Source organism: Cucumis melo, chromosome 3 (genome assembly GCF_025177605.1).
Source record: "Cucumis melo cultivar AY chromosome 3, USDA_Cmelo_AY_1.0, whole genome shotgun sequence".
Taxonomy (NCBI): Eukaryota; Viridiplantae; Streptophyta; class Magnoliopsida; order Cucurbitales; family Cucurbitaceae; genus Cucumis; species Cucumis melo.
In genome coordinates this window covers 21681868-21753956 of record NC_066859.1, presented here as the reverse complement: position 1 = coordinate 21753956, position 72089 = coordinate 21681868, and the positions used below count along the sequence as shown (strand labels likewise).

The window sequence follows — 72089 nt, the reverse complement described above, 5'->3', positions numbered from 1 at the left end:
ATATTTAAATTGGTGAGATTTAACATTTAAATGGTTGAGATCTTCATCTAAAACATTTAAATTGTTGAGATCTTTATCTAAATCTTAAAAAAAGTTTTTTTTTAAATCTTAGAGAAGTTTGAGATTTTATTTATTTATTTATTTATCTTTCTTTTTCTCTTCCGTTTTCTGGAAAATATGTATCTATATATTCTATACAAGTAATAATAATTCAAAAGAGGAAGATATATACATATATATATTAAATTAAAAAAAAAGAATGAACGTCATTCATATACATATTTTTTATCTTTCTTATTTTTATTATTATTATTATTATTATTATTTTTCTTTCTTCTCTTTTCTTCTAAATATGTAGAAAATATAATAAAATAAATAAATAAATAAGTACTAATTTTACCATCCCATTTCTCTTTTACAAAAAAAAAAATTAACATTAGAGTCAATAATAATAATAAACAACTTACATCCATGAATTGGCAATATTCCAATTTTATTACTTTTAAGCGTCAATCTTCCAATTACTATTTAATAATAATAATAATAATAATAAATTAATTAATTAAATTTCACGTAGTGTTTTAATCACTCATATCCAAATGCATAGTGATTAATTTGACATTTTTTATGGGAGCCAAAATCAAGAACAAATCGCTTGTATTTTTGATCTCAGATTATTGTTTTCGAAATTCATCCACTCATGCAGGTGTACGAATCTCGAAAAGGGGGCATTTGTTGAGCAATAAATTTTGGCCAATTAAATTCTGCCACGTCATCACAATAAATATTGTGATAATCATAATTTGATTGGGTTTGGATAATTAAGCTTTCTTGTACCTGATCTAATTAAGCCCTAAATATAAATTAGGGCAAGAAATAATGGACCAAGCCCGTCAAACAATTGGGCCCGGACACGAACCCAACAAGCAAATGGGCCCAAGCCCAGAGTGTCAGGTGGGCTCAAGCCCAAGCCCAATAAGCAAATGGGCCAAGCCTAAGTCCAACAGACAGATAGACTCAAGCCTAACAAACAAACAGGCCCAAGCCCACTTAAAGCCCATAAAATTTCTCTATAAATAGAGACATCTACCATTCATTTAGGGGGACCTTTTGGTTGAAAAGAAGAATCGAAGCTCTGAAGAATTGAAGACAAAAACTTCTAAAGACTCTCAAGACGTGCAAGTTATCATCAACCTCGAAATCATCCTTCTGAAAGATCGAAGACTTGGAAGATCAAACTTTCCTTGAATTTCAGAAGATTGAAGCTCGAATTGACTTGTAATTACAACATCTTGAAGATCGAAGACCACGAAGTTCTAAATTTTATTTTTTTGCACTCGAGAGAAAGAATCAAAGGAGTAAATATTAGAGATTGTATCCACAATACATAAATCAATACAAAGTTCGATTCCACGAATTAAATTTCTCCTGAAATCTCGTGTGAGCACTTATATTTGAAATATTTGATTGAGATGTTTTTCTAATTAATTTATATGAAAGTTTAAATTAGAATATTTATTTTCCTAATTGGATTTCATTTTACTTGACAAATATTGTGGTAATATTTATCTTCTATATATATACATTAAGATTATATAATGTTAATGTTGTTTTTCAAATATGAGAATAAATTCTCAATGTTGTCTTTAAAACTTATTTGATTGTTGAATATTTAAATTATTCTCATGTGAATTTTATGGGTCTTAAAAATTTTATATGTAGTGATTATATATATTTGATTAAATTCTCTTATGACAAAGTTTATGAAAGTTATGTATAATAGTTAATTACTTCTTAAACTCAATGTTGATTTAATGCACCTGAAGTTGCATAAATCAATTAGTGCTCATCGTTTTTGTCGTGCACCAATATTTAGTAAGATCGAAATTATGTTAATAGAGAATAAGGGTTTATTTGATTAGAACCATATGAAAATTTTATTTTCCAAATATGTTTGGAAAAGATATGATAATCTTGTACTTGTTGTACATTAAGAGTCTATTTGAAAAATTAAAATCTTTAATGATGAAAAGGAGAACGATGTATGAAAGCAAACTTTGATAAATTATTTGTATCTCTCGAAGAGATCATAGTTTTTATTTTAACCTTACAAATATGATATTATTCGGATATCACAGATTACTTACAATCTTTTGAAGAGATGATTATTCTTTTTGCTCATTTATATATGGATGAAATATTTGAATTTTCTTTTAATCTCTTGGAGAGAATAAGAATAATCTCTTGATATTTATGTGTTGCATATAGTACATCTATGCATATTATACTTAAAACTAAACAATACACCTTCAAGATTTGATAGTCTTGATATACTTTACTATCTTTGTAAATCTATCAAAGAGAAGTTTAGTAAACTGGAAAGGTATATGTTGTAATCGATATCATATCTAGAGAGATTGACTATAAGAATAATATATGATATGCATATATTATATATAATCTTTTGCGGGTAGTGCATATAGAAAATTTGCCTACTTTTACTTCTCAATTGATATATATGCAACAACGAACCTGAAGTTCATTGATCCAAACATAATTTTATTTGATATAAGAGTCATTTTGGGTCAATAATGAAATTAATGTATGATTGGAAATATACATTGACATCCATTGAAGAACTAGAAGATTCTTTCATGTAATAAATTGTCAAGGAGTCTATTGTTCTCAAGAGGTTAATTATCAAACTCTCACTAGCGAAATTTGAAATTGAAACTCTTATGCTTTTGGGAAGAGATTCATGGTTTATTAATTCTTGTTGGCGCATCCTATTGTTGGCCATAGATATACTTATTATTTTGATTTAAGAATGTTAGTGAGTTTGCATCCCAAACATTTGATAATTGATTGAGATAAGTGAACGAACATATTGTAGCATATGTTTGAATAGAAAAGCTTCTAAATTTGTATGAGATCATGTTTAAGATGATGAAACAATTAAACCCCGGATGGATGATATATTTACTATGCAATTTGCTAGTTCTCATTAATGAGACATTTTTTCCAACATTAGGGAGAGAAATTAAGAAAATGTTGGAAAAATAAATTGAATTAAATGTATAAGTATTGTCTCATTTTGATCATCATACAAATTATTTTGAACTAGAAGTTCAAAAGATATCTCATTTGGAATAAAATGATATCAAATCAAATGTAAGAAAGTGACCAAGTTATAATGGTTACAAAGATACCATCTAAGAACGATATCTTAGTGCAACAAGTTGTCAATACTACACGCTTGAAGCGTGATAGGCAAATGTGAGTTCCAAAGAGAAAGATCCTTAAAGAAGAAATAGTCAATTAATGATCAGTTAAGGATATGAATATTCTAGAAGAAATCCTGAATATGAGTACTCATAAGAATCTTAAAGTAAAAAAAAAAAAAAAGATGGTAAAGAGATCTCGATAAAATTATATGTCATGACAAGAAATGGAACCATACTTAAATAACTTGACAATATTTTTGCATACAATGTTGCTCACGATTATTTATGAAAATAAGTAATATGTACCTAGACATATTCAATGTTGCGACAACACAAAATAGATTGGCTTATGTGAAAAGAAACAACCCAATCAAAATAAACTTATATGTTTCAAATCGTGAGAACTAGTTAGACATTTAGAAAACATCGAACATGATGAATACAAGTAAAGTGTTTGTAAAACAAATAGAAAGTGGGACAAGTTCCACACAAAGAATTGGTATTGGTTATATGAGAGATACATATTCTCATATGGTGGATACAATACCATGAGATATCTAACATATCTTAGTGTGTATGCAAAGCTTAACATACACCTTATGGATGTAGTCATTATACATTTGATATAAATTTATTAATAATTATATCCCTGAAGGATTGAAGGTTATGAAATCTTATGATTCAATAATAAGAGAGTTATAAAATTTTTCAGACGAATATCATCATCTCTTATTACATTTTTGTTGATAAGAGGATATAAACATAACTCTTATTTGTCCAATTTGATGATTTGAGTAGAAACTCCTCAAGAGATTTCAAAAACAATAAAATTTCTCTAAAAAGAATTTGAGATTATATGTTTTGTCTTAACTTGCAAATAAAGCATAAAGCAAATGAAATTGGACTAGTTATATCATTGAACTTTCCTAGGGTGATTCATTCACTTGGCCATGTGAAAAAAAAAAATTATATCATTTCGTATCAGAAAGATAAAGAAGAACTTGAGGTCGTGAAGAACCATAATTTTGAGAAATAAGTGCACTTGTATCTTTACTAGTTTATCCACTATCTGTTGTAATATTTTTAGTAATTTTGTTACATAAAAATAATATTTCTCAAAAAATATTGAAATAGAATTAAACTATGTTATGTTTAATTTAAGAATTATTAGCTTACAATAATTTATTCTAATAGATCTAATTGTGATCTAGTTGATTATGAAGATACAGGTTATTTATCTAACTCATGCGAGTTAGATCTTACACGAGTTACTCAATATATATAGAAGATTTTTTTTATATTATGGCAACTTATGAAGCAGATCAGAACAACTACTTTAAATCATGCAGCGATATTGATGATGTACAAAACTAGCCAATAGTGTTCTTATGTGAAGACAAAGCATCAAATGATGACATCAATATTCAACAAAATTCTTCAAAAGACAACATGACAGATTTATTTACAAAGGCAATTACCAACTCCGCCATTTGAAAAACTTAAGCACAACATTGAAATGTGCTACTCGGAGAATTCAAGTGATGTACTCATGAGGGGGAGTAAAAATGTTGCATTCTTTTCTTGACTATGGTTTTTCCGATTGGGTCTTCCTAGCAATGATTTTAATGAGGCAATTATTAAAGTATATAAAATGATGTACTCTTTTTCCTTCACTAGGATTTTTTCCCACTGGGTTTTTTCTAGTAAGGTTTTAACGAAGCATTTATTTTATATAATATGGACATCTAAAGGGGGAGTGTTATGAATATTCAATATTAAAGTCAAATATTATTAGATGTCCATAACCTCCTTAGGTTACAAATTCATCCAATAACCTCCCCATCAATATCCATAACTTTCTTATCCCTATTTATGTTTGGTTTTGTAACCATTATTCTCACAACCCTATAAATAGAGGTTGTAGAAATCATTTGTATACACACTTCAATTGAGTTCAATTGTCTTCTCTTCTCCCTCTCTTCTCTATTCTTCTTTTATGTTCTTATCTAGTTTTTGGTTCTTTATTTCATAACAATATATTTATTTAAACCATCATTCTCTCTTCTAAATAAATATATATCTTTATCGTTCAATCAAATCAACCATCTCTCTCCTCATGGATTATCTTCTTTTTCAAACAAACATAATTATATTCCATCATATAATTAACTACACTTTTCCAAATTATTATATATATATATATATATATATATATATATATATATACTCAATTAAATCTAATTCCACCAAAACCAACTTTTCCCTCCAAAATCTCAAATTAACTTAAATCCTCAATTAATTTAATCAATAAAATCTTTTCCAATAAATCACTTATAACTTCTAACATGAATTATCTTAACCCAACCATAACAACTTCACTCCATAATCAATATTTATCTTTTTGCAAAATAATTAATTATCTTCTACAATAATTAATTATTAATTATGTTTCTCCAAAATAATTAATTATTTTCCACAATAATTAATTATTATTTATGTTTCTATATAATACAATTATCCTTTCCTTAAATAATTATATTTCAACAAATGCAATTAAATTTGAATAGGAGGAGTCTTATTCCTTTCTGAAGCCTCCTACGTCCTATTTGCGAGCCCTAAGCTTTCCCTTACTATATCTATGCCTATCGAGCAGAAGATCAGGTAAACTAGGGTTAGCCTATTCATATCTTATTATTTCATAAAGGCTTATTCAAATGCAAGACTGGAGATTTCACCAATGCTCTACCGACTTCGAGGATTGCATTGTTACTTTTCCATGTCCAAGTTCGAAGGTTTCATCAATGCATCCTCATATTCAATCTCGAAGGCTTCATCAACAATTCCTCATATTCAAGCTCCAAGGCTTCATCAACAATTCCTCGTATTCAAGCTTGAAAGCTTCATCGATGCTTCCCCATATTCAAGCTCGAAGGCTTCATCAACGTTTTCTTATATTTAAATTTAAAAGTTTTGTCTTCTTCAAGCCAAAAGAGAAAAAAAAAACTTCATCGTTGCTTCTTTAAACAAGTTTGAAGACTTTAGGTTTCGCTGCAGAGTACAGCTCTAACTCCTCTAAAAAATGTCGATGCAAAAAAAAAAAAAAAACTCTACCTCATCTCCAATATGTTGTAGCCCTGAGAGGACCGATTATGGCGTAGCTCGGCCTTTACCTCTCCAAGATGACGTCGATGGTGCAACTTTGCCTCCTTCTCTCCAAGATGACGATGATGGTGTAGTTTTGCCTCTCTCTCTCTAAGATGATGACGATACAACTTTACCTCCATCTCTCCAAATGATGAAGATTGTACAACTTCGCCTCTGTCTCTCCAAGATGTCTGATCGCTCCTACTAGGTTGATGGATCTGAAGGAAAATGCTCGATCGTCCCCTAGTAGAAGTTGGATCACTGACGACAGACTCACCTCTCCAAACGATGAATATGCCCGATCGTTCCTACTAGGACGGTGGATTTGATGGCAAATGTCAAATCGTCCCCTAAAAGAAGTTGGATCGCTAATGGTGGAGTCACCTCTCCAAACGATGAAGATGTCTGATCGGTCCTACTAAGGCGGTGGATTTGATGGCAAATGTCCGATCGTCCCCCAGAAGAAGTTGGATCGCTGATGGCAGAGTCATCTCTCCAAACGACGAAAATGTCTGATTGCTCCTACTAGGGCAATGGATATGATGACAAAAGTCCGATCGTCTCCCAGTAGAAGTTGGATCTCTGACGGTAGGGTCTCCTCTCCAAGCGACAAAGACGTACAATCACTCCTACTAGGGAAGTGGATCTGATAACAAATGCTCGATCGTCTCCAGTAGAAGTTGGATCGCTAATAGCAGAGTCACCTTTCCAAACGACAAAGATGCTCAATCGCTCCTACTAGGGCGGTGGATCTGACGGCAAATGTCTGATCATCCTTAGTAGAAGAAGAAAGAAGAATAATAAAAAAAAATACTCACCTTTTGAAGACGCATTGGAAAGGAAAGAGAGGTATGATAACTTTATTTCCTATAAAAAAAGGGCAAAAAGTTAAAAAAAAATTATTAAAAAGAAGAAAAAAAAGAAGAAAAAGAGGGAGAAGAGAAATTTTTTTTTCTTATACCTTTGTTCTACTTGTTGTGAAAAGAATGGTAAGGAACGATTCTATTTATAAAGCTAACAAGTCCAATTCATAAGAGGATTTTGAATGATTTTAAATTTTTAAATAATAAAACAAATTTAAATTCAATTATGTTATGTTATTTTATTTTGAAATAAAATATCGAATTTCATTTTGAGATATTTAAACATATTTTAATAATTTGATTTTTTTTAATAAAATTAAAACTCAATTATTTTATGGGGTATTTTAAAAGATATAACAAAGTGACAAAGTATTTACATTGTATAGAACAATTCCAGAAACGAAAAAAGCGTAGACGCCTACTGTATAAAATACCAAAAATGACCCGTTAACCACGCTGTCAACAACGCGCGCATAATATATTTATGATCGTTTAGATTTGGTTATTGTTTGGTACACGATCGTCTAGATATGACTACAATTTATCTTTTCAATTATATCGTTTAATTTTGTTTCATTTAAATTTGGTTACACGATCGTTTAGATTTGATCACTTAGATTTGGGGGCCCAAATCTAAACGATTTTTTTTTCAAAATTTGGTACACGATTTTTTTTAATTCTTTTGGTACACGATCGTTTAGGGAAATCTAAACGATAATTTATTTTTTTTACACGATCATTTACTTTTTTTACATAATCGTATACTACTTGAATCTAAATGATTTTTTTTCAAGATTTTTTGTACACGATCTTTTATTTTTGCTACATGATGGTTTACTTTTTTTACACGATCGTTTATATTTGACTACTCCAATTTAATGATTTTTTTCAAGATTTTTTATACACGATTGTTTACATTTGGCTACTCTAATCTAAATGATTTTTTTAAAGATTTTTTATACACGATCTTTTATTTTTGTTATACAATCATTTACTCTGTTTACACGATTGTTTACATTTGGCTACTCCAATCTAAATGTTTTTTTTTCAAATTTTTTATATACGATCTTTTAGATTTTGCTATTTTTTATATACGGTCGTTTGATTTTGTTACTCAAATTTAAACGACGTAGAAAAAAGATAAAAAGGAAAAAGAGGATGGAAAGAAATTACAGCGAAAAAAAAAAAGAGGAAATGAAGAAATACGAGGGAAAGAAATCGTAGCAGAAAAAAAAGAAGAGGAAAAAAATAAATACGATGTAAAAAATCAAAACATAAAAAAAAAGAAGGAAAAGAAGAAAGACGATGAAAGAAATCGCAGGAGCAAGATAATGAAAGAAATCGCGAGAAAGAGAAGAAAGATGGAAAGCAAACTTGAAATATTTAAAAAATAGCTAACTTTATGGGTTTTGTTACACAAGTCGTAAATAGTTTGGTGTTTTGTTGCATTTATGAAAGTTTCCCTTATCTTATTTTATTTGATTTTGGAATAAAATCTCGATTTGCACTTTTTGAGATAATTAAGCATATTTAAATATTTCTAAATTTAGATTTTATTGCCAAATTAAAATTAACATTTAGATTTTACCTTCATTTTTATCTCAAATTTAAATTGGAGTCATAGATATAACTTTATCTAATGATTGAGGTCTCGTATTTATGTCAAAATTAAATTTGGTCATTTTATCCCAAAATTAAAATTGGTCATTCCAAATTTTTGTGCATCCATTTTTGTCTCAAATTAAAACATGGTTCCAAATTTTATAAAAAGAAAAATCATCAAATCAAAGTCAATCGAGGATAAAACCTTAAACTTTATTCAAATTAAGGATTGACCATATTCCAACCCTTATTTATAGTTTGATTAATTTGATATGTCAAATTGAGTAAAAAAAATGCTCGTGTTTGGACTTCAAGTTTATCTTTTCGAGATTCACACACCCATACACGTGCATAAATCTCGAAAGGGGCATTTGTTGAATAAGAAATTTTGGAACCAATCACAAATTACCACGATTGTGTACAAAGAATCTTGAAAAAAAATCATTTAGATTAGAGTAGCAAAATGTAAACGATCGCGTATAAATTGTAGCCATATCTAAACGATCCCGTTGTAGTCATATCTAAACGATTGCACCATATTTAAATGACCGCGTATAAATTATAGTCATATCTAAACGATCGCGTTGTAGCTATATCTAAACGATTGCACCATATTTAAATGATCGAAATTATAGTCATATCTAAACGATCGCGTATAAATTGTAGTCATATCTAAACGGTCGCGTATCAAACAATAACAAAATCTAAAAGATCGCAAATATATTACGCACGGGTTATTAACGCGTGGTTGACGGTACATTTTTGGTATTTTACACGGTGGTGAGCCTTTGACCATTTTCTGTTTTTGGAATTGTTCTATAGAGTGTAAATATTTTACGGCTATTTTATATTTTTGAAAAGACCTATTTATATTAATTTCTTCAAAAATCAAACAAAAATAAAAGTAGAAAAATGAAGATTATACTTGGAACAAAATGAATCAAAATTCAAAATAGAAAATGAATTAAAATTAGAGATATATATTATTAAATATAATAAAATAAAAAAAATACTTATAAAATATAACAAAATATATTACAATGCACCACGATATACCATAGACTACGATTGACCCAAAATGAAGTTTATTTAAAATATTTTTAGAATTTCCATTAAAATTAGGGTCACCAAACTAAAAACTTTGAAAATATCGATATTGATTTTTAATCTTTACAAAGGGTTGAATAATAATTACAGGAGCGGGCGGGAGTGGCGTAATTTCGAGGCTTGTGAGGGGAAAGAAAATGGAAGGCGACAACTTCTACTTCTTCTTCTCTAGGAAGCCATGAAACTGCTTTTCTCTTTGAAATTACCTCTGAAACTCCACTCCCTCATCATTCCCTCGCTCTCTATCCCCACTTCCTTACTCAAGTTTTCACCTCCTCACCCTCCCCTCAAATTCCCCACAACCAGATTTCCGTCTCCAAAATCAATGGCGACCGCTATGTCCTCCCCTAAACCACTTGTTCAAGTCAAGGACAACATCGAACTCACTGAAACCGAGGAGAAGATTTTCCACAGGCTTCTCGGGACCCTTCGTCACTTCAATCTCCAAACCCAACTTCGTGTTGCTGGCGGTTGGGTTCGTGATAAGGTCCTCTTCTGTCTCTCTTGCTCTGGAAGTGTATTAATTCTTGTTTTTCTTCGTGAAAGTAGGGCTGAATTTAGGAACTATTTTGTGGGGTTTTGGAAATTTATTTTTATTTCATCTGGGTTTTGGATTATCTTTTTTTACTGGGTTTTTGTTTTTACAGCTTCTCGGCAAAGATTGTTACGATATTGATATCGCTCTGGATAATATGTTGGGTAGCGAGTTTGTGGACAAGGTTAGAGAATATTTGTTGACAGTTGGGGAAGAAGCGCAAGGAGTCGCTGTTATTCCATGGTATGATCATTTGTATTTGCACAGTATATGCTAATTAGGAGGTACATTGAAGAGAATGTAGGAGGCATTTTAGTTTAAGGACGATACACTTTCATTTTAATTTTTCGAGTTTGTTATGCCAAGGCTTTATTTTCATTGCACGAAGTCATTGGCAGAACATTATGTCTTGATTCCCCTCGATCTTTGTGAGTTTTTGGATTCTTTTGAACAGTTCGGAAGCAATTTCTAACTTCTAATTATATTTTTCCAGTAACCCTGACCAATCAAAACATCTAGAAACAGCAAGGATGCGTATCTTTGATATGTGGATTGATTTTGTAAACTTGAGGTGTGAGGAATACAGTGAGAATAGCCGTATTCCTACTAAGGTATGTAGGTGTTTGCTGTTTTGCACGTAGTCTTGTTAATTTCCAAGTTCACATTTCGTTTTCAGTAGAGAAATTTCAGCTGCCCTTGAGATTATAGCTATAGGTTGGAATCTCAGCAGGCAACAACCTGGGATATCAATGCTCTAAAATGTCAAACATTTTAGGATGAAGAGCAGCTTTTGGATCATGCATTTACCCGTTTATTTGTAATATCTGTTCTCATGGAGATAAAAAAAATTCCACTTTAGGCTGTAAGAAACAGTGTATTTTTGGCCATAAGATGACTGGTTGCAAGTGCAGAATCTTTATTGATTATTGATATTTTGGCCACATTCTTGTTAGATATGCCAGTGCTAACGCAGGCACCTTTCCTTAAATCTTTAATCAATTGTATAATCTGCAACACTTGTATTACTAATGCTGGATATAGTCTGAATGTATGCTTTGTACATGATGGTTAATTGTTTCTTGATTTTACAGCAAAAGTTTGGGACGGCAGAGGAGGATGCATATAGAAGGGATTTAACAATCAATAGGTATATTTTTCTTTATCACGTAGCTTGCTCATTTAAGATATTATATTTCTTCAATATTATATATATATATATATATATTTTGTTAATATTAACGTTAGGTTTTTTGCTTCCTGAAAGTTTGTTCTACAATATCAACTTGAGCATAGTCGAAGATTTTACGAAAAGAGGTTTGTATTAATTTACGTTCCTTTGCAATTCAAATCAAGAACTGATTTATTAAACTTCTCTAAAAAAACCGTCAGTTTCTAATATACAATAATTATAAGAGATGTCAGTTTCTAATATACAATAATTATAAGAGATGAAATAGGCTATATAATGGATGAGACGATGGATTGAATATTACTAAATTCCTTGATAACTGAGGTTGGGAAAGAGTACTAGTTGTTCATTTTCTGAATTTTCCACTCGTAAAACCTTGAATTACAGGCATTTCGGATTTGAAGTTTGGGAAAATTGTGACTCCTTTACCGGCTAAAGCTACATTTATGGATGATCCACTTCGAGTCCTTCGAGCCATACGTTTCTGTATGTTTGTATTTATTTCTCTGTCTTACTAGTTATGTGAGCCTTGGACACGATCTTATGTTGTTTTCTTCTTTTATGTTTATGGTTAAATTAGCATTGGTCTCGAACTCTAATCTCTTTTTAAGGGTCATGACCTACTTGTATTTTCTGTTTATTGATACTATCATTCTCTTGGAGGCCTGCCATAGAACCTGGATATATTGAAATTTAAAAGATAATGAAGATACAAGATAAACCAAGTGTTTGAGGTACTTGGATCCTCCCAGTCTTGAGGACTCTCAAGCCCCTGATTCACTCTCCAAATATTGCTCATCTTCTCCATTCCCATCTCCCTCTATTTACAACCAACTTCCCTAACAGTCTACTTAACTAACTACTAATATACCCCTAATATCCCTCTAATACCATTCCTACCAGCGTGGCTTACTTGAAATAATACCAACATATGGAACTAATATATCTCTTAAACCTTTCCTTTTTTTTTTTTTTTAAAAAAAAAAATTGAAACTGTATATATTAAAACCTGATATTTTTATAGTTGATAGTGATATTAGATATTAAATTATTTATTTCAATCATGTAAATCTTTATCATTCACAACTCAAATTATTGGGTTCATTTGATTTTGGGTTTCTTTTCTCATACAAACAAGCTTAGGATTTTATTTGTTAAATACTAGGTGTATTATCAGACCAACTTGAGCATAGGCCAAAAGAAAGAAAGATTCATATAAAAAAAACATAGTTCAAAAGAAAGAAAAAGAATAGAAAAAGCACTCGTCTTGATCTTGTTGGTACCTTTTCCTCGTTTACCTTCATTTTTATCTACTTTTTCTATCCTAAATTTCTGTCGTTTCTCCGGTGTTTTGTATTTTTTTTTGGTCTTAGAGTGATATTTTTTATGCTACTTTTCACTCTTTCTAGTTTCTAGTCTCTTTATATATCTTCAATGTGGTACACTTTCCAAGCTTCCATTTTCTAATTACGTACTCCATTCATCTCGTATTATTGTTCACCGTAAAAGGAGATTATATGTTTTCTGAACCAAGCTCTGTAATTACACTTCTTTATATTTGATTACTTTATTATTTCAGGTGCAAGATTTGAATTCACATTGGACGAAGAACTGAAGGAAGCTGCTGCTTGTGAAGAAGTAAAGGCTGCTCTTGCTGCAAAGATTAGCAGGGAACGTATTGGAGTTGAGGTGCACTTAATATAGAATATCTCTTGTTCTAGTTTTCTCATAAACGGTTTAATTACAACATATATTTTTTCAATCCAGTAAACCTACTCTATTTTCTTGGTTTGATACTCTTTCTTGGTTTTTATCCTTTATGCAGATTGATCTCATGATTGCTGGGAATCAGCCAGTAAAAGCAATGAGCTACATTTCTGATTTGACTTTATTTTGGACTGTCTTTACTCTTCCTTCTAACACTGAACCTGAAATATCTGAGGTGTGTAATAGGTATGATTAGTTCATCTTGCCAAAGGAGGTGTTTATGTAGTTTGCCAAGTACATAATATCGTGGGCTATGTATGCATAAGGTTCCAAGAAGCTGGAGAATGAACACAGTGGGTTCTATCACCCCATAACTGTATACTTTACATTATAATTATTATTCAGAACAAGAAAATTGATACAAATCAATGCTTCTTATAAATGCATATATACAGTTCTACCATATGTCTTATAGCTCATCCATGGAAACTTGATCTCTCTGTCTTTTTCTCTCTCACGCTCTTAGGTTGCTATTTTTGTTAGGCTTTGCATTGCTTGTCTGGATGCCACGTGGAACCTCATTCAACATATCAATTGCTTTACCTTTAGTGTAAGTGAAGAACTATTAGAGTTATGTCCTTGCAGTTTCTCCCTCGGTGGATTTATTTTTTATATTGCTAAATTGACTGTCGGTATTTATTTATTTGTTTCTTTATGCCCTTGGTACTGTTCTTATTTTACTTACGGTGTTCTGTAACATTTGATTTTTAGGACGAACAGAAAAGGCTCTCTTTGTATGCTTCTCTCTGCCTTCCATTCAGAAAATTCACATTTAAAGATAAGAAATCCAAAAAGGTATTCATCAAGTCATTCTGGTATTTGTCGTTTCACTCATGTTGTATTGTATGTTTAAGATATTCTTGGCTGCTTTAAATTTTGAATCTTGTGCCCTGCAGATTCCTGTTGTCAACTATATTTTCCGGGATTCTCTCAAGCGAAAAGTTAGCGATGCTGAAACAGTTAGTTATACTCTGACCTAGTTTTTTTGTGCAATTATTTATATATTCAAACTTACACGCTTCCGTGGAGTTTTGAATAAGCTGTGAATGTTTAACAGATTACATCTTTCCCATATAGGTTGTTAACGTACATCAGGTCTTGGAGAAGTTTTTGTCCTTGATTCCTCTTCTTGTATCTAAAGAGGAAATTCAACCCAATGGATTTGATTGGGGTGTTGAATGTGCAGATGTTCCTGCTACGTCAAGGATTCGAGTATTAACTGGTACTGTATAAAACTTTATATAAAACAAATTATAGCAATGCACAATTAATGAGTCAACTCAGAGAATAATTGTGGTGTGGAGTTCTGTATCAAGGATTCGAGTATTAACTGGTACTGTATAAAACTTTATATAAAACAAATTATAGCAATGCACAATTAATGAGTCAACTCAGAGAATAATTGTGGTGTGGAGTTCTGTATCTAGTGGCTTTTTCCCCTCCTATTTGATGGAAGAAACATCTGTCGTAATATATCTTATATGCTCACCTGTTGAAGAACCTTTCACAACTATAACTAGAGAGGTGTGAATTTACAAAATTACACAATAATTATAGGTAACCTTTTATCAGAGAAATGGAGGAATAGCTTGTGGCTTAGATGAATGATCGAGTAACCTTTAAGATGATGACCTCAACGAGCTCTACTAATCCCACCTAAATTATCTGTTGTATATTGGATATTTTATTGATCAAACTTTTGTCCTAATTACAAGTGGTAATCACTTGTTCCATTCCTTTGTTTTTGTTGACACAGTTTTCTTCTTCGCAGGGCTTCTTTTGCGGGAAATTAAAGACTTCTGGCCTGTAGCTTTATTGATGGCCACCTTGTTATATCCTGCTAATGTAGATTATGCACAAGATCTGTTAAACCAAAACTTTGAACTGGAAAAGCGAAAAGAACTGTTTGACGTCATTTACAACGAGACTGTTAAACTAGGTATAAACCCAAAAGCTGTGCAGCAAAGTATTATGAAGACATCGTGTTCCCCATTCAATCATTTTGACCTCTAACCCGTCTCCTCCTCGGGTGTGCCCATTTTCCTATTGCTTTTCAGGTTTGGAAAATGTGTGGGAGATGAAACCTTTGGTGAATGGGAAGGAGATTATGAACATTTTGCAACTGAAAGCAGGAGGACCACTTGTTAGAGAATGGGTGAGTGAATTTCCAAGTAAAGACCAAGCATTACAATTCTTCCGATATGACACTGATACTAAGGGATCAATCAATATTTCTAATATCTAAACATCAACAAACTGTTATAACAGTTGAGAAAATACTCTTGACATGACACCGAATCGGCTTTCTCATACTGCAGCAACAGAAGATACTTGCATGGCAGCTCGCACACCCCTCAGGAACATCCGAAGAATGCATCGACTGGATTCGGGAAACACATTCGAAGCGTGTTAAGTTGGATGAATGAGGTTGGCTCTAATTCTTCAATCTCTCAACACTTTTTTCTGAAGTTTTGTTTCTAGTATAACTTAGACAGAAGAAGAGTTTAGGTGTTTTATTAACAAGTACAGGAATGATAACAATGCAGAGTTTTGATGAAGTACTTAAAATCCCTTAGGATGGAATAGGAATGAGGTTGAAGATTGGGAGTAGTGTATAGCCATATAGGTATTAACTAGAACCTAGAGAGAAATAAGGAATTTTAGCTGGGATTTCAGGTCATTTTTTTGTTTTAATTTACTTTGATAATGTAAACTATATTTAAGTTCTTTTATTTGTTTTTTTTGCTTAATGATATTTATAGTGTATTCTTGAAACTTTTGAATTTTGAGTCTATCTTTGTTGTTTCTTTAATCCCTTGTTATTTCATTGTTTTTAATGTTTTTTTATCTATTGAAAAATATTTATGAAAGGAAATGCAATATTCTGTCGTGTAAATGGTGGTAAAAGCTGGCTCAAGGTGCGATAAACTGCATCAATATTTTTGCCCTTAAGCACATTGTTATTGTTTTTTTCCCAAAGGTACTGTAATTAACTCGAGGGGGCGAAACAAAACAAATATTAGGTCGGTTGAGCTTACGTCCATGTTGGTTCGTTAGGCTTTATTAATCATTATTTTGTATATAAATCAACCTATTTATTCTTTTAAAAAAAATGTTACGTCAAACGTCAAAATTAATTTTTTGAAAATCAAATTAACCACTCGATCAAATAATTGGACCAAAATCATTTTCTCTCTGTTCTTTGTTTCTTTTTTTTTTTTTTTTTTTTGGTGTAAAATCAAAATCAAATTGATTAAAACTAATAAAATCTATCCATAAGTGAAATCGGCCAACTAATTTTTGGATTTTGTGGATGGAAACAAATTCTGTAGCTTAAACTTGGCTTTAATTATAGTTTATGTATTTGGAAATTCATTTATTTTAACCATTGTTCTTTTAATATTGGTTTTTGCTATTAATGTTAAAGAGCATTCTTGGAAAATTTATTTTATTTAAAATTGTGATATTTTGTTATATTTTTATAAATATTTTGCTCTATCTTGCCATATTTGAAGATAACTCATTATTAGTATTATTATTTATTTTTTATATTCTTTTTATGCTATGTATAAAGTTAATTTTTATTTAATTTGATAAAAATAATAATAGTTTTCATTTAACAAAAAGATATAGTGCATTCTTTTCTTCTTTTCGGGATAGTTACCCATAAACCAAGGCTAAAGTGTAAAATATGAAAATTGTCTCCTTAAACTCTGCATTTTCTATAAAAAAAAATAAAAAAAAAAAAAGTTAAAAGACCTACGGTTAATTTTTAGAACTTTTTAAAAGTTTGAAAAGTAGTTTTGAACTTAAATGAAAAGTTCAGAAATACTTCTATTGTTAGAATACAAAAATTTTCAATACCTATGGCAAACATATTTTTAAACTATCAACAAGTCTGCATTAGTACTTTCATTTTAAATCTACACTTGGGTATATTTACACTCTCTTGGTATTTCGTCTCACTAGTCTACTTCAATCTATAATCTGACAATTCCCTATTTCATCCATCTTTTCTTCACTCTCTCTTCTTATTAATTGTTGGTCCTTTGTATATCTTATTAAAAAATGTCTCTTTCCACTATGGCATATAGATCATGACATGACTCCCCTTATTTATCTTATTAAAAAACGTCCCTTTCAACAGTTATTATCTTTGTTTTTGTTATAATCTATATACTTTAATTGATGAAGATATTTTGTTTAATATGATTGATAGAAGTCAAACAATTAAGAAAAAGAATACAACAGGAGCAAAGTATTTTGTATTGATGATATGTTGCTAGAACTCCAAATAAAATTTGACCAAAGATCTAAAGTTGTTCGAAAAATGGTCTTGGAAAGTATCATCTTATCCTCAAATCACATACGAAGGCTAGGAGTTGATGAAATCTCGCTTCTTGTTATAGCTTCACGTTCTAGTTTCTAACTCTTTTTTAGTTCCTCGTTTAGCAGTCTTTGTTTGATAATATGCCGTTTTAGCTTCTCATTCTAGCTTCTAGTTGATTTTTCTAATTCCTCCTCGGCCACTACTATAGTTTTTTTTCTCTTTGATTTATTCTTTGATAAGATTTTTCCTTTCGCTCTGACCTCTTGCTTCTCACTTTTACCTCTTGTGTTTCGTTGTACATACAATTTTTCATTTGGAAAAAAATTACATAATGAATAAAATTTTGGAGAACCAATAAGAAAAAAAGTGCACGAACCGAAAAGAAGTAAGAAAGCATACAAGATGGAAGGGGAAGAAAATCACACAGAAAAAAAAAAAAGAAACAAACGAATAAATGGAAAAAAAAAAAAACAAAAACAAAAACAAAACCAAAGAAAAAAGAAAACAAAAAAGAAGAAGAAACGAAAAGTAAAGAAAGGAGAAAAAATGCAGAAAAAAGAAAAAAAAAAAAGAAAAGAAAAAAAAAAGAAAGAAGAAAGACCAAAATATATTTATCTCTTTTTTTTTTTTTTTTTCCAAAACTTGGATCTATTTTCATTTGGGCCCTTTAAAAAGGGTTCTCCATACCATTAATTCAAAAAATATGGGTAAAATAAAGAAGTATTAGGTTATGAAGTATGGGAGCGAGAGGAAGTGAAAGAGGAGGTAATTTAGTAAACATATACATTAAAAGTATTCTAATCTTTTTGTAGGACGAGAATGCTGATGAAACTTTTGAAAGTAAAAATATTTTTGCAATCATGTATTAAACATTTTGTAGTTTTTGTTCATATATTGAATCTTATCTATTTTTGAACATTTTTCAAATTAAAGAGTATTTTTGAAATTTTAGAAAGAGTCGACAAAAACCTTTATATAGAGTTTTGCAAAATGACAACCATCTTTAACATTAATGTTGCACCCGTTTGGAACTCAAAATGTATCCACAACCACAATCCAAGCTTGAAGGAACATATGCATAGGAGCTTTGGTGGCAACAACTAAACTAGATCCCAGCTTAAATTTACCTTACACAAAATCTTAAATGTAATAAGAGACTCACACATACATTTTGTACTATATCATGGATGAACTTACGCATAGCTAAATTATTCTTGCAATTTCATAATACCCATGACCCAACACACATCACTTGAAACTCATAGCCCATTAATACCTTAACCATTTCGATCCAAATGTCACAAATCTAAATGGGACAAATATACCCAAAAAGAAAAATTTAGAGAAAAGATCTAATTTACCTGTGAAATTTCACAAATATCTTAAAATCATTTTTTTTAATTAGAAATTCATATATTTTTAGGACAATTTTAACCCTATAATTATTAATTATATAGATAATTCTAAATTAAAAAGTATATTTTTCCTTATTTACATTATATTTATCATTATTGTCTAAATTATAACTTTCTTAATTATGATTTTAATTAATGTAAAATCTTAATTATTAATAAAATAACACTACCTTATATAGTTTATTTTAATTTATCATCAAATAATATATCTTTAAATATTAAAATAATTTTCAAAATTCTCTTTCTTAATTATTCATCAGTCGCATAATTCTTACATCCTCATCTCTGCTATCGACAGTAATCCAATTCTGTTACATCTGTTGCCTGTAAATTATCGAATTTCTCCACCAATTTCGGTACATCCTCCGGGGGAAAGTTATTGAATTTCTTCACCAATTCCGATACATCCAGTTTCATTCTTCATCTCCCTATATTTCGCCCATCACCGATTCCGATTCCGTTATTCACACAATCTCAATTTATTTCGTCCTTTCGTTCTCCTCATACATCCGGTTAGTTGTTTTCCTCAATTCGTTATATTTTTCTGTACTCCATCACATCATAGTATTCTTAGAACGTTTAACGTTATATTTCGGAATATTTGTTTTAAACATATACCACTTCATATATATAACAATGCATATATTTTTACATACAGTCTCCAAGGAATATCAATTGTCTGTTATGTGAATTAGTTTATATATACCTCTTCATATATACAATAATGCATATAAATTGAGATACATTAACCGATTAATATGATATGTGTTATGTTATTTTTTAAATATAAACCCCTTCATATATACAATAATATACATAAGTCGACATACAGTAATTGACGAATATGATCTGTGTGTTCTGTTTTTTTTAGACATATACCTCTTCTTATTTACCATAATATATATATATATATATATATATATATATATATATATATATATATATATATATATATATATATGGAAATCCAGTACCCGTAGAAGATCATATATTTTTTTTTGTGATTTAGTATATATATGTCTTTACTTAATTACAATATAAATTTGTAGTGACATATATTTCTAATATGTTTTGGCAGGATGGCCAAAACTGTAGTTTACTTCGATGATTTTTTTCAATGAATCGAACAATTACGTTAGTTTTAGTGTGTTCGAAATTACAGTTAATGAACATATGTGCTATAAATAAGTGTACGCTAGCCTTACATCCAAATTAGGCAGTTTTATTGATATAAACAATATTGATATATATATCTTTGGCTAGGTCCTATAGAATGTGTTAAGGAGGATTTGGCTATAACGAATGATAACGATGTTAAATGGGTTTACCATATAATAACATCGAATGTTGAGCGTCATATTGTCCTTATTGTCCATTCTGTTGGCCATTTATCAACTTGTTTAGGTTCATCGTCATCAAGTTCTTTTCAAACTCAAATCCATGACGATGGGGGTTGTTTTTTATTTTTTTAAAATATAGATATCTCTAAGATAGATTCTAACTTTGCACTAAAAATCCAAGACATGTTTTCAACCAAATCTTTGTTCAAACAGTGCGTACAAGTCATTACTATTAAACACAATTTTCAATACGTTACTGTAAAATCAAAAAAGAAAGTTTTGATTTTGCAATGTGTAATTGAAGATTGCAAATGTTCCTTGCGTGCTTCTTGTGTGTGTTCATGGGGATAGGACTTATGAGTTCTTACTAGGTTTGATTCTGAACATACATGTTCAGTAGATGTTTCATTAACAAATCATAGACATGTCACCTTTATCGTTATCAAGGATCTAATTAAGAACAAAATAACTTTAGCTGGTTCTGAATTAACTCCCAAAGATATAGTTCATTACATTTGTGCTGAACATGGTTTAAGCATATCTTACCAAAAAGTATGGCGTGCACGTGAGGCTGCATTGGATGAGATTCGAGGATCTTCGGAGGACTCCTACAAGATGATACCCAAATTTGCTTACATATTGAAACTCAACAACCCAGGTATATTGGCAATATACATATTCATAAATGTAATTATTTTTTGTCATTCTTTCCTTACCATTTTTTCGTCATATATTTACATATTTTTTATGTTCATAGGTTCTGTTGTTGAATACAAAGTTGATGTCGATGGTAGATTTCTTTACTTCTTCGTGGCATTATCTGCTTCTATTTCTAGTTGACAATTTTGTCATTTAGTCATTTCTATTGATGAAACAAGTCTGAAGAATAAGTATGGTGATACTCTTTGATCTGCTTCAACACCTGATACCAATGATAAAATATTTCCACCAGCCTTTGTGTTGTGGATTCTGAGAATGATTACTCTTGGACCTAGTTTTGCTACCAATTATAGGTGGACGGAATGAGATTGTCCTAGTATTTGATAGACATAAAAGTATATGCAAAGCTATAAAGGTAGTATTTCCCAACGTTCTACATTGCATGTGCCTTGTTCATTTACTTAGGAACGTGAAGTTGAAGTATAAGAGAATAGTCAATACCGTATTTCATGCATGTGAGAAGACTTTTAATATTGTAGACTTCGAACACGATACACGTTTGTTGGAATCTTTTGCCTTGGTATATGTGAGGAGCTTGAATCCATTGGTTTTGCTAAGTGGTCTCGTGCGTACTCATCATGTAGGAGATATAATGTTATGACCACTAATATATCTAAGAGTTTGAATTCTGCCATGTTGAAGGCTAGGAAGTTACTAATATGTTCCATGCTTGAAGTTTTGTGAATGATGTTGCAAAGATGGTTTTTCGAACGAAGAAATGAAGTTGATTACCAAGTTACAGATTTTACCAAAACAATTAAAGATATATTAAGGGAACAGATTGAACGTAGTCGATCAATGAAGATATACTGAATTTATATATACTTACGTATTCTACATATATATCACCATATTGTATATATACATTATATAATTCTTTTGTATATTTAAAATGTAGGTTAATCCTGTTAACAACATGAAATATCAGGTCATAATCGGAAGAGATGCGAGGTTTCCTTATTGAATTAGATTATTCGTTATTTATTATGTTTTATACTTATAATTTAATTTTTTATATTGTAATGTAAAAATTTAAATTTCAATTCTAAAGTTGTCCTCAAATTCCATCAAATTTTCATATGTCTACAATTATTTTTACATTATTTTCCTTAGTTATCTATTGTTATATATGTGATATTATTGAAAATATTTTCTATGTTGAGTACCGTTAAAAACTTTCCATTCGCTTGTTATTATATATGTGATATTATTGAAAATATATATTGGAACATTTTTCATTTTTTGAACCACATGATTTTTTTTCCATTTTATTATATATTCAATTCTAATGTTTAATATATGTTATATACACAATATTATTACATATATAAGAAAAAATTTCATATAAAACATTCAAATAGTATTTTTTAATTATTCACTAATTTCCTGAATATTCCATATCTACTAATGATGTATACATTATTTTCCTTAGTTTTTTAGTTCAAAGTTTGCATTGCACTATCATATATGTAATATTATTGCAAATATACTCAACATAAACACTTTATCACATTTTTCATTTCAATATATATATATATCAAATTATAATGCATAATATTCTCATACATCATATTATTTAATATATACCATAATAAATCCAATGTAACATTTTCATCCCAGTCAACATGTTTCTCATCAAATTCCTTTCATCTTCCATAACCTGATAAAGGCTGCTACATCCCAAACATACATTTCATACATTACAACCATGTTCTTTTAGATAAATAAAACATTTAATTTATAAAATCCGTTGAACAAAGTACATTTTTGTAGCTATTACCAAACACAATACACACTTTATAAAAGTAAACAAATTAGAGATTTAAAAGTTGTTCCTTCAAATCCAAATAACATAATCCAAAATAGAAATTTAAAAGTTGTTCATTCATTCTTGTAGCTATTAGCAAATACAATGTACTACAGGCCTTGAGAGAGGAATTTAAAAGTTGGTGTTTCAAATCCTTCGCTATTCAACTCTAATTTTTCCTTCTTTGGCTCCGCTGATCCAAATTTCGTTGGGAAGGGAGATCTCATTATCCTAGAAGGTAAAGTTCCTCTTCTCATGCTCCTTCTCACAACTTGTTGATAAGCAAAAATATCTTTACCTCGAACCTGTTATTCCAGTCAAGAATTAGAATTGTACATTTTCAATATTACGTCATATATATGATCAACATTTCAAATATACGTACACCCATTGTAGCACTCTTAATAGTTACAAGTCTGTGAAGAGGTCATTTTTCCATTTTTTTTCTTCTACATAAAACACATTTAACGTAATTTATAATAGTTTCTATCTACATATAAATTAAATAATAATAACCATATTTACCCCCACACTTACCTTCATTTTTATTGCTTCCTTTTCAATTTTGTCTACTTCATTCAGTAGAGCAGTGTTATATACTACATCATTAACCAAATCATTTTGTCCTCTCTGATCATCTTCATAATTAGTATGTAATATACACACTTATATATTAAAATATAAAGTTTTAAACCTGTGTAATATATCTCTCATCCTTTATTTTCTTTTTTATTTTTTCCATCCTGATCATCATTAAAGTTATAATGTAAAATATACAGTTATAAATGTACATTAAAGTTAGCATGAAAAATATACAGATATTAGTTTATACTAGCTGCATATACTTACCTTCATTTAAAGTTAATATGAAAAATATACAGATATTTATGTGTAATATACAGAACAATCCATAAATCATAATATCCATAAATCCTCTCGTCCTTTATTTTCTTCACCATTATTTTTATCACTTTCACCTCAATAATTCTCATCATTCTCATCCCTCTGCATGGTTTCATTTTGGTTCCACTGTTGCACTTTCCTTCTCTTTCAACATATTTTTCAAACATTCAACCTCTAAAAGTAGTTTGTCTAATTTCACGTTCAAAACTTGATTGTTGGCCATCATTAATTCTTGAAATTTGAGAAAGTATTCAGGAACTTCCACATTGGATTGCTCAGCTTGTCGTGAGCATTCTCATTTCTCAAATCTTTCATTAGTTTCCTTTGTACTTTGCCTTTCCTGGAACGTGCTTCATTCCACAAAATCATCCTCAGGAAACATGATCTTGTATTGGAACTATTGCAGAAATGACATTTAGAAATCAGTTTATACTAGTTGCATATACATGTATAATATTCACAGTAGGTATAAAATATACAGTTTGTGTCATCAAATCTGTTTATGGTCGAAAACCCTTTCTGCAAGTTATTTCCCTTCTGGTTGGTTGTCAACTACCTAGTTCAGCATACATATCTTGTTTGATCAATTCTTTTCACACAGAATATTGAAGGACCAGTCAACAGTGAAATGCATTCATATACCCATACTAAAAGAGAGTAGGCAAATCCAGAGATTCCAACAGCTAGAGCAGAATGTTTTTTTTTTTTTATAGATTTTTTGATAGAATTTATTAGGATATTATACCCTATCCTTCCCCATAGATACACATCAAATTATTTTTCATCATTCACCAATTTGATGTGTTCCAAATCTATACCAGTTGTGAATTGTTTATCCAGTAGGAAATTCTCTAGGAAGTATACTTTTGCCATTTTCACTTTATCTTCCTCCAATTTTTTAGAGTTATTAAATAAAAATAAGACTCTTGACCTCGGGATAGGGTCTTCATTCTTGAAGTACTTTGATAAAAAAATTTCCTTCACTTTAGAAATATCTACTGCTGGCAAGGGACTGCAATTTAGATTGGTTATTGCCTCGAATTCTCTAATGTCAAATTTAGCTATAATTGAAGTTAAACCACAATTCATCGTTCTTCTTCATTGTACATTGACGTCTGATAATGTGGTATAGAAGTTGACTTTGGAATTTATAGAATTTTATGTCTAAAAAACTACCAAAAGACGAATTTCTAAAAACTTCTAATTTCTGTAGTATTTAGTTTTCTTTTTATATTTCTAATGATCTCTCGTCTTGCATATATGTTTAGTTTCTATACCCTTGATCATTGACTCCTTTTCAGGATCAATGTTGCACCCTGCAAACATAATTTATAGAAGAATATCATTCTATGTATACTTAATATATACAATTACATCATATGACACTAAGTATATTTCAATAACTTAATCAGTATCTCATAAACATCCTCTACCTCAACCGTTTTTTTCTTTTTTTTTTTCTCCTCAGTAGATTTCTAAAAGAATATTAGTAATATAGATTTTAAATTATAATAACAATTTTCAATAAAAAATGAGTGCAGTTTACTGTACACAAATATTATATATATACTTTTTTGTTTGATTTTCTTCCTCCTTTCTTCACATGTTTTGTTCATTGTTTTTTCATATCTTGTTTCTTATCACTTTCTTTAAGCTTCTTAGTACTATCCTTCTTCTCTTCCCTTCCTTTGACCACTTTCTCTATCTTTCTCTTCTTAGATACCTACACTTCATGTAAATAATTAAAAGGTTATATTAATGTAAAGTTAGTTTCTTAAAAATAAATACAACTAAATTTTACATCACATGTACATTTTCATTTTCAGTGGCCTTCCTTTTCCCTTTCAACAAAGATTTGAACAATCTCCTTTTGACAATGGATAAATTGTCCTACAGAAAACTGATTATCATTAACGTACAATTTCATAACTCATCATTTGTAGAATAAATCATTTCCAATCCATACAAAACATAAATAAATCTCATCAGACTTTGATAAATTGTTAAGTGGTTATGATGTTTCCCCTTCATTCATCTACAAACAAATATAATAAAAGCATTAGCAAATAACAGATGAAATATATACATCAGTAAATATATAATATACTTACTGGTTTTGACTGTTTTCCTTTGTCATGTGTTGGCATTTTTGCTTCCAGTGTTTCAAAGACAACATCCAGTTTCACAATTTCTGATCCTGGTACACCACAATCTGTGTGCCTGTAGGTCCTCTTAACTCATGTTCATCATCGTCTGGATATATAGTTTACAGTGGTTCATACTGAATTGGTTTTTCATATCTTACTTCCTCCTACCATATATATACATATTATATTTTTGTTTAACGATTTATACCATTTCAAATACATATTTAGAAACTAAAAACTATACCTCTGTATTATCGTCAATCACAATTAGATCATCCTTGTTTGATTTAATATGTTTCAACTTTGATCCTATGCATCTTTCGCTTCAACGCACCATTTTTTTTTCAACTGCATATACAGATTATGATACAATATAAACTACCATTTTTAAGTGAAAACATAGCTAAACTTAAAAAACATCATAGCCAACAGTTCCTATTTCAGTTGAAAATTGCATTTTAAGAATATAAACATCAAAATGAAATATATATAACAAGCATTACTTAATTTGAGGTTTTAAGAGAAAATCAACACTTTACGGACTTTAAAGTGGTGGTTTTAAGAATATAAACATCGATTTTAAAGTACAAATCATGAATGTTATTAAACCTTAAATGCTTCCCCAGTCTCATTTTTTAAATAAAATAGTATGAAGAAGACTATTCCAGACTTTAAAGAAGTACGATTTGATGTAAATATACCCCCTTTATTTCATATAAGAAGTATAAAAACAGACTTACCGTAATGGAAGATTGCTTCGCAACACAATGATGGAAGATGGCTTACACCTGGACGACGGAACTTCTGGAGACGAAGAATGAAAACCCTAACATGAGCTCGTAATGGTTGACGACAAAGGACTGGGAAAGACAAAGAATGAAAAAAGGATGGTAGTTTTTGCCGGACGAATTGCACTTTCCTTATACGTGCAATGATATCCCCCTTTTCACTCGCATAACGTCTCAAAATCTTGCGTTTTCAAATTTCTTTTTTGTTTACATTAAAGAAGTATGGGTATTAATGTAAATTGGTCCATTCTTTTGTGAAATAAATTAGCCAATTTAGGACTTTTATGTAATATATTAGAAAGAAAAAGCCCATTGTGTAATATCATATAGCAAATTAGGCCATTTGAGTTAAAAGCCTAAAAAAAAAAAGACAAATTTCTCTAAACTTGAAAAAAAAAAAAAGCAAGTAACAAACCTAACTTGTTTCTTTTTAAATAAAGCATAAGTGCAAAAAAGACATATATTAGTGATGCTATATAACCATTGTTAATTTAGAATATGTATAATTAAATTTGATTTTATTCTAAGAAAAAATTGGTTTGAAGGTTATGTTGGACTGTTTCTATGCAAGAAAAAGTTGACCATCCATATACTTTTTTTATGTAATTTAGTTAAATATAACCTATTTAATTCCTTAGGGTGTTCTTTCTTATTCTCAATCCAATACTATTGTTTTTTCTTATTGTATTTTTTTTTAAAAAATTAAATATTACAAACCTGTTCAAGTGTTTTTCTACGCTTTAAAATATAGCTACTCATAAAATTAAAATACACCTAAATTAAATGCCATTAGTGTGAATAAAAATAATGTATTAAATGAAATGCAATTAAAAAAACATCTATGATTGAGTAGACTTTTGTGACCAATCAACCTCTAGGCATCAAATTTGCTAACTAAAACTTTTGATTAGGTTAAACTTGATTATTATTTTTAATTTAAAATATAAATCTTGACTTTCTTTCACACCACTTTGGTTTAAAAAAAATATGTAAAAGCATTGTTGATTAAAAGTATAGAGATTGCATTAAGTGTACGAACTAATTTCGAATGAGATGTTTTGTTAATCTTAGTTACTAAAATGATATTTGATATAATCAAAAGGGGCAGATCACACGTTTGAGTTGAGAACGATTGAACAAAACAAATGGCTCCAAATCAAAACCCATAAATTAGGGCAAAATTAGTCATAAATGAATACTGTTTGGTAGAAAAGAAAATTGAACTTTCTGACTCAAGAAAATTGACCACCGGTGAAGAAACGAAGATTCAATCACTCTACAATCCAATGAATCCATTTCCATTTTCCAGTCTTCTCCTTCCACATGTTTCCCATTTTTCTTCCTCTCCATTTTCTATAAATCTTTGGATTTCCCTTTTCAACAACCCATTATCTTCACATTTTGATCGGAGTTTCTTACTTTTCCGACCGTTTCCAGTCCATTTTCTTGGTGATTATGACCGGATTTCGCTAATTTGAAACGACGTTCTGTTCTGTTCTGTTCATCACGATTGAAAAGAAATATGAACTTCCATACCCATTTGTTTCGTTGCTTTATTGCTTTTGCTTTCGCAGTGTCTTTCTCGGAGGCTGCTATAACTCTAGGCTCTTCTTTGAGAGCTTCGGTTCCCAATCAGGCATGGAATTCCTCTAATGGAGATTTCTCTTTGGGTTTCACTCCATTGGATTCTTCTTCCGGTTCTTCTTTTAAAGTCGGCATAGTCTTCACTGGTGGCGTTCCTACTATATGGTCTGCTGGTGGCGGCGCTACGGTGGATGCTTCCAGTGCACTTCACTTCCAATCTGACGGTAACCTCCGTCTCGTCAGTGGTTCTGGTGCCGTTGTTTGGGAATCTAACACCACTGGCCTTGGCGTTTCCTCCGCTGTGCTCGAGGATACCGGCAACCTCGTCCTTCTAAATAGTAGTTCCCAGCCGGTTTGGTCTTCGTTCGATCATCCGACCGATACGATTGTTCCATCGCAGAATTTTACTGTGGGGATGGTACTGCGATCTGGTCAGTATTCTTTTAAATTACTTGATGTTGGGAATATAACTCTGACTTGGAATGGAGATGAAGGTGATGTTGTCTATTGGAATCATGGGTTAAATACATCGATCGGTGGAACTTTGAATTCTCCTAGTTTACGATTAGATCCTATTGGGATGTTGGCTGTTTTTGATACAAGAATACCAGCTGGTTCATTTGTAGCTTATAGCAACGATTATGCTGATAATGCTGAGCCTACTTTTAGGTTTCTAAAGTTGACAAGAGATGGAAATTTAGAGATTCGTAGTGTTGTTAGAGGAAGTGGGTCTGAAACAGCAGGATGGGAAGCTATTCCTGACAGATGTCAGATATTTGGGTTTTGTGGGGAACTTAGTATTTGTAGTTATAATGATACAAGTCCAACTTGTAGTTGCCCATCTGCAAATTTTGAACCTTTTGATTCAAATGATTGGAAGAAAGGATGTAAGAGGAAGTTGGATCTCGGAAATTGTAGCAGTGGCATTAACATGTTGCCATTGCAGAATACAAAGCTTTTACAATATCCATGGAATTTTCCAGGCATACAGTACTCCATGCAGATATCGGGGTGTCAATCAAATTGTCGACAAAGTGCTGCCTGTGATTCTTCTACTGCACCATCAGACGGGAGTGGGTTTTGTTATTACATATCTTCAGGTTTTATAAGGGGATATCAGAGTCCTGCTTTGCCAAGCACTTCATTCCTCAAGGTCTGTGGGGATGTGCTCCCAAATCAACAGGAATCTTCAGATGTTTCGAGGCCGGGTGATAAGAATGTGAAGACTTGGGTTTTGGCTGTTGTGGTTTTGGTTACCCTTTTTGCCATGATTGCTTTTGAGGCTGGTTTATGGTGGTGGTGTTGTAGACACACCTCCAATTTTGGAGGGATGTCCAGCCAATACACTCTTCTTGAGTATGCTTCTGGTGCTCCAGTGCAGTTCTCGTATAAAGAACTCCATCGTGTGACGAACGGTTTCAAGGACAAGCTTGGAGCTGGTGGATTTGGTGCTGTTTATAAAGGGGTTCTTACTAATAGGACAGTTGTTGCAGTGAAGCAACTCGAGGGAATTGAGCAGGGAGAGAAGCAATTTAGGATGGAGGTAGCAACTATAAGTAGCACACACCATTTGAATCTGGTGAGATTGGTTGGTTTTTGCTCAGAAGGACGGCGTAGGCTATTAGTATATGAGCTCATGAAGAATGGCTCTCTTGATGGATTGCTATTCAAGGGGGAAGAAGGGCAATCTGGGAAGTTCCTTAGCTGGGAAGATCGTTTCAAAATTGCTGTTGGAACTGCCAAGGGGATCACATATCTTCATGAGGAGTGCCGTGATTGCATCATTCATTGTGATATAAAGCCAGAGAACATACTCTTAGATGAGTATTTAAATGCCAAAGTCTCAGATTTTGGTCTGGCAAAGCTCATTAATATGAAAGATCACAGATATCGAACCTTGACTAGCGTAAGAGGGACGAGGGGATATTTGGCACCTGAATGGCTAGCAAACCTGCCACTGACTTCAAAGTCTGATGTTTTCAGCTATGGTATGGTTCTTTTAGAGATCGTGAGTGGACGAAGGAATTTTGATGTTTCTGAAGAAACAAATCACAAGCGGTTCTCTTTGTGGGCTTACGAAGAGTTCGAAAAAGGAAATCTCATAGAAATCGTTGACAAAAGACTTGTGGATCAAGAGATTGATATGGACCAAGTTAGTAGGGTGGTTCAGGTGAGCTTTTGGTGCATCCAGGAGCAACCATCTCAGAGGCCAACAATGGGAAAAGTCGTGCAGATGATCGAAGGAGTCATCGACATCGAGAGGCCTCCTGCACCAAAAGTAACATCCATGGTTTCCGCAAGTGGAACAAGCACTTATATCAGCAGCAATTTGAGCAATTTCTCCACCACACCCACAACCGAAACACCGGCCTCATTTTCGTCATCTCTTGCTGCACTAGACATGACTCCTGGTGGCAGCAAGATTGAGAAAACAAGTTCATCCCTTCTTCAATCAAGGTACGACTAACTTTTTAGCTTTTCAGTTCATTCCACATTCGAATCTTCTTACACAGATTTGGGTGCAAATATTTTGCTCAAATATTTACTAGAAAGCTTTATAGTTCCTAGTCATGGTGATGTAACAATTAAGTTTTTTCTTCAAGTTATTTTTCGACGTTAACTGTAAATATATTTTGTAAATCATTGTGCAGTTTTGTTTTGGTGCTGAGGGTGCAAGCCCAACAAAGTTGTAATAAGTTAGGAACTTCATTAAAATTGTATAATTGTTAAAATTTCCATCTTCTATAATATTTGTATGATAGATGAAGGTTTTTCTTCAGGTCCATTTAGATACTATATTTTCCCATTTGGGAGGTTAAGGTTCACATATTTCTACCATAATTGTTGTACTAACCTGCGTTGTTTGAATCTTCCTCCTTACCCATTCGCGTATTTGAATTGAATAAGTCGTCCAAGTACCCATAAAACTAATAAGTTTGCTTTCTAAAACGTACGTAAATGGACAATGAATAAGTTTACATTGACTTGCATCTTTTCTAAACCTTTCCTTCATCACATTGTCATATAGTTTCGTTTTAGCATTAATAGATTTGCTCCTGTCATAATACAATGGATGGATGCATTTTGGAGTTTTGGAGCACAACAAATAAATCAACATCATATTAAATTTTCTTGAATTTCAAAGAAGCCCAAGTTTAATCCTATCAAGTATCAACTATCATATGGTTGTAGTATTAATTCACTTTAATTAAACATTAAATTAGTTCTACTCAATCTTTCCCTCTTTAAAAAATGGCTTGAAAAAAAGTTCAAATTTTTATAGTCAACCATTTAGGGTTTGGAAGATTCGAACGTCCCACCTCTATATGAAAGGTTATGTTAATTACTCTATAGCTAAGCTTGCTTTTGCAATCTAGTAAAAATTTAGAAGTAATCTTATGTTATGAGAAAATAAAATGAAATGAAATAAAAATCTTTGTCGATGGTAAAAAGAATGTTACGAGGATTATAGATAATCTTGTAGAGGCTATAAGGATTATAGATAATCTTTTAGGAGCTGTTCGGGGAGGAAAAGGAAAGGAAACTTCCTTTCCATGTCTTGGAGAAGGAATAAGTTGAATCCTTCTTATTCCTTCTTAATCCTTCCTTTTTCTTCCTCTCAATTCTTCTCTTTCTTTCTCAATCCGAGTGCCATTATTATTATTATCATTATTATTTTAAATTAAGAAATTTGTTATTATTATTATTATTATTATTATTATTATTATTATTATTTTAATACTATATTTCATAGAGTTGCGCTTGTATTATTATTATTATGATTATTTGTATTTTAATACTTTTAATGGCAAACTATGAATTTTGTGTTTAATTATTACAAATTAAATAGACAAAAAGGTTTAAAGATTAAATATTTATAATTTAATTCCATGAAAAGTAGTTCATTTTCTAAATTTGTTTGTTATATAGGTTTTATCGATAACATATTTATGTAGAATATATGTTTTGTTTTGATTTGTTTTTCCAAATTAGTTTATATTGTTTAAAAAGTTTCAATTTATTTTCTTTTCTTTTGTATGTTTCAATATTATCGATTATACTTTTCACTTAAATGAATATTAGTGATGGTTCATTTTAGCTTTAATGACTTACCAAGAGGTTCCAGAATTAAAATATTTTCCCCTTTATGTTGAGATTTAAATGGTAAGAATCAACTATAAATTATCGTAGTAGTTGCAATTATATTTCAAATTTTTAATCCTATAAATCGAGTCCTTAAACTTAACCAAGTATTAAAATTGAATGTTTAAACTTATATTAAGTGTAAAACTTGTAAAAGATGGACAACATGAACTTAACTTAACTGACATTTGTTTAGGACCAAGAGATATTTTTTAAAATTACAAAGGAAAATTGAAAATGAAAAAAGAAGCATTTAAAAAAGCGAATGAGTTACTTTCAAGCTAAGCTTCCTAATAAATTTGAAGAGTTACAACAATTGAAACTTAAAAAATGGACACTTAAAAATCATAATGAATCTAGAAATTTAGATTTATTCACATCTTCAATACATCCTCAATGCATTATGTTTTTATTTAATGTTATATATTTTCATTTATCATAGTAGTTGAAAAGACATAAAATTTGTCCTTTTATATAAAACTTTTGTTTAGTATAAATAGGGATGTGGTTTTCACATTTTAGAAAAATAACTTGAATTTGAATGAAATTTCTCGTAGAGTGTTATCTCATGAACTTCATGATTTTCTTTTTATTTTTGTATTAAAATGCATGTTTAGGATTTTCAATCTAGTTTGATCAATTAGTTTGTGAAGAGTTTTAAACCTTGAGTTAGGACCAAGTTCTCCATGATCAATCTTTCCAAGCAAAAAATTGTTTATGTTTCTTAGGGTTGTTTAATTATTTGTTTAATCAGGATTATTTTTGTTACTATGCAGGGATTCACTTCTCAAATGTAATTGAAGTAGTTTCGTGTGTTAGTTATCAAATATATGTGACTTTTATTTTTAATAAACAAAAGTTTTAAAAACAAAAAAAATTACAAAAAGAAAAATGAAATGATTACCCAGGAACTTAAGAATTAAATTTCTACCGCTATGATAAATCGGAAAGTCCAAGTATTGAATACTTGGATAGGTTCAGAGAGTAATTTTTATAACCGAAATTTTAAAGCTGGAATTGCAATTGTCATTATAGTTCAAAGGTGATTTTCGTCTTTCTGTCTTATTTTGTAAGCAATGAATAAAGGTTTGTTGTATTAAGGATTGGAGTATAGAATAAGTTTGTCTTGTTCTTCCCGATTGAAATAATTTTCTATAGTTTATTGGAAGATTTTATTCCACCATTAAAATTGGAGAAGTGGAGGCAAAGATGAATTCAAGTCATTTTCTACAACTCATTGAAAGATTTTATTCCACCATTAAAATTGGTGGAGTGTGGGCAAAAGTTATCTTCAAGCAACACATAGTAAATATGTTTTTATTAATTTTAGATTACAACAAAATTAAAAACAATCATTTTTTACCTCCGTTTTTTGTGATTGTTTCATGTTACCATCATTGACCAATTTTCAATAACAAACTTCCAGTGATGCCATTGGCCACCTTCGAAACTCTGACCATCATCTCCATGGACAAATTTTTATTAATAAAACATTTTTAGTTTTACCTATAAACATTTTTTAAAAAGGTTGCCAAACACGTGTCTTCATCTTAAAAAGTTTTTACAAAAAATGTTTAAATGAAATGCATTTTTGAAAAACGTTTTTTTTTTTTTTAAATAATTCCAAACTGACCTAAGACACTCTATATCCCTTGGTTTGTTTTTATTAGTTCATTGTGCTCATATCTAAGAGACGTAGAATCTTCAATTAAATAAAAAGGTACATGCAGATTAAGGAAGCGAAAAAGAAAAATAGAAATTAATTGAGATTAATGATATGTATTGGTTACATTCAAGTCTAATAGTATTAGTAGCCGACAAGAACTTTGCTCAGTAGACGTTGAGTTCTATTTGTACTTTAAAAGAGTCTAATTGTATTAGTGAATAACAAGTTAGTGATCCAAATTCCCTGATTGCACTGAACAAGGGTAATGTGCAAACATTTAAGTCATGCACAGACTCCAAGTTGCTAAATCTAGTAAGGTTTTTCTAAAGTGAGTTTTGGTTAAATTACAAATTTGATTCCTATAGTTTAGAAGAAAAGTTATAATTTGATACCTATAACTTTAAAAGCCAAATTTTAGTTTCTATGATTTGATAAAACTCCGTAAACAATCCCAAACCATAGAGATGAAATTCTAACTTTTAGAACTATTGGGATTAAATTCAAACTTTCGAGACCAAATTTGCAATTTAACCATAAGTTTTTCTTTACAATATATATATTTTATGTTGTAACATACCTCCCATTGAATTCCATATTATAACCTAGATTATGACATGTCCTATAGATAGTGGTGGATACTAAAAGATATACCATTTGTGTTCAATTATTTTTCTTTACTATCTCTCCTCTCTACTTTTCACCCTTGTTTTGTTTGTTTGTACTTATTTCATGATGAATCACTTGAACGTTTCTTACTTTTTACTGTCTTAGTAAATTAAAACAGAGACAAATATACACATTATTCTACACAGAAAATTTCAAAAAGAAAAAAGAAAAAAAAAAAAAGAGAGAAAAAGAAAGAAAGAAGAAGTAAAAGGTAGAGAGAACAAAGAGTTGAAAAATACTAATAAATGGTGAGGTATGAAGAAAATTGAAGGAAGTTAAAAAAGAATGGGAGAGGATATTATATACTAAGTAAGCTTCCTCCAGAGGTATCCTTTAGACTGAGCTAAGCATTTGACCCTTGGAAATACAAACCCTGCTTTTGGGGGATTTCCTCCAACAAGGGAATTCTCATATATTTCTTTGCATTCTTGTACTACCTGTGTTCAAAATATAAACACCACCCTTTCACCTTTCCCATATTAAAACTCATTTCTTACTTCCATATTTTAAGAATTCTATGATTTCTTTTTACTTCCATATCGACATGTTAGTCACGTTCATAAAATATAAAATATGGTTATAAAAAGTAGTGAAAAATACCTCTTTAGCATCTTTTCTAGGTATGCCTTCCCGAAGTCCAACAAGCTTCTCGACCACCTCGGGCTGCAAGTTGATATACGAGCAATTCCATTATAAAAAATTCAAACCCAAGATACTTGAGTCAGAATTACTAACTTGCGTTTATGAATATTTTGCAGATATACCAAAAACTAAGTAGAAGTTTTACCGGGCAATCTGGTTGGTGCTCAAGGATATTAGTGTATATGAGCGTGAAAGTATCTAGACTCTCGGCAGAAGCAAGTTCCCTTAGATCACTCAGTATCCTTACTCTGCTTTCAACTTTCTGTTACAGAAGGAAGAATCAAGGAAAAGAAGCTTAAGAAGAAAAAAACATTTATCTTTTAATCTATGTGATAATAAAATGCAAATGCAGTAGGAATATTTGAATAAAAATGTGTAGGATTACTCACAGAGATGCTTATATACTCTCTGAAAAAGTCCATGAGGACCTCCTCATCCAGCCTCATCCGCTCAATAGTTTCTTCCTTTATGTAGTTTTTCTAGAATCAAAATTCACAAGATAGTATTTTAGATAATCAAATTGTACAGGAATAAGAAGTCGAGATTAAGTATTGAGAACTTGATTTATTATGCCAAAGTAAAACCTGTGTAAGCAAATGATCTACGTAGACAACGGCAGTTTCCTCCAAGCAAGCCTCAACGAATCTTCTGAATGATCGTTCTTCAATATACCTTCATAATTAAAAATTATATATGAAGATTGTCCAGCTTTGATACCTATAAACAGTGTATTACTTATCGTAATCACAATTTATATGGTGAAAGGCAGACATTGAAAAGCCAACTTGTACATAATTTTATGCTCTACAAATTGATAGTGTTATCTACATCTTTAGGGAAAAAAACCAGCAGAACATAATGGTGAAACATAAGAACATTCTGGGGGTTTTTCTATATCGGTTAGCATGACGGAAAGTTTTCTCCAAGAAAGAAAAGGAGTTAGATTAAACTCAATTTAAGACTGGTGTATGATGCATGGAAGCTTATTTTCTATAAGAAGTCTCTTTTATAGTCTAAATTTCAACCTTTGGAGTTAAACACTAGTGAGTTTGTGATCACTAATGACACTGCAGAGTCTAAATTTCAACCCTAGATTCTTTTCACGACTAAATAGATAGGGTTCCTTTCTTTTTCTTTTGGCGGGGGGGGGGGGGGGGGGGGGGGTTCATAATGCTTTGTGCAAGAAGACTAAAGTCGAAGAAAATAAGAACTTACATCTTCACGTCTGTAAAATAGTCTCCAAACGTTGCGACTAGGTATTCAGTAACAAGCCCTTCGCACCATTCTAACATAGGAATGGGGTAACTTGTGTAAGGGAAGTCAATAATACACATCAAAAATTGCAAGTGTCCTTTCAAGTTGGTTTGGATTAAGAAGTAACGGGGAAAAAAACATGAGACAGAGTACAGAAAGAAACATATATTACTGAAACAAATAGATGAGAAGGGAGAACCATTTTCATTTACATCAGAAACAATATATGGTGTGGAAAGAGATAAGCAATCAAAAATATACTTGTCAATATTTCTGTGGTATATATTTTTTACAACAATTATATGTCAATGCACCACATAAGACACTAAAAAATTCTACCACTCCTAGTCTGTGGAAGGCAAAAATTTCCTTACCGCTTATGCATTCGTACGATCTTAAACAATATATTCTTCGAACTGACTACGATGCAAATACTGCATAACTTACAGAAAATTATGATGTAGAGAAGGAATATTACCTTTCTGATAAAGCTTGACAAGTAACTCTTGCACTCCAGGATCCTCAAAAATGACACTGACAGTAAGATGCACAGCTTCCTAGCATCAATATGAGAAATATTATATACTTGTGCATAAACGAACATAAATACAATAAGCTTGTGCGTGAGGATTAAAATAAAGAGACCACAAAAAACTGTAGGAAAAGTAATTCTCATAGGATCAGGTACCTTGGCAACCTCTAGAAAACCTTTACAAGTATCTTCAAAATTTATCTGTAAAATATGAGAAAAACAAACAAAACTCAAATGAAATGTTGATGATTATTAGTAAACAAAAGATTTTATTACTAATAGTAGATGCACAAAAAAAGAAAGAGGAAAAAGATGAGATATCCCCAAGTGTCCAAGGAATTACAAGTCGCCTCCACAAATTTTACGTCAAATCACAATCACAAAAGTGTTTTAAGAGAGGAAACAGACACCCAGTACAATTGAAAACTTTAACTAGATTCTCACTTTTTCATAATACAATTGTGAACCAAACTGGAAATAGGAAAACAAGCTAACAAACATTCTCCAAATCACGATAATTTCTATTAAATAAAAAGATTACAAATTAAGTCCAAAAATAGGTTAGTGGTTGTTTATTAATTAATAGGGAGGTTAAAATAATCATTAGGAGACTAGATTTTCCACAGAATAAATAACAAATTTTATTTAACACGGAAAACATCTAAAAGAACCACCAAGGTACAAGATAATATTGAAAAGTAAACCCACAAAGAGATCACCATCGCATCACCTGTTCAGCATAATTCTGAGGGAGGGCTTCAATTGTGCTAGTACTTAGTTCCATGGCAAGATCATAGCAACGCAAGTTGTTGTTTATCTGAAGGCATTTTCAATATCAAGTAGTAAGAGCGAGGTCCAGCTTAAGTATTGAAAATATAACAAATCCTACATAAGAGAAAAAAACAAACCATTGCACACAAAGGTTCTAAACCAATTTCAGAAGCAGGTTCTTCAAGTCTCTTCCTCTCAGCTGCTTGAAAATCAATCATTACCTTGGGACAAAAAAAATATATATATATATATCAAAAGCGCCTCTTTACCATTTAAAAATGGTATAATAGCTTTCTAAAAAAAGGGGGATAGTAGTAACAGGAAAAAAAGTGCATGACATAATATGATAAAATTTAAACTGCAACAATCAAATAAACATTATACAAAAAGTGGGAAAAAAAGAGCGATACTAAAGCCAAGACTCTTTCAAAGATATCTACATGTTCATTCATTTACGAGAAAACGTGTCTCCAAAGGTGTAAGAAGAATTTCTCATGTTATTGAAGCAACAATACAAGAACACTGTCTAATTCTGAAGTATCACTGAAGTAAAAGTAGTAGCTAGAGTCCAATCATGAGTGCAAATTTATCTCTCACCTGAATAATTGCCAATGAAATTCTGTAAAGCATGACATCAGTGCTATTATCACGAACAATTTGCACTTGCTCACCTAGGATCCTAAACAAATCAACAGCAGCAGGTGTATACAGCTTGCCATCTTCCGTTTTCTTTGGTGGTTGAACCTTATCAGCCTCCAAGATATTCAAGTACCATTTCTAGGAACCATAAAAAGCAACAATGATAACAGCTGAAAATGATCAGTGAATCCAACATCATTCCCGTTAAATTATTATAGATGAATCATTACCCTTGTAGTAGCTTGCATTCTTTCAACATAAGAATTCATCAGAGGATCCATAGCACCACTCTCAGAACATACTTGAGCCAGGGACTCATCAACACCTAGTCCAATAAGATTCTCTTGATACTCTACAACCCAACCTGTCACCTGACTCCAATAGTGAAGGAAGAAGAGTAGAATTTAGAAACTAAGATCTCTCGTAAATTTCTAAACAGGGAACTGGAGAATTTAGCAAATAACTGCACACTTTGATTTCTTTGCAAGGAAGCTATAAGTGAAAAGTATGTATGATTCAAATACTAACTAGAGTGCTCAATAATAAATATCCCAAAACAGTTTATTCACAATTCCAGGGTCAACCCATCTGGTGCCCATATGTTTTAAAATATTACAACAAAAGCTAGGGATAATTCACTCTTCTTCTATAGGGACAGTGTTTCTAAAGCTCAAAGCGCACTAGCACAATAGCCTTCTGGGCTTAAGCATGAGACCATTTTTTCCCTTTTCCTGTGTGCACTACATATAAAAATATATATATATAAAAAGGAGAATGCGAAGTTTAACTTGGAGTGTCGCAAAAAAAACCATTGCTCACACACTCTAAATGCAAGCACAAACCCTAAACCCTTAACAAAAGAAACCCTAAAGCCAAGGGCTTAAGGTCATGGGGCTTCACAGGAAGACGCGCTTATTGTGCACCTTCTTCCAGGCTAGATTTGAGTCTGGTGCAGAGGTGCACACTGCAAGGTGCCTTGTAAAACAATGGACAAGGATCCACATCATCACAAACTCTATGAATTAATCAAGCTATGCATTTCACAGAATCCTTGGCACAAGTTTTTGTTCCACTAAGAATGAAACATCAACGGAAAGTATCTAACTAAGAAGCAAACTACTGTGAGATCCCTTCTCTTAATCCCCTAACAATCCATATAACTGAAGTAAACTTCTACGTTATTGTAGAGTATCCAATCAAAACTAAAAAAGCCATCTTCTCTGCCATTGTCCAAACATAGGGCCAGCCACTTTGCAAAGAATCTCAAAGTCAAAAGGCAACATTCATCGCCCCAAAAAAGAACCAAATGTATAAATAAACGACTGTTTAGACAAAACAAATACCTTTAAAATTTCTATATTGGTCAATTCATTTGCCCTGTCACTGAGTAATCTGAGCATCTGAATAAACCTTTCAGTGTATAGATTGACCATGAGTTGGAATATCTCATATCTACAAAAGCATACGATCAGAAATTGGTAGCTTAATTTTTATAAAAGATAAAATGATAATTTTATCCAAAGAAACAAGGTGTCTTATGAATTTCTAAGAAACTTCAAAGATAATCTTCAAATTATATATTCCATACAAGCCAAAATGAGGCACAAATACAGGTACTGGGAAGGATACTTTTGTTGGGCTGATGAACTTATGGTTTCATTAAAAAAAATAATGAATGAATGAATAAATCTTGAGGGGAGGAACAAAATCAGCAAACCTTGGAGGGAAACAAGGCGCCACATAGTCATAAACATCTCCAAGCTCTTCTCCGATCTGAAACATGAAAAATTGGAATGGCCAGAGGAAGATTACGAGAATGAATTATTGTGAATATGATAGTAGAAGAAGCTTACTTATTGCACTACAAGAATAAACTCTCAGTTAAGTCCTTGTAAGGCAACCACTAAATGTCAACAGAATGAGAATATATGGATTTAAAATTGGTAACTTTTCTAAGGTTGTCAATGGTTAGGAAACCAATTTTCAACAGCTTTTTCGTTTGTTTTTTTTTTTTTTTTTTTTTTTTTTTTTTTGCAACAAGAAAGAAATTTTGGGCAAGCAAGTTGCTACATGCTAAGTCGTATGAAAAGAGAATTTTTTTTATTTACAGTTAGTGCTATGTCTACTCAATTGGTAAAGTATATTTGTGACGCAACATCTTGATTTTGTTAGTTAATTTTAACATTTTGAGATAATAAAAACTTGTTTGCAAAATATTCTGAGCATTAAATAATGGATAAAACTTTTAAGAGATTCCAGACTCTTAAATCACCACTTGACTCAAAAGCTTAAGCTAGTGGTTGAAGGAAAATTTAATATGATATCACTCAACACACCCTCATACTTGTGGGCTCGATATATGAAAAAGACCCAACAAGTGGAATTCAATTTTAATTGGGAAAGAAATAACATTGTAGGGACTTGAATATAGAACCTTCCTTGACCACCTACTCTGATAAGATCTTAAATCACCAATTGATCCAAAAGTTTAAGCTAGTAGGTGAAGGCAAATTAATATTATATCACTCAACAAAGATAAACAGAAAAAAGATTCCAATATTAGGGACTAATATATTCAGCCTAAACATTGCTAGCTTCTAGAGAATCTTGTAATCTTTCCAATTAGTAGAGAGGCAAAAACTATTTACCTTAATGTCCTCATATATCCACTTATTAAATTCTTTTGCCTTTTCAATGATTCGATTGATTATCAACCTACAGCATCCAAAGTTTATTCAAAATCAAGTCAAAAGGCTATGCTGGTTCAACCTCAAGCTTTCTTGATACAAAGAAAGTAGAAACTTGGTAACTAGGCCAACTTCAGGCGCAATGCCAACTGCTTCTCGGATTTGATGGTACAACAATTATTTTTCTCATTTTTCTCCATTTAGAGTTTACTCAGACATCTTCTATCATTTTGGATCTTAACCAACAGGTACAGAACAAAACATTCATGAAGTTACAACACCGGCAAGTTTAACCCATCATTTCTGACATCAATATCTGGCTTTAATTTTACACCGAAAACACAATTGCTGATCCTCATTCCAAATCAGAGATGCATTACAGAAAAAGGGGAAAAAAACCCTAGAAGGATTACAATATGTGATGCATACCATTCGAGCTTCCTCTAAAGCTGCCTTCAGGTCCTCAAAAACAAGCTGAAGAATTAATTTTCATGAGATTCATTTACAAGAAGCCAGGTAGGTAAATATAGGGAAAATTGCAAAGAACACTCCTAAAGTATGGTGGCAGTTGCAATTACACCTCCTTTGTAAAAATGGAGCTCTCAAACTTATGTAAGTGTTAAAATTTGACCCTCAAACTTATCGTAGTAGTAGACATTGGACCCCCAAATGATAAACATTGACCCTCAAACTTGTACAATTGCTACAATTTTTATAACTAGATCCAATTTTAACACTCGTATAAGTTTGAGGACTCGATTTTTACAATTGAAAGTTTGAGAGTATTATTGCAACTATCACCAGACTTTAGGAGTGGTTTTTGCAATTTTCCTTGCAAACTATATTTCATTTTTCTTTTCCCATACAAAATTTGAAGAGAAATACCTCCGTCAAAAGTTTACTAAATCTTCTTTCAACAGTCTTCCTTATTTGCTCGTAACATTTGTCTTTGTATGCTTTCCCCTGAGCCTTCAGTTTTTGTTGTGTAAGGTTTCTAGAAGAAGCTGTTGCTGTCGTGGTTTTTCTGGTTTGATAAATTGAAAATTGATTGATTAGCATAAACAACATTAAATCTCAAAAAATGCGTAAAATATGTTAAAATAATTACTTTGTAGTTCTGCGAGGGTTTGCTACTGTCGCCATTGCGCCACCTCCCTCGGCCTCAGCTGCTTCCTCAGCAAGTTGTTGATCGAGAATTTCTTGCATTTCAACAACTCTGAAAAGGTATGATTGACAAATTACACATTAAATCATTTCCATCAATAAAATTAGCTATCATGAAAAAACCCATCAAGGATTTTCCAAAAACTGGCATATGAAGTTCACTGAATTTAAAGAATTAATTAATTTAGGATTTCTCTACATTTCATCATCTCCAAATCAAATGCCAGCATGAGATCCAAAACATATGTCTGAATGATCGTTCTAACTGAATTAATAAAAAAAATTCAATCCAAGATTGGCAAAATGTCAATGTAGACATTACCTTATAGCACGAACCAATGTTTGTGGACTGCAGAATGGAAATTTTACACAGTTAGAAAAAGATTGCTAAAAGGAACAAAATCATGGACAGCTACTAATGAAGCTTTAACTTTAAGAATGAAAAAATTCTGTAACCTACGGTTTTTTTAAGGTTATCTCTTGTATTTTGAGTTTATTATGAAATAATCTGATGAGAAGGTTACAGAATTTGTACTTTGAGATAACAAATTCTACCTTGACATAATAAACTCATATTAAATTTATTTTGACAACTCAATTGCCATGTGCATTCAACTACTAATGAAGGTTATCTCTTGTACTTTGAGTTTATTATGAAATAATAAAGAGACAATCTCTTTTTCAAAAAAAAAAAAAAAAAACTCTTATTGGCAAAAAGGGTCTCTGATATAGAAACGTAATCAAGCATTTGTTTTGGGTGAAAAACTAAAAGTTCAAGTAATAAGAGACAACAGTACAAAAGAGAACAAATGACAAGCTTGTGCGCATAAAATTAAATTTAACAATGATACTGAAATTGTACACACTGTACCTCTCCTTAGAAAGTTTATAAAAGTTGGATACATGTTCCCATAACGTCTTCTCAAATGTTTCCCACGTTCGATCTACATCTTCAAAATATTCTCTGTTGTTAATTCCAAAGATTAGAAGGAAGCAGAGAACACCACGCTATGTAGCAAGAGAAGAAGAATTATAAAATGATATATATGTGTGTGTGTGTGTGTGTGTGTGTGTTAAGAAACTTAACTTCACAAAAATATTATAAAAAAATGATCTTAAAATATAAACTGAAGCAAAAAGAAACATAAAATGTCAATATGGTATCATCCTAATAAGTGTAATTGTTTGTCATGCTGCTAATTAATGACATTAGCCCACAGAAAGTTTCTAAAGATTGAAGTATTATTCTCTCTGTTGTCTTACCATTGTCCCACCAACCAAAGCTAGTTCCTTTAAGAACTTCTAACACTACCGGTCTACCAAACAAGTAAGCCACTTAAGTCTATCATTAAATTCCATTATCATATAATTATTCTAGATATTGTTTCATTAAAACTATGTAATGTACAAAACGAGGAAGGGTGGGTCAGACCCTTAAACCAAGCAACGAAGTCACAGATATAAAATTGATAAAGGTTAGAAAGAAAACAAATATGCTCAGCCCCTCAATATGCTGCCTTTGTTTCAAAGAAGAGGAAACCCTGGACCACTTATTTTTGCATTGTCTCTTTACTAGGAAAGCTTGGAACACTTTGTTTAGAATCTTTGACTTGGAGCTTTGTCTTCCTAGAAAGGTTGATAGTTGGATGTTGGAAGGGCTCAACATTAGAGGTTATAGTCCGAAAGGAAACATCTTGTGGAGATGTGCTACCCGTCCTTTTGTGGTGCATTTGGAAAGAGAGGAATAGTAGAATTTTTGAAGACAACTATAATTCTTTGGATTCTTTCTGGACTGTGTTGCAACATACAACTTTTTGGTGGAGTACGAATTACACCAAACACTTTTGTAATTACAGTCTTTCTATGATTTTCAACAACTAAAAGGCCCTTATTTTTTAGTTTTTGTTGGGGAGGGCCCTCTTGTCCTTGCCCCTAGGTTGTTCTCTTTTGTTCTATGAATATACATGTTTATTGTGAAAAAAAAAGGAAAACAAAAATCAAATATTCAATTTTCTTTTTATAGGAACTAGGAAGCAATTTCATTAATTAAACGATATGATAAAAAAGAGAACTCATCCAAAAAGGTTGCAAAAAGCTTCTCCTGTTGGATAGCAGAGAATTTAAGTTGTAGCTGTTAAAAGGATTTACAACATGAAAGAGTCATAAAAAGAGAGGCTTCTAGGACTCCATGTGAGATTTTTCTTTGCCTTGAAAGATTCAAGAATTCCTTTCCTTCCAAACTAAAATGGATACCAAACTAAAATATATTTGCATGTGATTGCAACTACCTAGAAGTTTTTTTTATTCCCTAATGGAAACATGATAGACAGAGGAATACATAAACAAAAACAAAACAAGACAGGACAGATACCTTAGTCTTCCGACCTCTTCTTTGTGAGATGCTGCAGCTGCTAAAGCAAACCTCCGTTTTCCATCAAGTGCAGTTAGCCTCTGTGACAAGTGTGCAAATAACAGGAAAAAACTATAAGGGCCAAAATATAAATGCATGATGAGCTACATGAAGATACTACATTGTTCAATCTTTTAAAAAGAATGCAAAGATTTCCTAAATGACGAGATAACTTTTTCAACCTTAAAAATAACAATAAAGCCACTTCACCTCGTAGGTGTTTATAAGCTCTTTATCATCACTCAAAGAATCACGGGCCTCTGCTGCTTCAACGGATATGGACATCATACCCTCAACATCCTATTGAAGGCTCAAGTATTAGTTCTATAACACCGTATAAGTGCAGCTAACCAGCATGGAAGAAAACAAATAGATAAATAAATACAGTTGAAAAGACTTGAGCTTATAGAGAGAGGATTGATTTTCGATTTAGTATTTCATGCAGGATGTGTAAGATTTCGTAAGAAAAAAAGTTGATAGTTAGCTTGTTAAATTAATGGTCTGAGTTCTTAATGCAATTGCAACCCCAATGCTACAAGTTCAATTTACAAATATTTCTCGAGTTATACAACTAGAATTCTATAAACCCCTAAAAAATAGTGAAAATAACGAGAACAAAGATGAAGAAAAGAGAGCCACATAGATCATCCAAGTGTGTATTCAATTTCAAGGCCACATTTGAGATGTACTTTCCAATTTAATTATATTTGTAATTACGAAGAAGGCGACCGACCTTCAAGGTTGTCAGTAAGTTATTCCTTGCATTGCTAAGGAGTTTTATCTGATCATGGTTCTCTATTAATGTTTGGCATTCTTGACATAACCTGAATGCACATGGCAATTGAGTCGTCAAAATGCTTGAATCAAAATATGTATTTGAACTCTAATGCATCTATTTTCATACTTCTCGATTGAAATGAAGTTTTCTCGAAGCTGGTCTATTGTCTTCTCAGATAAAGAAAGTGACTCCAGTCCAGCTTGTGCTTGTTCAACCTACATTCATGTTGGGAAAGCAATACTATTTCAGAAACACAGGCTACCTTATCTTCAAGTGTGTCTCAAAATATTTGGTTCAATAGTAAATATGGTAATACACAATGGTGAGACAACATAGGTCTCCAAAAACTATGGGAAAAGTTGTCAGTTGTACCTGCTCTGCAACCATTGTACTGAGCTGTGCATCATTTGCCTAACAAACAAAGTAGGATAACAAATGCATACAACGTCAGAATACCAGCAATTGAGCTTCAGTTGTGCAAAACATGTTTTTTTTTATAGAATCAATAGAGTAAAAATGAAAGAATACAAGTACATACAAAAACACACACCAAAACATAACATCCTTTCTATAGAAAGGGATTCAAACTAAGATCTTGCCTAGAGAACCAAAATCTCCCAAGACTTCCTATACCTCTGAACACTATTTTCTCTCCATAACACCCCCCCCCCCCCCCCCCAACCAACGACAAAAGGCGACCTCTCAAGGCAAATGGAAGAGGAAGTTCCAACCATCACACGATTATCCCTCTCGCCAGCTATTTGAACTGAACATCATGGAGTTTCTGACCAAATGATGGATTCTTGGAAGAGTAAACACCGAAACAAGAAATCTGAGAATTTTTTTTAATATTCTGAATTAAAATAATAACAGCCTATGCTTTATACTATGGACAATAGGTGACTTAGCCTACGCTCTTTGTATAACCCTCATGTACTAAGAGCATTAGACTCTGATGTAATTAGTTTTTAGTTTATTTTTAGTTGACTGAGGTTTGACTCAGGTTGATTTTAAGGTTGTTTAGTATAAATACTGTTAGTTTGTTATTTTCCAGAATTGAACAAAAATTCAGTAATTTTCAAGAACCCAGTTTTGTGTCATCCTTTCCAAGAGCACACACAAACCCACATCAATTGGTATCAAAGCTTCACCAATGAAGAGAGCTGTGACCGACAAGGACATCTCCGGCAAGGGAAAGGATGTTGTGCCTGATGAAGAGGAGAGATCCCATCCCCATGCACCTCGGCTGCCCGTTGAAGAACGTGTGGTAGATCTCAACTACCGAATGGGAAATCTTCAAACCACCGTGGAACGACTTGCTCGTGGCTTGAAGTCGCGTTGATTGCCTTTCCCCGACAGCAAGCAATCGGCAATGAAAAACCACCAAGAGGTTTGGCACATCGGCTGCCGAATTTTTGACCAATCGTGCCACGAAGACCCTTGAAGTTCTTCAGAATCTTTCGACGAAGACCCAGCCTACCTCAAACACCGCCGACTTCAAGAACCCATTATGGGTCTTTAAGATTCGGAAGCCTCCGATGAAGGGGAAGACTTTCGGCCATTACAAAGGGAAAGAAGAGGGGCTGATGACAGAGAGAGATCAAAAACCAAATTCCAATTTTCAGAAGGGGACGAAATGGAGGGGGGATTGGTTTGAAGACCGATTAGAGCCTGCCCAATACAAAGAAGTATGAAGGAGAAAATTTTCACCAGACTTCAAAATGAAGATTGACTTACCGAATTTCAATGGCAAATTGGATGTAGAAACATTTCTTGACTGGGTTCAAAATGTGGAGAGCTTCTTTGAATACATGGAGATGGCCGAAGACAAGAAAGTTAAGATGGTCGCATTAAAACTCAAATCGGGTGCATTGGCTTGGTAGGATCAAATCCAAGTCAATCGACATTTAATAGGCAAGGCAGCCATAAGAAGCTGGCCAAGAATGCTAAAAATGATTGAGAGAACACTTCCTACCCGCGGATTTTGAACAAATTCTTTGTCAACAATACCAACGATACCGCCAAGGTAATAGGAAAGTGGCAGAATATGTTGAAGAATTCCACCGTTTGAGTGCAAGAACCTAGACGAATGAGAGTGAGAACTATCAAATAGCCACAATTGTTGATGGTCTCAAGAAAGACATACATGAACAACTTGACTTGCAACCCATAGCCACGTTATCGGCTGCTATTTCAATGACTTTTAAAGCTGAACTGAAACTGGAAAAAAAGACAGAAGAACTAGTGGGATAAGGCATTCACTCCGTACCAATGAAAGAATTATGACAATATCAAGCAAGGTCAAGGCTCTAGTACATGAAAGGCGAAAGAAGAACAACCTTCCAAAGCCAACCAAAGTCCAAGAACTCAAGAACTTTCTAACAAGAAAAGCGGTTCAACCAACTACCCAAGACTGAATCTCGGATTTTGCTATCAGTGCAACCAAAAAGGACACTTATCTAATCAATGCCCACAACAAAAGATGTTGAGGGAGAAGAAAGCCAAGAAGACGAGACGGAGCCTAACTCCGATGAGGAAGTAAATGAATTGGCATGGGATGAAGGGGAGCAACTATCCTATGTGATACAATGAATCCTCCTAACACCAAAGATGGAGACTCATCCACAACAACACTCATTATTTCGTACATATTGCACCGTTAATGGTAAAGTTTGTAATGTCATAATTGATAGCGAATAGCAAAAACATTGTCTCCTCAAAGCTTGTTCAAGTGCTTAACCTCAAACTTGACCCACATCCGCATCCTTACAAAGTTAGTTGGATTAAAAAAAGCGGCGAAGCATAGATAAGTTCAACTTGCACCATTCCTCTTTCTATCGGTAGTTTTTATAAAGATCAAATTATTTGCGATGTTCTTGATATGGATGTATGTCATATCTTGCTAGGATGTCCTTGGCAATACGACCTACAAGCAATACATCGAGGAAGAGAGAATACTCATGAGTTCACTTGGATGGGGAAAAAGGTGAAACTCCTACCTTCCACGAGCCCAACAGAAGGATTAGGTTCCAAGACCAAGAAAGAAGTCAAGAAACAACTTTTTTACATCCAAAAAAGTGGAAGAATCATTGATATAGAGGATAAAGAAGTGTGGGCCTTGATAGTTAAAGATTAAGCTTTAACTCCCTTCTTGCAAGAAGACGATGAAGACATTAAAAAATTGCTAGAAGAATTCCATCAAGTGTTGGAAACCCCCAATAACTTGCCACCACTACCGGATATTCAACACAACATTGATCTCATTCCGAGCTCCACTCTCTCAAATCTACCTCACTAGTAAGAGATTCTTCAAGAACAAATAAATGAGCTTCTAGAAAAAGGACACATAAGACCAAGTTTGAGTCCTTGCGTCGTTCCCGTCCTTCTAAGCCCCAAAAAAGAAGGTTCGTGGAGAATGTGTGAAACGGTTGCGCCATTAACAAGATTACAATCAAATACCGTTTTGCGATTCCAAGAATGTCCGACCTCTTTGATCAACTCAGAGGAGCAAGATTTTTCTCCAAGATCGACTTAAGAGCAAATACCATCAAATTCGAATCCAACCAAGAGATGGGTAGAAAACGGCATTCAAGACCAATAACGGCCTCTTTGAATGGTTGGTAATGACATTCGGACTATCTAACATGCCCAACACGTTCATGAGGTTAATGACTTAGGTTCTACGCCTTTATCACTTCCTAGTAGTTTAATTTGATGGCATCTTGGTATATAACAAAACTTGTGATGAACATTTATCTCACTTGCATAAACTCTTTAAAACACTTCAAGAAAATAAACTTAGTATTAATTTCAAGAAGTGTTCCTTTGTTGTTAAAGAAATATACTTCCTAGGTTTTCTCATTAATGAGTTTGGAATATTCGTAGACCCCAACAAAATTAAGGCCATAAAAGATTGGCCTCAACCAAAAACAGTAAAAGATTTGCAAAGTTTCCTTGGGCTTGCTTCTTTTTATAGAAAATTCATAAGAAATTTTAGCACCATAGCATCTCCATTAACAGAATGTTTAAAGAAAGGAAAATTCTCTTGGACTAACTTCCAATCTCAAAGTTTTATGTTCTTGAAAGATAGGTTATCCAACACACCCGTTCTTGCAACCAGATTTTACTTAACCATTTGAAGTAGCAGTCGATGCGTGTGGGCTTGGAATAGGAGTGGTCTTGTCTCAACACACTCATCCAATTGAATATTTTAGTGAATAGTTAAGTGAGGCAAGACAAAAATGGAGCACCTATGAACAAGAACTCTACGCTTTGGTAAGAGTCTTAAAGGTTTGGGAACACTATCTTTAAGGCCAAGAGTTTATTCTATTCTCCGATCATTTATCGCTCAAATATTTGCAAACACAAAAAAAGATTAGTAGAATGCATGCTAGGTGGCTTTCTTTTATTAAATGTTTTAATTTTGTGATAAAACATAAGGCTGGTAGTACCAACGTGGTAACGGATGCCCTTACTAGGAAAACCAACCTACTTACTTTTCTAAAAACCCAAGTAGTTGTATTTGACTCCCTGCCTACTCTTTATAAAGACGACCCCAATTTTGGTCAAATTTGGTATATTTGTGTCAATTGTAATGACTTCCATTTAACTAATGATTTTCTTTTTAAGAATAACTTTCTTTGCATTCCTAGAACATCTCTTCATGAAGCTTTGATTAAAGAACCTCACAGCAATGGTCTTGCAGTACATTTTGGCATTGACAAGATGAATCAACTATTGCGCGATAGATTTTATTGGCCTCAACTACACCAAGACGTTACAAAAACCGTCAAACACTGTTTTACATGCCAAACTGCCAAGGGCCAGCAGAAGAACACAGGACTTTACACACCTTTACCCATTCCTGAAGGCATTGGGGAAGACTTACCCATGGATTTCATCCTGGGCCTTCCAAAAACTCAAAGGGGGCATGACTCTGTTCTAGTTGTAATCGACTGTTTCAGCAAAATGTCTCACTTTTTACCTTGTAGGAAAACCTCGGACGCCGTTTACATAGCTAACCTATTTTTTAAAGAAATTGTACATTTGCACGGAATACCTAAATCCATAGTTTCCAACCTTGACGTCAAGTTTCTAAGCTATTTTTGGAACACTTTGGGAAAAATTTAACATGACACTCAAATTTAGCACCACGAGTCACCCACAAACCGATAGGCAAACGAAATTACTAATAGGACACTTGCAAACCTAATAAGGTGCATTGCAGGAGACAAACCCAAACAGTGGGACCTCATCCAAAGGCGAGACTCCCCCCTGGAAAATACAGTAAAATACAGCCAAAGAAGACAGGACCATACCCAATAATAAAATTTTTTGGAGATAATGCATACAAGATCGATCTTCCCAATCATATACACGTCAACCCTATCTTCAATGTAGCCGATATCTTTGAGTATTTCCCACCCGACCAGCTACATCTATCAGCCTAAAACTCGAGGATGAGTCCTTTCTTCTTAGGAGGGAGGAATTTGATGTAATTAGTTTTTAGTTTATTTTTTAGTTGCCTGAGGTTTGACTTAGGTTGGTTTTAAAGTTGTTCAGTATAAATACTGTTAGTTTGTTATTTTCCAGAATGGAATAAAAATTCAGTAATTTTCAAGAACCCAATTTTGTGTCTTCCTTTCCAAGAGCACACACAAACCCACATCAGTCTCTTTCTTTTTACATTTATATGAATAAAGAGACTTGTTTCCTTTTCAAAAAAAAAAAAAAGACAATAGTTGACTTAGCACCTATACAACCGGCTGACACTAGACTTAAAGCCCAGGAAATACTAAAATAAAAACACATAGTTATAAGAGACAGCCACTATGGCAGGAAACACAGCAACCAACTATCAGCTACTAAAATACGTCAAATTCCCTCCTCCTAGGGAAAACTCGACCTCGAGTTTTAGGCTGATATATGCAGTTGGTCGTGTGGAAAGTATTCAAAGATATTGGCTATGTTGAAGATGGGATTGATATATATGTGATCCAGTAAATCAATCTTGTACGCGTTGTCTCCGAACTTTTTTACTATTTGATAAGGTCCTATCTTCTTTGGCTGTAATTGACTAGATTTTTCAGCCGGAAGTCAAGTTTTTCGAAGATATATCATGACTAGATCTCCTTCTTTGAATTTGTTGAATCTTCTACAATTATCAGCTTGTATCTTGCATTCTTCATTCATTTTTCCTAGTTGATTTGTTACATCTTTATGCAATTTCGTTATCCTTTCCATCATGTTTTCGGCTTCCATACTAAGATCAACCTTAGAAGGAACGTTAGCAAGATCAAGAGTTAGTCTATGTAATTTACCGTAAACAATTTCCCATTCTTAGGTTTGTCCCCACCAATGCATCTTATGAGGTTGGCTAGAGTTCAATTGGTGACTTTAGTTTGTCCATCCAATTATGGATGACTCGTGGTGCTAAATTTGAGTGTTGTGTTGAATTTTTTCCAAGGAGTCTTCCAAGAGTAGCTTAGAAACTTTACATCTTGATCAGACACGATAGATTTAAGTAGTCCGTGCAAACGCACAATTTCTTCAAAGAATAGGTTAGCTACATAAACGGCATCCAAAGTTTTCCTACAAGGTAAAAAGTGAGACATCTTGCTAAATCAATCAACTACAAGTACATAATCATACCCCCTTTGAGTTTTTGGAAGGCCTAGGATGAAATCCATGGACATGTCTTCTCAAATGCCTTTAGGAATAGGTAATGGGATGCAAAGGCTCGTATTTTGCTGCTGTCCCTTGGCGGTTTGGCAAGTAAAATAATGTTTGATGAACTTCATGACATCCCTACGTAGTTATGGCCAATAGTACCTTTCACTAAGTAGTTGATAGGCCTTGTCTATACCAAAATGCCCCACAAGACCCTTGCTATGAAGTTCTTTAGTCAAAAGTTTCACAAAACGATGTTCTCTGGATACAAAGAAAATTATTCTTGAAAAGAAACTCATTAGTCAAGTGGAAATCACTACAATTAACGTGATCAACACATAAAGACCAAGTATTGTCAAAATCAGGGTCATCTTTATAAAGATTTGGTAATAAAAGCAAACACTTGGGTCTTTAGGATAGTGAGAAGATTAGCTTTCCTACTAAGAGCATCTGCCACAACATTAGGACTACCTGCCTAGCATGAAACACATAGTTAATAAAAGACAGCCATTATAGCAGGAAACACAGCAACCAACTATCAGCTACTAAAATACATCACCAAACCAAGAAAATAAAAGACAAGATGAAATTTTAAGGAAAACAAATGATAAAGATGAGGAAATGTAAAGCAAAGGGACTATACCCCACCCTTTGATCTTTCCAAAAATATGTAATCCTTACCATTCCCCACACAATGCAACAGACTAAATGAGAAAAAAAGAAAGGGAAGCTCAAGCGAAATATCATTCCAAGGATTTCAGTTTGTGCCTTTAATCCCTTTAGCCACCCATCAAAGGGATGGGTCTCATGCTTATTCGCGATGATCCTACACCACAAGTATTCAGGCTCAAGGGCAAAAGCCCAAAGCCACTTAGTCAACAAAGCATTAATTTCGAAGTCTTAACTAGCCAATCTCCAACCCTTCCTAGTTTACAAGGTGCCTAAGAACCTCCCAGCTAACCAGATGAGAACCCTTCCTCTTATCCACCCCTTTCTAAAGAAAATCTCGCATAAACTTCTCAAGGCTCTTGCAAACCAAACTAGGAGCCTAAACTAGGGTAAGATAATAAATGGGAACGTCAATAAGCATTGAGTTGATCAAAATTAGTCTACCAGCTTTGGAGAAATAACCTTTCGCGCACGAAGCTAACCTCTTGCGAATCTTTTCAAATATGAGGTTCCAAAAAAACAAGGACCTTGGGTTACCATTCAATGGAAGACCGAGGTAAGAGGAAGAAAAGGAGCCAACCTTGAAACCACTCACATCTGCCCATCTCTTAAGCTTGTCTTGATCCCAATTAATATGCAAGATTTGGCACTTGCTCATATTAATTTTAAGGTTGGGCATGGCCTGCAAAGAACTTCACCATATGATTAAGGATCAAGAAGGAATCCTCATTGCCATAACAAAACAACATTGTATCAACTGCAAACTGAAAATGAGACTAGGCGACCTAATCAGACCCAAGCCTAAAAGGCTCAATAATGTTTCCTTCCACAGCCATTAAAATGAGTTGACTTAAGACATCCATGACGATTAAGAACAAGAAGGGAGACAAAGCGTCTACTTGCCTTAACCCTCTAAGAAACCTGAATCGATCTCTTTGGGGATCCTTTAATGATGATAGAGTATTTTACATTTCTAACACAACCTCACATCTTCGTCCACCATTTATATCCAAATTTTTCTTTTGCATCACGCCATCGACCATATCCAGAAAGTTCCAATTGACATGATCAAATAAGCCTTTTCACGGTCAAGTTTGAATATAACTCCCTCTTTATTCACTCCATAGTACTCAATGGCTTCGTTGGCAATAAGAGTTTGGTAGAAGTCTGCCTCCCCATTACAAAAGCTCATTGCGCATCCAAAATTTTCGAGGGCAAAGAATCATACAGATACTACTTATGGGACAAATGGGCGTGAACTCCTTCACCCTACTAGCATTCTCCTTTTTTGGGACAAGACAAATGAATGTTTCCACCATAGAACGATTCAAAAAGCCTCTCTCGAAAAACCTTTTAAGAACTCCATCCAAATCAACCTTAGTTAAATCTCAATTATTTTGGAGAAAAGCCATGGAAAAACCATCCAATCCCAGGAACTTGTTTCTGTTACTCCTGAAGACCGCCATCTTGATTTCATCCAAGTAAAAAGGACCACCAACTCCCCATCCTCCCTAGACGAAATGGGACACCTCAGTCAATACCTTACACAAATGGATTCGCTTGGACAACCAGGTTATACCAGACATATTTTCTAATCTATAACTATAAGCATCATTACCATTTTGAGAAATTGAATTAAACCTATTTAGATGATGTTTACAGCAACAAGAAACTCAGAACTTCATCTATAAAACATAAGTTGTCTTTGCACCAAAAAATTTAATCAAATGCCCCAATTATGCAGAAAAACTAGGTTGATAAGGGCACTCGGGTGGTGTAAACCTAGCTAAGATGTCCCAGTATGCCTATTGATACTTAGGTTTATTGCTCTTTGTATATCCCCGATGTACATCGAGCTTTGTCTCTTTATTATTATTTATATATTTAATAAAGAGATCAGTTTCCTTTTCAAAAAAAAATACAGAAAAACTAGGAAAAAAGGGAGAACTTACGTTCTGAAGGTCACATGACCAGAATTGTGGTGTGGCGTGCAACATTCAGACTCAATTACTAGAAAAATTAAGCGAAAGCAAAAACTAGCTCAGCTTAAGGAAGCTTAAGTGAGGTCTGAAATCGATAACATGGACAAGTGTTATAGTTAAAGCCTGCATTCACGCTCTGTTTGCAGCATCAATTTTTATTCATTATTCTCAAGGACGTCATCAGTTCTCAACTATTTAAAAGCACCAACTCCTGAAACTTTTGTAGACCATATATGTTCCTGGGAACGAATGGTCGTAGTAGGATTTTAAGTCCAAGTGCTATGAACTCTGAAATGCAGTAAGCATAGTCTCTAGGTGAGGAATTGAGAATTTTTTAGACTGACTAGGATCACAAGGATGCAGCATTCTGGTATTTCTTGACAAAACCAAATCAAAGATTTGTCGTTGTCAATAACTCTTACAACAGAACATAAAACAAAATTAGAATTCCTTGCTCTACGTCCTATCATTAGTACGAATACCTACAAAGCTCCAACAGAAAAATTTGGAACAAAAAAAAAAGCAAGATAAAATTCAAGGCACATCTCGCAGAGGAACATAGGAATTGAAGAATGTGATGGAAATTTATAAAAAAAAAAAAAGTACCTGCTGACGAGTAATATAATCAGCCTTGATCGAACTAATTGACTGCAGGAGCTCTGGAAGCGGCAGAAGTTTGGCAACCTCGCGTACGGCAGCTTCCTTTGCTTCGATACCGAGATCCTCGACCATCATCTTGCACTAAACAGAAATCGGAAACAGAAAAGAGACTTGAAAATCGAGGAGATAGTCAATGTAATTAAACGAAAACTTGAATTCTGAAAATAGAAGGGATCTCTAGTGTTTGATAAACAGATTCTTCAACTTCGAAACAATCTTTGTTTATCCGAATGGAAATGGATCTGATTAACGAAGCTACTTCCGAAATTTCTCACCAGATTAACGACGAATAGAACCTCAACATGAAATGGTAGGCCGAACAACGAACGAAGTTGCTTTGAAATGAAATGATTTTCTAGAATTTTGTTTGTCAAACACTGTGTTCTTCAAAAATAGATTTACTTTTCTTCTTTTTAAGTACTCCGTAAAAAATAGATTACGGCAGTCTCACAAATTAACAAATTAACAAAATTAATTAAAATATTTAAGAATATAAACAAATATAATGAAGAGGTCTTTTCAAAAAATATAAAAAAGCGACCAATTATTTAGATCGAACAATTTAAAAAACAGAGAAAGCTCATAGCCCGTATAAAATATCAAAAATAACCCGTCAACCACCGTAAGTAACGGGCGCATAAAATATTTGCGATTTATACATGATTATGGCTACAATTGAAGGGCGAATATGATTCAATATATACGCCGTTTAATACAAGATTATGGCTACAATTTATACACGATGGTTTAGATATGACTACAATTTATCTTTTCAATTCTATTGTTTAATTTTGTTACACGATCATCCAAATCTAAATGATTTTTTTTTTAAATTTGGTACACGGTTTTTTTAATTCTTTTGCTATAATCGTTTAGATTTTTTTACACGATCGTCATTTTGCTACTTCAATCTAAATAATTTTTTAAACGATTGTTTACCTTTGGCTACTCCAATCTAAATAATTTTTTTTAAAGATTCTTTATACACGATCTTTTAGATTTTGTTACTTTTTTTACACAATCTTTTACAAAGTCGTTTAGATTTGGTTACCCAAATGCAAATGTGTAAATAAAAAGAAGAAAACGATGGAAAGAAATCGCAGCGAAAAAAAAATAGGAAAAGTAGAAATACGATGGAAAGAAATCAAAGCGAAAAAAAAAAAAACGATTGAAAGATTAAACTATGTAAATAAAGAATTGAAAAGTTAAGAAATATGATAGAAAGAAATCGCAAAAAAGAAAAAGAGGAAAGAAGAAAGACGAAATCTTAGGAGAATAACGAAGAATACCAAATAGAGGAGGAAGACTAATCGCGAGGAAGAAATAAAGATGGAAGAAAAAATCTGGAATATTTAAAAATGGTTAACTATATGGGTTTTGTTACACAGAGCATAAATGATTTGATGTTTTGTTACATTTACAATAGTTTTCCTATAATTAATAGATGGTGATAGAAAATTTTACTAATAGAAAAATGTTAAATTATTTATAGAAAGTAAAAAACTAAACATTCAAATGCTTCTATGATATACATTTATCAATTTTTATTATTGATAGTATTAATGATAACTTCTATCGATTGTTGACACTGATAAATAGACTTCTAGTTAATTATGAATAAGCTTGTATCAGTTTTTATTATCGATAGATGCCGGCTTCTATTAACATCAATAAAGGTAAAAAAATTTGTTATGAGTTTTAAATAGTTTAAACAATTTTTCTAATTTTATTATAACTTTTAAATAGTTTAAACAATTTTTCTTTATTTAAAAAATCCAAATCCAATATAATTGTTAAAAACTATTTTGTTTTTGTTCTCTTTCAAATCCTTTTATCTTTCCTATAGTGTCTTATCCTATTTTCCAACGGTATAATTGAAAACAACCTTAAGTTAAAAAAACAAGTGAGGTTAGTCTTATGATGTTATCATCTTATAAAATTACACTTTTTACTTTTCTCCTTGTCGATTTGTTTTTCTTCTTTCCTTTTTTTGTCATTTTTTTGTGTCATCATTTTCTTCATCCAATTTTATGTTTATTTTTCTTCTTCTTGTCTCTCTTTTTTAAGTACTTTGGACGAGAAAGAGAAACAGTAAGTTATTCACAAGCGAAAAATAAGTACTTGAACGAGAATGAAGAGAGAAAAGTTACTCATGAGTGAGAAAATGAAGAAATTTGATTACTATGTGAAGCACGGACGCGGAAATAAAGACAACTATCCTTCATGAAAATTTGAAATATGGGTCAATTTTAATTTGGGTTTCCAAAAAGTGGTCATCCTTACAAAACTCCCTCTTCAACGTTATCTTTTCCATGGCAACGACTCTCTCTATTTTAGGCCGTATTGTCTTCCTTAGTACTCTATCATTTGACTGCTTATAACTTGATCATATATGCTCGTTATCACTGTAGTGACAATGAACATCGACAAGCTTCTAAGGAAAACTACTAAAATATTGAAAGAAGTTGAAAGAGGGGAAGAACCATACACATGGAGAATATGAAATTTGTAGAAGAAAAGGAAGATAGGATCATATGAGAGAAATGAGAAAGTAATTGAAAGATAAAGGGTAAAATGCACTTTTGGACCTCTGGTTCATAAGGTTGATGTTTATTTGGAGTTTTAAAACATACACTTTGATCCCCACGTTTGCTAAATACTTTTAAATAGTGCTTGAGTTAACTTTTACTCAACGAAATGCTCACTAGATTGTTAATTGCTGACGTAAATATTAGTTATATGTGATGATGCGTAAATTATATTGCATTAGTTGAAAAATAAATCAAAATAAAAGCTTTAAAATATCTTATAACTTTATAAAAGCTTTAAAATGTCTCGTAACTTTAAAATCTTTTATTTTTTTATTTATCTTGTTGGAAAATAAGAAGATTCATTTTTTTTATTTAACATGTAAGTTAAATAAATGACAAATAGACATGGATAATAGAAATATATAATTGATAATTACTTTAGTATTATTTTTTCCTAATATTAAATTAATAATATTATTTTTTCCTAATATAAAATCAAAATTTTATATTAGAAAAAAACATTATTATAATTATCCATTATCTATTTCTATTATTATTTTACCATATCGTTTTTAACTTACATGTTAAATAAAAAAATGTATCTTCTTTCTTACCAACAAGATAAATAATAATAAAAAAAAAAAGATAAAAAGATTTTAGAGGTATATGCCTACTTTAAAGTTTTTATTTTGATTTATTTTTCAATTAATTCAATATAATTTACACTATCATCGAAATATAACAACTAATGACCACACCAGCTAATAAGCATTAACAAACGTGGGGACTAAAGTGTCTATCTTAAAAACTCAAGAACCAAATAAACGTGACAAACTTCATGGACCAAAAGTACATTTTAAATTAAAACAGAACTGACATGGTGGTAGTTGCTTTTATATCTTTAAAATTTTAAAAACTAAAAATTAAATCCTTAGATTTATCTATGTTATGTAATTCATTGTATAAACTGCATTGATTATATAATTTTGAACAATTTTATGCTTTATAGATTTAAGTCATGTAATTATATTATATCTGATAGTGTGATGGTTAACACTTTTAAAAGTTTAAAATCCAATTGTCATTGTTGAAAGAGGGTAACTTATAAACGAGTGACTTTTGAAATTTTTTTATAAATAAATTGATTTTTTAACCTTGGTAGTTTCTTTTCAATTTCATATTTTTATTATTTTATTATTTTTTACTCAAGCCAAATTTTAATTTACAATCTAATTTAATAGATCATTAAGTTCAGTTTCATTAATACATAGACCAAAAAAAGGAAAGAAATTATTATTATCAAAGGCCGTTTTAGTCCTTTGCTTTTTTTTTTAGTACAAGAGCTAGATTATGCCATTTGAACTTCAAGCAATTTAAATACGATCCAATTTAGAAGTATATATAATACAATTTATTAATTTATTAACAACAAAAGACTAACACCGAATTTAATTACCTCTAATTCTCATTAAGCTCATTTACCGATCCAACAAAATGGCTCGTGATAAATTTAAGCATTATGAGCATAAAATTATCAAAATCTAAGCTTCCAAATTCATGATTCTAAATTTATTACAAGAACATTTTAACAACATAAACTCAATTATTACAAATTAACCATGCAAGGAAGGACTTCTCACCATGCTTTTAGCTCTTCAAGCATATCAGAGCAGAGCTTTCCAACCTTTTAAAGAGCAAATGAACATGATCACACACTAATAGACCAACACGTTGAAGTTCCAATGCATTTATACAGCAACATGGAACGAAGAAACACCATTGGAATCAGTGTCCTAATTCAACAGGTACGAATCCTCCATCGAGCGATGCCTTCACAGCATCGAGCACCAGCTGAGTCTTTCGAGTGATAGTTGGCCATTTTTCCTCAGGTTTGGCGCCATTTAATTTGATCTCTTTAACCAAATGAGAAAATTCTCTCACCATGTGAGCCTCTTGAGGAAGATCAGTAGGAACGATATGTTTGCTTGGTAGAGGTTGCCAACCAGTCACGAGTTCAGTGAACCCGGATTTTGAACAGGTGGAGAAATAGGCCTCTTTCTCTACGTAAGGTATGATGAAATCATTAAGATGTAATGTCCCATTTGTTCCTATGGCAGTAACATCCATGGTCAAATTTGACAAGAAAGAGCAATGGAAGGTTGCTACTTTTCCATCCTCCCAAAGAAGGGAGCATCCACATGATAAAATCACGCCCAATTCGTTCAAAACAGGATTAGGCAAGGCAATCACTCTTTTAGGCAGTTCGTAGTTGGCGGCAAAAAGGATTGAACGAATACAGTACCATCCGGCATCACCTAAAGCACCAAGACCATCAAGGTCGGGTTTCACGCGAATATCATTAGCTAAGAAGTCAGCATCAGCAGCAAAAGAGAAAACACTGTTTACCTGTGATATTCATAGAAAAAGAAAAGCAGACAATCTTCCAATTAATTAATCATCCAAATCTCGAGGAAAATTTGAACTGATCGACTTAAGTACAACAAAAACACCGAACAAAAAATAACATTTACATAAGAGTTTAATATTCTCCATTGCATTTGCTAAATTTAACGTTTTGTTTTTATATTTTTTAACCAAAAACCAGAGTTCACTCACACCTTTTAACATCTATGCAACATCATCATCAAATTTGAAATAGTAAAGACCAATGCGATCATGACAACAAATGATGAAGGCCAAAGGAGAACCCCGGTTTCATTTCATCTCATTCGACACCATGACCAACAATTTTGATGAGCAACAGGATTACAGGAGAGACTTGACACTCATGCACAAGCATTTTTGTTAGGTATCCATTCCTAAGTACATAAGAAATAATAAAACAACAAATACAACTATACCATAATACCAACGAAGAAAATACAATATCAATGGCCTTTCGAGAGGCCAATCTCTCGCCCAAAGTGCCACACTGGACAATATCAAAAAGTATACCTCCTCCCAGCGGCGGATCTAGAAAATATATTGAGGGGGGCTAAAAGGAAAATATGGAAAATAAATTACATAGGTAGGATTTGAACTTGGGTGGGTAGGAGGGTTGACAGTCAGAGTAACCACTAAGCTAATGATAAATATTAATAATTAAGTAGTTTTCTTTATACATATTATATAAAGACAATAAAGTTGAGGGGGGCTCGAGCCCCCCTGGGCCTATGCTAAATCCGCCGGTGCCTCCTCCAAGGTGCCCCTCCCTTTATTTATAACCAAGATACCACTACTAACTACCACTATGCCATTACTAATATTCTACTAGTATTTTAAATATATGCCTAACTAGTACTCTCAAAATTTAAGATGGAAAGGCTGCTATATAAACAGTCAAAATATGTACAATCCTTCTTCAAAATGAATGAATGTGAAACAAGGGGAAGGTAGGTGATGTGCCAATTGCCAAACAATATGGAAGAAGTACAAGTTCTTCAGATATTCAAGAGGTCTGAGGTTATCCCTCCACTGATTTTACTACTTAACTCTCCCCACTATTACACGTCATCTATTTGGTGCTTGCTCCAACTACCCAAACTCGAACAGTCCCACTTCTCCTTCAGTATAAAACATGCCAACACTATCGTACCAACTAAATAGTCATGCACATTTGCTCCCTCCTCCCAGTTCCTCTTATTCTAAGTTTGCTATACTTGACAGGCAGTTAACAACTCCTATTAGAAGGACGAAATGCACTGAACTTAAAGAGGAAGAAAGGGTATTTATAGGAATTTAATGATCTCAATAACGGGCAAGGACAGCCCAACGAACAAGAATAAGAATCCTTCAACTATGGGATTGTCTTGTAATGACAACACTATATAAAAATGAAAAAAAGGATAATTTAAGCCTTTTAGCTTTATGCTTCGTGTCTATTTGGTCTTTGAACTTTTAAATTACAAATGAAGTCCACAAGCTATTAAAAAAACAGGAACCTACTAAATGTAAGATTGAAAAATTATGGTTCCCTTGGACATTTTCGTCAAATTTATACTTAATATATCAAATAATTTTTGAAAAACTCAAGTCCTTCAAAACTTTAGGAACCATTTGGCACAAAATTGAAAGTTTAATAACCCATCTAAGTTTATAAAAAGAAACAGAACATTTTACTATTGAAAGTTTTTTTAAAAACATAAAGTATTTTACTTTTGAAAGCTTTTAGAAAGAAACAAGCTATCATCAAAAAAACATTTACAAGGTATCACAGAGAAGGAGCCCCATGTTTGTTGCAAAAAGAAAACAATCTACTAAACATCACATCAAAAGATTCAAGAATGTATCAAATACTCTGCTTTCTTTCCATCTAAAAGCTCCAAAGAATTGTACAGAATATCACAAATTAAACATATGTTCTCCCTCTTGCTTCTCTTCAGTGTCTGAAATCATAAACGATTAAGTTAACAACCTATGTTTTGAATCTCAAATTTCTAAACAAATTATCATCAATTTCAAGAAACAGCAGACCACAATCAAGTATAACCACATAATAGACGCTCAACTGAATACTCTCCACGAAGCAATCAAATAATTCGAATTTCCATCACAATTGGATTAAGTCAGAGAGTCCAGTAGATAAATTACATCACTCTGAATGAAATTTGAATGACATACCGCTTTGAGCTGGCCAAATTTGTCAGCATCAAAAAGAAATTCCTTCATCTTGGCCGTACGAGGGTTGTGCATCCACATGGTACCATCCATGAACTGAACTCCATTGGCCTCACAGGCTTCGAGAATCTTGTCAAACTCAGCTACGTTAAGAGCCACAGGCTTCTCGAGGAGCAAGTGCTTCTTCTTCTCGGCGGCGAGAACGGCCCAGCGCAAGTGAAGACTAGTCGGAAGAGGGACATAGACGGCGTCGATTTCGGGGTCATCGAGTACAGCTTCGTAAGAACCATAGATTTTGACATGAGGACTAAAGCCATTATCGGATGCAAATTTTGAGGCCTTTTCCAGTGAACGACTGCCTATTGCGGAAAGAGTGGCGTTGGGAGCAAGGGCAATAGCTCGAGAAACTTTCCGAGCAATGTCGGCGGCGCCGATGATCCCGAAACGGATGATTGTGTCGGCCATGCCCGGAGCTTTGGAGATTGGTGGAAAGTGGAAAGAATGATGGAGATAATCGGATTATGTATATTTTGAAATCGACTTTATAGGAAGAGGTATATATTGTAGTGTATAGGAAAAAGTAATTTGGTACATTCTTTGTTATACGGTTGAATCGTAACTTTGTCACCTCCAAATTTATTTGATTTTGTATAACTGTGAGTGACCATTTGGTAAAAAGGGTTGTCAATCATTAGGCAAAAAGGCCGGCCTTTTTGGTGTTATTGGAGTGCGTCTCCCCACTCCTCTTTTCATTTTTCTTTATCACATTTCTCTCTTTCCTTTTTCTTTTCCTTTTATTAAAAAAAAAAAATATTTTTACTTATTTTTTAATGCTATTTTTTCTTTTTGTTCAATCATATATTTTTTCCTACTTTGAGTTTTGAAATTTGGTAATGTTTGATTTTGTGTAAATTCAATTATTTTTTATTAACTTTTGTTTGATTCTTTTTAATTTTTATTTGCAGAATATGCTTTTTTTTAATTATAAGTTAATAAAATCGCGTCAATTTGATAAAATTTTAATTTGAATTAACTAGTATTCTTATAGACTAAGGGTTTGTTCATAATAAAGTTTCAATGTTCTTATATACTAAGAATACCAACACGAATGTGTAGTTCTTTTTAACGATGAAAAAAAGGGGGCAACTAGATAAATAGTAAAAAATGAAGTTTACTTTGTAAAAATAGCAAAATTTTATTTTAATTATAAAAATGTCAAAAATGAAAAAATAGAATGATAAATTGTTAAAAAGCGGAATTAAATGGCCATTACTCTAGTCCAAATGACACCTCCTAAAATACAATCATTGTAAAAACAGAAATACATCATAATTAAGACTCACATCTCAAAACTAACGTCAAATTAGAACATTTTTTTCCCCAAAAACAAAACCCAAAACTTCAAACAAAAACTCAAAACCCTACTGTTCCAAATCGTTTCACCTTCTTCGTCTCCATTAAAGATCAAAGCTAACCTCCTAAAAGCATACATCCACATAGCCATTGGTGTTAAAAACCAGTGGCGATGACATATACTATACTCCGCCTCTCTGTCATTTGTCGTTTTTTGCAAAATCAAAGTTTGAAATTCTTCTATTCTCTTTTATCTATAATCTAATGGAAACATTTTGTCATCGTTTTTTTGCAAAATCACGGTTTGAAAACCTTCTTTTCTTTATAACGGGAAAATACAAAAACTTTGTTAAGAGTTTGAATTTTATTTAAGAAATATGACGATTTCCAAACTAGTCAAAACGTTTAGATGGATTGAAAAAAATTCTTTTCATATTTTAGATAAATGAAACTGAATCTAATATAACAACCAAATATATACCGTTTTATGAAGTTTACTAATGAAGTATTTTGATATTTCCGAAAAAATTGAATAAAAAGTTCGTTAAAGATAGATATAATTAGTTTAATATAGGATTAAAATAATAAAAATAAATAAAATATTTTGGAAACTTTATTAAACCTACACTTTTTTGAAATCTTAGAAAAATAAATATTCTGGATTAGTTAAATGTATATTTAAAAAATTTTAGAAAATAATATATAAAAATTTATTAAAAATAAGAGGTTAAATTAGGATGTAATTTTATTAAATAAATATTTATTAGATATAAAAGTTCGATTAGGATAAGTAATTGGAGATATTATGGATAGAGATTCATAAGAAAAATTTGGTTCAATAATATTGTAAGAATAAATCTTAGATTCGGTTAGGATCTAACATAATATCCAAGTTTGAAAAATACACAGTGTTTCAAAAATCCGGTGGCCTTAGAAATGTATGATACATTAAAAATACAGTGTATGTGAAAATCATAACATACCACTAAAGAATCAGAGGCAAAGTGGGAATGAAAAAGACACGTGTCAGGAAATTTGTTGTAAAACTTATTAATTACGTCTAATTTTTCCATTCCATCCAATTACTCTTTAATCAACACCCTAGATTCCCAACTAAATGTAGAAATCTATTCTTGAATTGATAATTAGCTGGCTCAGTTTAATTGAAACCCTAGTTAGGGACTTAGGTTATGGTTCCCAATATAGTTTTGGTTGAGGAAAATAATAACCATACGGGGTGTAAGTTCAAATATGTAAATTTCAAATCAAGAGTCCTTCGCAATCATCTCTTGCATGACTACATTCTTCATTATATTCATCAACGTTCTTGAATGGAGTAGAATTACTTTCACTAATAAATGCATCATACTCTCCATCATAAATCTCCAAATCATGAAATCTTCTAGATGACACCTTCAATACAACATACCAATAGGATGTCTCATTCTCACTTGAGTAAAATACTTGCTTAGCTTGCGATGCAAGTATAAACGACTCCTTACTAAATTGATGTTGGCTTTGATGTAAATTGACAAGCGTAAAACCATCTTCAACTCTCCATTTGAAACTTGTACCCAAACACATCTAAACAGAGGAATTTGATGTACATAATAGTCTAACAAAATAATCTTGGTTAGCACACCATAATAAGAAACCATATCAACAACTTCAGCTTCATCTCTAGAACTTGATTTGCATAATTTTTTTACTTGAAAAGATACACCACTGTTTTGTGTTGATCTTTCAATATTAATCTTGACATGGAATCTTTGACTATTAACAATAAAACCAGTGAAAGATACTGTAGATTTTCTAGGTCTATTTGCAAGCCACTTTACTAACTTCGATTCATTAGTGTTAGATGATTCCGTTTTAATTTGTCAAATCCAATGATTTAGTTGCTTTTAGTAGCTTATTATTTTAGAGCTTATCAACTAAGGCATAAAAGAAATAATCTACCTTTGATTTCAACCATGATGGAAACTCATCAGAGTGTGTTTTCTACAACAAGCTACTATCTGTAACAAGTCTTCTATTCGACGTAAGTAGCTCATTCATATGCATCCTATAAAATTATTGGGTTACATGTGTATTATACAATAAGAAAAAAGTAATAATCTTAGGCTTCAACTTCAAATACATACTCAACAAACGGTTCAATCTCTGTAGTGTTTAATAGCATATATCTACGTTCATTCTTTAAGTCATTATCATCCATTATAATCGATATCCCTGTTGATATTGGATGACCTTCAAGAATGACATTATTCTCCAATTCTTCATAACGACATTCTTTATGAAAGAATTCTGGCGACTCATTAAAAAATCCACTGGAAAAGTTTACATATTCATATGCTAAATAACCTTCAGCAGTACACCATTCTGGTCTTGCTCGATTCCTAGCTAACATATGCTTTGAGTACCTTCATGTATCTATGCCAATAAATATATATCATAATTGAAGGGATAAAAAGCCCTTTACAGCGGAAGAAATACAGAGACACAATTTTAATTGGAACCTTAAAAAATACCAATGAATTTCCATGGCTAAACATGCTTTAAAAAAAATACAGAGAAGAAGAACTTACTCTCGTTGACGACTCTGAATCTATCAAACACGAACTTGGGGCACCACCACTTGCAAACCTTCCTATTCTCTGATTGAGATGGTTTATGGGAATCAAATTGGACTAAGGGAATTTCTTTACAGAATTTTTTTTAAAGAGAATAAGAGAGAGTCGCAGAATCACCTTCTGTTTTGTTGCGCAAAAATTCCATCTTCTTCAAATGGAAGAAGTGGGAAGTTGAGAGAATAAATGGGAACGTGAAAAACCACCTACGTTCCCTATTAATTTAATAAATAAATATTAAATTAATATATATTAAATTAATTAATTAATTAAATTAAATAATTAATTAATTTAATAATTAATTAAATCATATTTAATTAATATTTCATTTAAATCATATTTAAATGAATATCTATCGCATAACCTATAGTTTTAATTTAATTAATTTAATTAAATCAAATTAAACTAAAATATTTGTTCACACGAGATTTCTAGAGAAATTTGGTTCGTGAAGTTGAACTTATGTTGATGTTGTATTTATATTGATTTGATGCAATGTGGTTCGATCTCTAGAATTTGATCCTCTGAATCTCTCTTGGCTGGATGCTTATGCTTGATTTAAGGAAGCGAAGCACGTGATGTTCTTGAAGTTGGAGTCTTGGAAGAAAGCTTGTATCTTTAAAGGAGCTTCAACCTTTGAGGATGTTTTTAAAGTTGGAGTCTTGTATCTTAAAAAAAGCTTTAATTTTTGAGGGTGTTCTTAAAGTGAGCTTTAATCTTCAAGGGTGTTCGACTTTAGGAGTTGAGAAGTCTTCTATCTCTTGAGAGAATTCTCTCTAGACCTTTTGAAGTAAAAAATTTGCCTCCCTACAAATGAAGAGAACTTCTCTATTTATAGAGTTATCTGGTAGACTTTTATGGACTTGAGCCCTTCCCTGGTGGGCTTTTATGGACTTGAGCCTGATTTGGTCCATGGACCATACCCATGGACTCAATCACATGGATTTGGGTCATATTTTATTTTGGGCTAAATTAAGTTTATTTTTGGGCTCAATTGAATTTTAGCTAAGTAAATAATATTTAATTGAACCAAAATAATTAATTTGATCCAATTGCCATAATAAAGACACATGACATTATTAGAATTGTCCAATTTTTGTCTTTAAATTTAATTTGGGACACATGCCAATTTTTAGTTAATCTCAAATACAACTATTTTAGTAAATGATGTGGCAATTTGTGATTGGTTCCAAAATTTCTTATTCAACAAATGCCCATAGATTTATGCACATGTATGGGTGGATGAATCTCGAAAAGATAAATTTAAAGTCCAAATACGAACTTTTTTTTTTGCTCAATTTGACATATCCAATTAATCAAACTATGAATTTAGTACATGAGTTTGATTTAAATTTGAAATAAGGGTTGGGATATGACCAATCCTTAATTTGAGAAAAGTTTAAGGCTTTATTCCTAACTTAGTTTTGTTTTGAGGATAAAAATTTGATGATTTTTTTATAAAATTTGGAACCATATTTTAATTTGAGACAAATATGAGATTTCTAGCATACCCTAATTTGACCTTAGATGCTGACCAATTTTAATATTGGGATAAAATGACCAAATTTAATTTTGAGATAAATATGAAATCTCAATCTTGGGATAAAGTTAGATTTATGGCTCCAATTTAAATTTAAGATAAAACAGATGGAGATAAAATCTAAATTTAAAATTTAATTTTGGGTAAAATCTAAACTTTGAAATATTCAAATATGCTTAATTATCTCAAAAAGTGGAACTCGAGATTTTATTCCAAGAATAACATAAGTTAATTGAATTTTAATTTAATTTTTTTAAAAAATAAAGTCATTAAAATATGTTTAAATATCTCAAAAGTGAAATCCGAGATTTTATTTCAAGATAAAATAACATAAGATAATTTACTTTTAATTTTATTTAAAAAAATTAAATTATTAAAATATGTTTAAATATCTCAAAAGTGAAATCCGAGATTTTATTCCAAGATAAAATTACATAAGATAATTCACTTTTAATTTTATTTTATTATTTAATAATTCCAAATCCTCTTAGGAATTGGACTTATTAGCCTTATAAATAGACTCATTCATTGATCATTCTTTACTCATCAAGCAAAACAAAGGTACGAGAGAAACAACTTCTCTTTCTTTTTTTTTCTTCTTCTTGTTTTTTAAACCTTTGAAGGTCCCATGCAAGTATATATGAGGTTATAGTCTTCTCGACGTCCTACTTCTTTGACCGTCAACTTCTGGGGTTTGTTCATGATAAACATGCATCTCTATCATGATGCCCTCTTGCTTCTTAGGGTTTGTTCATGATAGACACGCAACTCTATCATGACGCCCTCCTGCTTCTTAAGTTTTGTTCATGATAGACATGCCACTCTATCATGACGTCCTCTTGCTTCTTAGGGTTTGTTCACAATAGACACACAACTCTATCATGACACCCTCTTGCTTCTTAGGGTTTGTTCATGATAGACATGCCACTCTATCATGACACCCTCTTGCATCTTAGGATTTGTTCATGATAGACATGAAACTCTATCATGACGCCCTCCTACTTCTTAGGGTTTGTTCATAATAGACATGCCACTTTATCATGATGCCCTCTTGCTTCTTAGGGTTTGTTCATGATAGACACGCAACTCTATCATGACGCCTTCTTGCTTCTTAGGGTTTGTTCATGATAGACATGCAACTCTATCATAATGCCCTCTTGCTTTTTAGAGTTTGTTCATGATAGACATGCAACTCTATCATGACGTCCTCCTCCGTCCACTTTTACTTTCATATATCCTTTGTTCCAAGACCACGTTATCAGCACACTAACTTGCTTCTATTGATCTTCTTTTGTAGAACGATGGTTTACTTCACAAAACGATTCTTGTCTGGAGTTCGACACCTTGTAGTTTCTTCAGATAGAAATCAACCAAGAGAAGATGAACTTAATTTCCTTGTGGAGAAGCCATGGACTGGCTCTTTTGCAAATCGTTGGCCATGTTTAGACAACAATTTAATTCTTCCCAGATTGTCTGTGGAGATACCTTTATCCATGGGAAAAACTGCATGGGTCATACAGTCTTCTATCCATAACAAGGCTCCTAATTCTGATAGAGCTCTTACCCTCGGACAACGTTTAATTGAAGGCCAAACACGTTGGGGTGCTATGACCAAGGTCCCTGGAGAGTTCTGCTTTACTAACTGCTATTGGGCAGCTAGAGCTTGTAGTTGGTCGAAATGCGCGACTTCTTTATAGTTCTCGTTTATATGGTGCCGTAACAACCTCTTTGTACACTTACGATCGTAATAGTGATGTTGTTCGAGCATTTTGTGAAGCATGGTGTCCTTCGACTAATACTCTTCATACTATAGCGGGCGAGTTATCCATTTCTTTGTGGGACCTATGGTCCTTTGGGGGTCTTCCCATTAAGGGAGATCTCTACAAGGGAAGGATCCTTTATTTTAAGGAATTGACCTCCTCGCGAGATCTTTCGACATCCTGTCAATATCTTTCCAGGCGTATTATTCAATAGTTGTACGTAGAGGAAGGATCACATGACATCCTCTAAGAACGACTCCCAAATGACTATTAGCTCTTGGATTTCGTTTTGATACCTTGGGTCCATAAGCTAGATAAGTCAACCACACGAAAACAAAAGAAGGTGTCACGCTTCAAATCTACCCAGAATCCTGATGGTTCGAAGATCCAGGCTTGTGACTGGTCCTCTAGAGAGAACCTGTTATTTGCAGAATTCAGAATTAGGAACGATCTAAAGGATGAAACGTATTTAGCTGCCTTTTTATCTTGCTGATTATGCCTTTTTGTATTTCCACAGAAAGGATCATTTCTTCGTCCTGGAGTATTTATGGCTGCAAGCTTAATGACCACTGATGCTATTTATAGTCTTGCAGTTCCAGCTTTAGCGAACATATATCATGGGCTAGGTTTGATAACCAAAGCCTCCAATCCGATAGGACGCATGGACTTTCATTTCCTATGCATTATGTCCATGGCTGATTAGCCCATTATTTTGGTACACATTATCCACTTCCCACAGTAGTTCGAGGTCCCAAAATGACTAATTTTTTCAGCGAAGACGGATCTATTTATTTTGGCGAATATGAGGCGCGAGAACTGATCCATAATGGTGCAAGAATTTAGTGGCACGCTAACCTCCCAAACAGGAATAAACACAAACGCATGGTTGATACCCATGATTCATCATTTCTGCAGACTTCTTATTTTGTGAGCATGCGTTCTTGCTATTTGTCCTCTCAGTGTGGAAATACTTGGATCATAACATCATATAGTCCGTATTGATATGGACGACAATTTGGCTTTTACCAGGATATCTCTAATGATATAGGAGGCATGCCACCTGCGATCACACCAGATAATATGTTACACCACTAGAGGATAAGTACGAGGCGTAATACTTTATTTGAGTTATACTTGCCCGACCGTTCGTTAGAGCCTTGCAAGCATGTGACACATCAATTCACAGACTGGTGGGCCATGAGGCTCGAGACCTATCTTAAGGATAACATACATCATTTGGTGAGTAGTGTCATTCCTCCTCCTTCACAACCCAAACTACCTAAGAACCGAGGAAGCAACCTGAGTGGTAAAGAAATTCGTCTGGTTGAGGCGATGGCTGCTACTCTTAAAGAGGAGATAAATGAGCATAAAGATGAGAGTGATAGCAGCAAAAGTGATTGTCATTGGAAAAGATCTTTGAAGAAAGCAAAGGTATCAGTGATGATCGCGACGGAAGGGGTTCAAGTGCTTTGGGAGTCCCTAATGTTCCACCACTGGTTTGCACATTTTCCTTTCTTAAATTTTTTTTGTTCTTCTTCACAAATGACTTATTAGTTGTTTACTTCTGCAGTCGCCTTTGAACGCTCATCTTGAAGGCCTCGTAGAACTAGACAATGATGAATCTTTGGCGGGACCTCATGTAGTTGATTCAACCATTGAGAGAGTTGGTACCTCGAAGACTCCCGTCTCTAAACCAGCCGAACAATCCTTACGTCCATCTGCTCTTTTCGAGGAGATTCGTCGAAGCAAGATGACAATGGGAGGAAAAAGCATTGGGAGTCCTCCATCCAAATTAGATGCCTGTCCTAAAGAACCCTTACAGAAGGTTAGCTCGGCACATGCTTCTCTTAAGTATTCTGAA

The 72089-nt window shown here is 32.6% G+C and overlaps 4 protein-coding genes across 4 annotated transcripts; 2 read left to right on the top strand and 2 right to left on the bottom strand.

The window, feature by feature from the left end:
• Positions 1-10035: 10035 nt before the first annotated feature.
• Positions 10036-16206, top strand: LOC103496556 (tRNA nucleotidyltransferase cca2). The gene is made up of 15 exons (XM_008458461.3): positions 10036-10427; positions 10588-10718; positions 10969-11086; positions 11567-11622; positions 11740-11789; positions 12052-12150; positions 13244-13353; positions 13490-13617; positions 13915-13981; positions 14143-14226; positions 14328-14390; positions 14509-14653; positions 15203-15370; positions 15489-15586; positions 15750-16206. Exons 1-15 carry the CDS (start codon positions 10119-10121, stop codon positions 15855-15857), a joined length of 1734 nt encoding a protein of 577 aa, XP_008456683.2. The 5' UTR covers positions 10036-10118; the 3' UTR covers positions 15858-16206.
• Positions 16207-28084: 11878 nt separating this feature from the next.
• LOC103496557 (G-type lectin S-receptor-like serine/threonine-protein kinase At1g34300) lies at positions 28085-31244 on the top strand. The gene has a single exon (XM_008458463.3). It carries the CDS (start codon positions 28404-28406, stop codon positions 30930-30932), a length of 2529 nt encoding a protein of 842 aa, XP_008456685.2. The 5' UTR covers positions 28085-28403; the 3' UTR covers positions 30933-31244.
• Positions 31245-35009: 3765 nt separating this feature from the next.
• On the bottom strand, positions 35010-56205 carry LOC103496559 (exocyst complex component SEC6). Its single transcript, XM_008458464.2, has 26 exons — positions 56073-56205; positions 55744-55878; positions 46190-46228; positions 45944-46032; positions 45773-45863; positions 45250-45339; positions 45001-45080; positions 43501-43593; positions 42952-42978; positions 42574-42681; positions 42351-42489; positions 41895-41939; positions 40496-40551; positions 40122-40230; positions 39009-39149; positions 38737-38916; positions 38277-38360; positions 38099-38185; positions 37525-37569; positions 37315-37393; positions 36798-36867; positions 36167-36254; positions 35972-36061; positions 35728-35844; positions 35541-35603; positions 35010-35377 (listed from the first exon to the last, which is right to left on the bottom strand). The coding sequence occupies exons 2-26, from the start codon at positions 55870-55872 to the stop codon at positions 35246-35248; spliced, it is 2271 nt and encodes a 756-aa protein (XP_008456686.2). The 5' UTR covers positions 55873-55878; positions 56073-56205; the 3' UTR covers positions 35010-35245.
• Positions 56206-59870: 3665 nt separating this feature from the next.
• On the bottom strand, positions 59871-63570 carry LOC103496560 (uncharacterized oxidoreductase At4g09670). Its single transcript, XM_008458465.3, has 2 exons — positions 62949-63570; positions 59871-60734 (listed from the first exon to the last, which is right to left on the bottom strand). The coding sequence occupies exons 1-2, from the start codon at positions 63408-63410 to the stop codon at positions 60114-60116; spliced, it is 1083 nt and encodes a 360-aa protein (XP_008456687.1). The 5' UTR covers positions 63411-63570; the 3' UTR covers positions 59871-60113.
• Between the last annotated feature and the right edge of the window lie 8519 nt (positions 63571-72089).

Bases quoted from the DNA above. Each gene is read 5' to 3' on its own strand.
- LOC103496556 (XM_008458461.3), top strand. From the start codon at position 10,119: ATGAAACTGCTTTTCTCTTTGAAATTACCTCTGAAACTCCACTCCCTC. The intron at 14,391-14,508 runs GTTAGTTATACT...TTTCCCATATAG, and splicing joins AAGTTAGCGATGCTGAAACA to GTTGTTAACGTACATCAGGT. The intron at 15,371-15,488 runs GTATAAACCCAA...ATTGCTTTTCAG, and splicing joins CAACGAGACTGTTAAACTAG to GTTTGGAAAATGTGTGGGAG.
- LOC103496557 (XM_008458463.3), top strand. From the start codon at position 28,404: ATGAACTTCCATACCCATTTGTTTCGTTGCTTTATTGCTTTTGCTTTC.
- LOC103496559 (XM_008458464.2), bottom strand. From the start codon at position 55,872: ATGATGGTCGAGGATCTCGGTATCGAAGCAAAGGAAGCTGCCGTACGC. The intron at 45,081-45,249 runs GTGAAGTGGCTT...CACTTGTCACAG, and splicing joins AGCTTATAAACACCTACGAG to AGGCTAACTGCACTTGATGG. The intron at 42,682-42,951 runs GTAATGTCTACA...ATACCTTTTCAG, and splicing joins ACATTGGTTCGTGCTATAAG to AGTTGTTGAAATGCAAGAAA.
- LOC103496560 (XM_008458465.3), bottom strand. From the start codon at position 63,410: ATGGCCGACACAATCATCCGTTTCGGGATCATCGGCGCCGCCGACATT. The intron at 60,735-62,948 runs GTATGTCATTCA...TGAATATCACAG, and splicing joins AATTTGGCCAGCTCAAAGCG to GTAAACAGTGTTTTCTCTTT.